The 72,089-nt window shown below is 42.9% G+C and overlaps 2 protein-coding genes across 2 annotated transcripts in view; both read left to right on the top strand.

The window, feature by feature from the left end:
- LOC133759196 (hornerin-like) overlaps nucleotides 1-5,858 on the top strand; it is a 6,257-nt gene extending 399 nt beyond the window's left edge. The window contains exons 2-4 of the mRNA XM_062190142.1: nucleotides 1,352-5,279; nucleotides 5,319-5,396; nucleotides 5,641-5,858. Of these exons, the coding sequence (XP_062046126.1) occupies nucleotides 1,352-5,279; nucleotides 5,319-5,396; nucleotides 5,641-5,858 (4,224 nt within the window). The remainder of the gene's footprint in view (nucleotides 1-1,351; nucleotides 5,280-5,318; nucleotides 5,397-5,640) is intronic.
- Nucleotides 5,859-42,523: 36,665 nt separating this feature from the next.
- Nucleotides 42,524-59,058, top strand: RPTN (repetin). The gene is given in 10 exon segments (XM_062190141.1): nucleotides 42,524-42,639; nucleotides 48,857-48,878; nucleotides 57,123-57,508; nucleotides 57,637-57,847; nucleotides 57,977-58,115; nucleotides 58,118-58,219; nucleotides 58,222-58,438; nucleotides 58,440-58,800; nucleotides 58,802-58,889; nucleotides 58,892-59,058. Coding segments are annotated over 10 exon segments (1,809 nt in total).
- Nucleotides 59,059-72,089: the final 13,031 nt, after the last annotated feature.

The following is a 72,089-nucleotide window of genomic DNA, read 5'->3' as shown; positions in this document are numbered from 1 at the left end:
TTGTGGAACTGAAATGACAAGATCTTCAGAAAGACGGCAACGTAGATAAAATCATCTTCTTTGTCTTTTTTCAGTCCAGAATGTCCCACCTCCACTGTCCATTTCTGAGATTCTAGTACTTTAAGGTCTCTAAATTCAGGAAATTGGCTTACCCACCCCCAACAAAAGAAGGTGATTACCACCTTAAAATTGTTAGGAAAAATATTTGGGAGCTTAAATATAGCTCTTGAGCTTCAACTCCTTAAATTCAACTACCAACTGAGTATTACTTGGATTCCTGTCAATGTCTTAAATCCATTGAGTCAGATATGAATCTCACTATCTTCTCCCAAGGCAGAATCATGGCACCAATACTGAAGTCCTCTCTCTTAGCAGGCACCACCACCTTCCAACCTCCATCTAGTACATCACTTGACTCTTAAAATATCCCATTTTTCTCCATGATTAGTCCTCTGGTTCAGGCCACAGTCTACTTCCAGTCTCAGCATTAGATGCTCAAAATCCTTTAACAGCTCCATCTTCTCTTAGGACAAAGTTAAAAATTCCTTAAAATGACTTACAAGTCATTTTCTGGTCCCTAATTATCTTTTCAGCCATATCTCTTAAAACTCCTTAGACTCCAAATCTAGCAATCTTGAATTTCAGGTTCTTGGATAAGCCATGTCTTTTTTCATTTTTAGCCTCTTTTTTATATAATTCTCTCTGCCTGCAATACTCCTTTGCCTCTTTTATTTCCCTTCTTACTCCTTCATTTCACTAATTCGAATCCATCCTTCAAAAGACATTATATCCTCTTATTAACCTTTCTTGGACAGCCAGAGGTTCCCTTCCAATGTTCACATAGAAACCTTATCACAATAAATTATAATTTTCTGTTTCTAACTCAGTAACATTAAATTTCATTTTGTCAGGAACAGAATTTGTTCACTGCTTTATCCCCTCATATAATACAATGCTAAGAAGAGACCAGGTACACAATAAATCTTTTTAAATAAATTAATTAACTAGTTAAACTGGATAAATACATGTCACATATAATTAATGCAGGTACCCAAATTATTTATAAGTTAGATAATTCATACTTGACATTCTTTACCCCTCCCCCCAAAAAAGTCCCCTTTTTCCCCTTCATCTTCCAGTTGTATTCCCCAATAACGATGTATCACTGAATTACTGATTACATATTCCTTTCTCTCTGCTCAGGACAGGGCAATTCAGCCTAAGGAACTATGTGACTGAGCTCCACCTAAATATGTCAAACATTTACATTTCCACTTCCATCAGGTGGTTACCTGGATGTATAGTCCTTACTGACAGAAATTGCTTGTCTTTTTGCTTGGTTCCTATACAGAATCCAGATGATCCAGACACTGTAGATAACATCATGCAAAGCCTGGATCGAGACCATAACAAGAAAGTGAATTTTACTGAGTATCTTCTGATGATATTCAAGCTAGCTCAGGCTTGTAATAAAATCATTGGCAAGGATTACTGCCAAGCTTCAGGGTCAAAGCAAAGAGATTACAGTCATCATCACCAAGAGGAACAGAATGAAACAGAGGGAGAGGAAGACAAAGGGAGAGAATCCTCTTCCAGATATTCAAGTTCAAGTGCAGGAGAGCAGGACTCCTATTCCAGGAGCTCCAGAGGAAGCAACAAACACAAACTCAGATCCAACTCCAGAAAACGGGGGCATCAAAGAGGTTTGTCTAGCGCTGGACACAGGCAAAGCTCTGAGGAAAGGACAGAGTCAAGTTTAGGCCACTTCAAGGATAGTGAGAAAAACAAGCATGGCTCTCATCAGCAAGATAGATCTGAGAGTGAAGAAATTGGTTATTCTCATTCAAGAAATGGCAGACAAAGATCAAACTCAGCAAACCAGTCTGAAAGCCGTGGAGAACAAGGGCATGATTACCACTCTGAGAATCAATCTTTCAGTTCTGACCAACACTGGTCTGACTCAGATGAGTCAACAGGAAACAGACGACATAAAAAGAAGTCAGACCAGTCTCCTAATGGGCAACATCATGGATTCTGCCCAGGGAGTAGTGGAGGACAAGACCACAAGTCAAATTCAAATGAACCCACTTGTTGTGGCCATGAGTCTGGTGCAGGCCAGCCCTATCCACAGATAAGGCATGAAACAAATACCAGATATCAATCAGGAAACTGTGAAGAACAAGGATACTGTTCTAGTTCAAGTGAGCCCTCCAGTTATGCAAAACATAGGTCAAACTCAGGACAGTCCTCCAGTCAAAGAAGACATGGATCCAATTCAAGTGGTCAATCAGGGAACTGGGGAAAGCAAAATGAGGGATCCGGATCAGGCAAGTCCTCAAGTTTTGAACAACATGGGTCTGGTATGGGTCACTCATCACACTATGGAAAGCATAGTTCCAATTCTAGTCATTCTTCTTGTCAAAGGCAACTTGGATCCAGTTCAAGTGGTCAATCTGGATATAGTCAACAACAAAACCATGGTTCTGAACGAAGACATTCTTCAAACTATGAAGCATATGGGTCTGAATCACGCAGGTCCATGAGCAGTGGCAAAAATCAGTCAAGCTCTTTTCAGTCCTCCACTCAAAGAAAACAAAGCAGCAGCTCAAGCCATCAGTCAGGAAGCTATGGAAGACAAAAGCATGGATCAGGAACAGGACAGTCTTCTGCCTTTGGTCACCAGGGGTCTATTCCATCATGTGGTCAGCATGAATCTTCATCTAGTGAGACCTCAAGCTCTAGCCAACAAGGGTCTGGATTGGGTCAACCTTTGAACCATAGTCAACATAGGTCTGGTTCAGGTCAGTCACCTAGTTATGGCCAACATGGTTCAGGTGAAGGACAGTCTTCAAGATATGGATCTGAATCAGGCCAACATTCTGGTTTTGGACATGGTTGTAGCTCAGGACAGTCTTCTGGCTTTGGTCAGCAAGGATCTGGCTTAGGTCAGTCATCAGGATATGAACAACATCATTTTGGAAATGGTCAATCATCAACCTATGAAAAACATACTTCTTCAGGCCAGTCCTCCGGTTTTGGACAACAAAGGTCTGGATCAGGTCAGTCTAGTTACGGCCAACACAGGTCAAGTTCAGGACACTCTTCTAACTGTGGTCAACCAGGCTACGGATTAGGTCAACCTCCTAGTCCGGGTGCACATAGTTCTAACTCAGGTCAGTCATCCCAACCTACTTCAGAAAAGACATCAAGCTGTGCACAACATGGATTTAGCTCAGGTCAGTCCTCTAACTATGATCAGCATGAGTCTGCCTCAAGTTACCCTTCAAGGTTTGGTCAATATGAGTCTGGTTCCAGACATTCTTCTAGCCACAGCAAACATGGCTTTGGCTCAGGCTTTGGGCAACATGAGTCTGGCTCAGGGGAGTCTTCTGGCTTTAGCCAACATGAATCTGGATTAGGTCGGTCTTCTAGCTATGGTCAGCATGGGTCTGGCTCAAGTCAATCTTCTAGCCACAGCCGACATCCTTCTGGATCAGGTCAGTGTTCTGGCTTTGGGCAACATGGGTCTGGATCAGGACAGTTTTCTGGATCCAGTCAACAAGCATCTGGCTTGGGCCAATCCTCGACCTATGGGCAACATGGTTCCACATCAGGACAGTCCTCATGCTGTGGACAACAGGGATCTAGCTCAGGTCAGTCTTCTGGCTATGGTCAGCAAGGGTCTTCCTCAAGTCAGTCTTCTAGCTTTGGCCAACACGGGTCTGGCTCAAGTCAGACTTCTAGCCACAGCCAACAAGGCTCTGGATTGGGTCAGTCTTCAAGGCATGGCCAACATGGAAGTGGCCCAAGTCATTTTTCTAGCCATAGTCAACGCAGGTCTGCTGGCTCAGGTCACTCTTCTGGCTTTGGGCAACATGAGTCTGGTTCTGGAGAGTCTTCTGGCTTTAGCCAACATGAATCTGGCTTAGGGCAGTCTTCTAGCTATGGTCAGCATGGGTCTGGCTCAAGTCAATCTTCTAGCCACAGCCGACATCCTTCTGGATCAGGTCAGCCTTCTGGCTATGGTCAGCATGGGTCTTCCTCAAGTCAGTCTTCTAGCTTTGGCCGACACAGGTCTGGCTCAAGTCAGTCTTCTAGCCACAGCCAACAAGGCTCTGGATTAGCTCAGTCTTCAAGGTATGGCCAACGTGGGTCTAGATCAGCTCAGTCTTCTGGCTCCAGTCAACAAGGATCTGGCTTGGGCCAATCCTCGACCTATGGACAACATAGTTCCACATCAGGACAGTCCTCATGCTGTGGACAACAGGGATCTAGCTCAGGTCAATCTTCTGGGTATGGTCAGCATGGGTCTTCCTCAAGTCAGTCGTCTAGCTTTGGCCAACGTGGGTCTGCATCAAGCCAGTCTTCTAGACAGAGGCAACATGGATCTGGCTCAAGAGAACCTTCTGGTTTCAGTCAGCATGAATCTGGCTTAAGTCAGTCTTCCAGCTATGGCCAACATGGCTCTGCATCAGGACACTCGTCCAGCTGTGGCCAACATGAATCTAGCTCAGGTCAGTCTTCAAGGTATGGCCGACATGGGTCTGGCTCAAGTCAATCCTCTAGCCACAGCCAACATCACTCTGGATTAGGTCAGTCTTCAAGGTATGGCCAACGTGGGTCTGGTTTTGGGCAACATGAGTCTGGCTCAGGGGAGTCTTCTGGCTTTAGCCAACATGAATCTGGATTAGGTCAGTCTTCTAGCTATGGTCAGCATGGGTCTGGCTCAAGTCAATCTTCTAGCCACAGCCGACATCCTTCTGGATCAGGTCAGTGTTCTGGCTTTGGGCAACATGGGTCTGGATCAGGACAGTTTTCTGGATCCAGTCAACAAGCATCTGGCTTGGGCCAATCCTCGACCTATGGGCAACATGGTTCCACATCAGGACAGTCCTCATGCTGTGGACAACAGGGATCTAGCTCAGGTCAGTCTTCTGGCTATGGTCAGCAAGGGTCTTCCTCAAGTCAGTCTTCTAGCTTTGGCCAACACGGGTCTGGCTCAAGTCAGACTTCTAGCCACAGCCAACAAGGCTCTGGATTGGGTCAGTCTTCAAGGCATGGCCAACATGGAAGTGGCCCAAGTCATTTTTCTAGCCATAGTCAATGCAGGTCTGCTGGCTCAGGTCACTCTTCTGGCTTTGGGCAACATGAGTCTGGTTCTGGAGAGTCTTCTGGCTTTAGCCAACATGAATCTGGCTTAGGGCAGTCTTCTAGCTATGGTCAGCATGGGTCTGGTTCAAGTCAGCCTTCTAGTTATGGTGGATACAGTTCTGGAACAGGTCAATTTTCTAGCAACAGCCAATATGGAACTCTGTCAGGTCAGTCCACAAGTTATGGCCAACATGGGTCTTTCTCAGGTCATTATTCTAGCCATGGCCAACACGCATCTGGCTCAGGTCAGTGTCACAGTTATGAGCAATATGAATCTGGTTCATATCCCTCATCACACTCAGGACAATATGGTTCTGGATCTGGTCAGTGTTCTAGCTCTGAACAATATGGGTCTCATTCATGTCCATCATCAAGTTCAGGACAATATGGCTCTGGATATGGCCAGTGTTCTAGCTCTGAACAATATGGATCTCACTCATGTCTGTCAAGTTCAGGACAATATGCTTCTGGGTCTGGTCAATGTTATAGCTCTGAACAATATCGATCTGGTTGTTGTCCATCATCAAGCTCAGGACAATGCAGTTCTGGATATGGGCAATATTCTAGCTCTGAACAATATGGTTCTGGAACTGGTCAGTATTCAAGCTGTGAACAATATATTTCTGGCTCACAAGGAAAATGGGAATCTAACTGTCCCCGTTCAAACTGCAATGAACAGCAACCAAGAAGCAATTATAGACAAGTAGAAAGGTCTTCAGGTTGTGGCTTTGAACAATTTACACCTTCTTTTGAACAGTCTAGGTACAATACTATCAATAAATTGTCAGTTTCCAAAGAGGACAACAGACAAGGTGGCTCTTATTATCGGAGAGGAGGAGAAAGTTATTGTGAAGGCTCAAGTTCCCACATTTTTCTCAGCAGCACTCCACTCTATGAATATGTCCAAGAGCAGAGGAGCTAATTCTAGGGATGAATAATAAACAGAATTGAAATTAAGACAAGAAGTAATTTAGAAAATAACAAACTATTGTGAACAAGAAATTAATCATGAAATCATGAAATTTCTTCTTAAAAATGGATTCTGTGTTCCTCTCTTTCTTTTAAGTCTTGTATTCTATTCCTTGTTATTGGGTTTCTTCCAAAGAATGTAGGGTGTTTGGACTACTTTGTTAGGAAATATTGAGTCAAATAAATAACCAGTGTGGAGGGCCAAATTTCTAATAATGTAAAATATTTAAAGAACTTGGGGTTCGATTAAGGTGTCTTTTTGAAAGCTCACTATTCAATCAGCAATGATTTCAAAGCTAAGTTTGCACTTCTAAAAAGAAAATAATTATGAATGCATTGCAAGTCATAGAACCAAAGACTTCTCTTATAGCAAAATATATCCTAATTTTAGTGTGCCGCATGTTGAATGGTAGCAGAAAGCAGAAGGCCAAGAATGTAGCAAAATTTAAATTTCTTTTCAGAACCATGAAGTCCCTCTTCTTGGGTATATCTTTAATCAGCAAGCTAATCAATGGCATTAAAAAGAACTTCAGGTACTCCTTCCTATCCAGTGAGTAGGTACAGTATTTCTTAAAGAGCAGAGATGAATTGGCTAAAGGTCAATGAATCCAAACATGGGCCTTAACTTAGTTACAGAAAGAAAGATCTTGCACTCTACTTCCAATAATTTGCTCTATACTGGAAAACTTCAGAGGAGCTGTAGCAGGGAAAAACAATGACTTCAACCCACTTCTATAGCTAACTGGCTTTTTCATATAGAAAAATATCATGTAAACCCAAGTGGAAAGGAAAAGTATCTAATACTGTATACAGTTCTACGGTTTGACTGTAATGTATTTGCTTCAGATCACTGGATTTGAACAATTGGATTGCATTACAATTGAAAATAAATAAATGGTAATCAAATATTGACATTTGTCTCACTTCTGCTTCATATTACTTCTTATACACGTGGTCAAGTCATAAACCAAACCATTTAACCATTCCCCAAGATCCTCTCCTTCACAACAACTCTAATATATTTTTAAAAATTTTAAACCCTGTAAGACAAACCACTTGACTTAAAAATAGATGAAATTCTATAACATTCATCTTAGCAATGACTTTTTTGGTTATGACACCAAAAGCATAGGCAACAAGAGCAAAACTAAATGAGACTATATCTGACTGAAAAGTTTCTGCCCAGCACAGGAAACATGAAAAGGTAACCTACAGAATGGGAAAAATATTTGCAAAACATATATCCAACAAAGGGTAATATCTAAAGTATATAAAGAACTCAAGCAGCTCAATAGTGGAGGGGAAAAACACAAACAACCCAAGGCAAAAATGGGCAAAAAGCCTTAATAGATGCTTTCCCAAAGAAAGCATACAAACAGTCAACGGGAATATGAAAAGGTGCTCAACATCAATACTCATCAGAGAAATTCACAGCATCCCATATGGGTGCCGGTTTGAATCCCAGCTGCTCCACTTCCAATCCAGCTCTCTGCTATGAACTGGGAAAGCAGTAGAAGATGGGCCAAGTTCTTGGGCCCCTGCACCACGTGGGATACCTGGAAGAAGCTCCAGGCTCCCAGCTTTGGATCAGCTCAGCTCCAGCCATTGTGGCTATTTGGGGAGTAAACCAACGATCGAAGACCTCTCTCTCTTTCTCTTCCTGACACCCTCTTGGGAGACACAGATGAAGCTCCTGGTTTTGGCCTGGTCCAGCCTCAGCCATTGTGGTCATCTGGGGAGAGAACCAGCTGATGGAAGAGATGTCTCTCCCTCTCTCTTCCCACCTCTCTCTGTAACTCTTTCAAATAAATGATTGAATCTTTAAAAAAAAAATACAGATCAGTGGTTAACTAGGGGTGGGAGAACCTGGGAATTGGCTACAAAAGTCACAAGGAAACAGTCTAGAGAGATGAAATTACTCTCTATCTACATGTGAAGATGGCACATGGACATACATTTTTGTCAAAATATAAAATTGTATACTTAAGATCAATGCATTTTATCAAATACAAATTATACTTCAATAAAGATAGTTGTCTAAAGGCTTTTTTTCGAGAGACACTAATCCCAAAATACATAGAAAAGCAAAGGGTCAAACAATGACCAGGATGGGTGGTCATTTGATTGAATGTTTAAGATGCTGGTTAGGATACCTATGTCCCATATCAGAATGTCTAGGTTTAATCCCCAGTTCCACTTCCAATTCCAGGTTTCTGATAATGTAGACCCTGGGGGGCAGAAGGTAATGATGGATGGCTCGAATTATTGGATTCCTGACACCCACATGAGAGACCTGGATTGAATTCCCAGTTCCCAGCTTCAGCCCTTTGGCTGCTGCAGGCATCTAGGGAGTGAACCAGCAAATGGTAGCTCTCTCTATATATCTGCCTCTTTCTCTCTGTCTCTCAAATAAATAATTTTTTTTAGGATTACTTGTTTATTTTAGGAATAAAATCAAGTTACAATTGATTAAGAATAAACATAGCACCTGAATCAGTAAAACTGCTAGAAGAAAATATAAAGGAAAATCTTATTAACATTGGTCTGCATTCTTATTTTAATATGACCATACTTACTTAGTGTGACTACTTTCCCTCAAAAATTCTCTCAGAGAATAAAAGATAAATTGTAATCAACAAGTGAACATTGTCTTGTGAAACAACCCAGCAACAACAACAACAAAAAAAAAAGATTGAAAATCATTATCTAAAAAGCTATTTGCAAAAATTATGTGTGGCATAAAAGTCCAAATGGAGATATTATTCCATTCAAACCAGATTTTCCAATAAAGATGCAACTTCTGACAGCCATTTAAGCACTGGTCTATGTTTCCTTTTTTAAAATAAGATTTAGACACTGCCTCAGAAATGACCTGTTCTCTAACACCCAGACAATGAGGACTGCTATAGTCATTTACTTTTTTATATATATACAGAAGATCAGTTTAGTGTATATTAAGTAAAGATTTCAACAGTTTGCCCCCACATAGCAACACAAAGTGAAAAATACTGTTGGAGTACTAGTTATAGCATTAAATCACAATGTACAGCACATTAAGGACAGAGATCCTACATGATATTTGGTTTTAAATTGGAAATTGCATAGAAAATTAATCAATTTTTAAATAATTTTTAAGCATTTTAAATGACTGGGAAATTTTTCAAGATATAAAAGGGAAGCAGTGTCATCTTATCACATGCCAAAACGTATTACAAAAGTTACATTATTCCAGACAAACTGGAATTATTAAAGAGACATATTTAAAGCAATGGAATATCCAGAAACAGACCCATGAAAACTTGGTATGTGACTGCAGTGGCAGTGGGGAATGGTGAATTTTTTTTTTTTAAGATTTATTTATTTAGGGGCCGGCACTGTGGCAAAGCAGGTAAAGCTGCTGCCTTCAGTGCCGATTCCCATATGGGTGCCAGTTCAAGTCCCAGCTGCTCCACTTCCAATCCAGCTCTCTGCTACAGCTTGAGAAAGTAGAAGATGGCACAAGTCCTTGGGCCCCTGCACCCATGTGGAAAACCTGGAGGAAGCTCCTGGCTCCTGGCTTCAGATTGGTGCAGCTCCAGCAGTTGCGGCCATCTGGAGAGTGAACCAGGGGATGGAAGACCTCTCTCTCTCTCTCCTCTCTGCCTCTCCTTCTCTCTCTGTGTAACTCTTACTTTCAAGTAAATAAATTAAAAAAAAAAACTTTAAAAAAAAAGATTTATTTATTTGAAAGTCAGGAGTTACAGAGAGGAAGGAATGAGAGAGAGAGGGAGAGAGAGAGAGAGAGAGAGAGATCTTCTTTCTGCTGGTTCACTCCCCAAATTGCCAAAATAGCCAGGACTAGGTTGGTTCAAAGCCAGGAGACAGGAGCTCCTGCTTCTCCCACAAGGGTGCAAGGGTCCAAGCACTTGGGCCATCCTCCACTGCTTTCCCAGGCACATTAGCAGAGAGCTGGGTCAGAAGAGGAGCAGCCAGGACTTTAACCAGTGCCCATATGGGATGCCAGTGTCTCAGGCAGCAGCTTTACCTGCTGCACCACAATGCCGGTCCCAAAGATGAACCTTTCAATTAACAGATGCCAGTATAATTGGTTTTCCACATGAAAAGAAAAATTATATCTCTATTTCACAATATATGTCAAAAATCAGTATCAAATAAATTAAAATTTTTTAAAGAAAATATAAAACAACTTTATGATGTTCACTTGAAGCATACCACAGGGGCAGTGTTGTGGTACACTGGGTAAAGCCATGGCTTGCAATGCCATGAAGCGCTGGTCCAAGTCCCATCTGCTCCACTTCTGATCCAGCTCCCTATTAATGCACCTGGGAAAGCAATGTAGCATGGCTCAAATAATTTGGGCCCCTGCCACCTATATGGAAGACCAGAATGGAGTTCTTGTCTCCTGGCTTTAGCCTGGCCTAGGCCTCACTGATAGAACCATTTGGGGAGTGAACCAGTAGATCACTCTCTCTCTCACTCCCTCTGTCATTGGCCTTCCAAATAAAATAAGTTAACCTTAAAGAAAAAGAAAAAAAATACATCACAGAGGAAAAAAAAAGTCTTTTGCTATAATTAAATTCTAAATAAAGGTAGGTAAGCACAGACTAAGACAAAATATTTGCAATGCCTATAAACAAATGATTAAAAGCCAGACTGTATGAAAGAAATTAGAAAAGTTAAATTAGAAAAAAGGACAAATTTTATAAAAAGAAAATTAGCCCGAGTAAAAATTTGAATGGCCAAGTAGCATTTTTTTTAATTTTTAGATTTATTTTTTTATTTGACAGGGAGAGTTAGACAGTGAGAGAGAGACAGAAAGGTCTTCCTTCCATTGCTTCACCCCCCAAATGGCTGCTACGGCGGGCGCACTGTGCCAATCCGAAGCCAGGAGCCAGGTGCTTCCTCCTGGTCTCCCATGCAGGTGCAGGTGCCCATGTACTTGGGCCATCCTCCACTGCCCTTCCGGGCCACAGTAGAGCGCTGGACTGGAAGAGGAGAAACCAGGACTAGAACCTGGTGCCCATATGGGATGCCAGCACCGCAGGCGGAGGATTAACCAAGTGAGCCACAGCGCCGGCCCCGCCAAGTAGCATTTTTTAAATAATGGTAAGAAAAATAGAATATTAAAATGCATGCAAAATACATTTTATATTCATCAGATTATAACAAAGAGCTAAGTCTGGCAATATCCAATGCTGGGGAATATGGAACCACAAGTCTAAACTGGTAGTCATTTAAGAAACAATGTGGCAACCACACAAAAGTTTGTAACAGCAAAAAATTGCCAACAACTTCAAAGTTCAACAGAATAACTGATAAATTATGATACAGCCATATACCACAATGCTAAGCAGCATTTAAATGACCCACAGGCATATACTCACAAAGAAATTTCAAAAGTGTAATACTGAGTGGAAAAGTTGTAAAACATGAATATATATTGTGATACCACTTATATACTACAATACACATAACAATACCAGACACTGTGTCAAAACATATTTGGTAAATATAAAACCTTTATGGGAATGATAGATACCACAACCATGATAGTGGCACCTCCAGAGGGAGGGGAGAAAATGGGACTAAGAGTAACAAGAGCACAACTTCTTAAACAAGACAGTAGTATATCATTCCTTACACTTCCGTGTAAACCTCAAATTACCTCACAGGAAAAAAGGAGGACACAGAGATCACATTAGAATGTCCATCAAGAACTGCCTGAGGGAGAAAGTGCCCTGACAAGCTAGTCCACTGGCAGATCTGGTCCAGCATGTCCCGGTGTTTTAAAGAAATGCATCAGCACATCAGTGCCTAATGATATTCATCAAGTGAATCACAGAACAATCTGGCTCAGACTTGAAACTTACCAGGGGAACTTCTGAAATACTTGACTTCCCATAATTTTCCCAAAGAGATAAATCATTCCCTAGTCAGTGCTTCAAATAGTATATTTCCTTTTTTTATTTTTTTTATTTATTTAATTTTTTTTCAGGCAGAGTGGACAGTGAGAGACAGAGACAGAGAGAAAGGCCTTCCTTTACTGTTGGTTCACCCCCCAATGGCCGCTGCGGCCAGCATACTGCGCTGATCCGTAGCCAGGAGCCAGGTGCTTCCCCTGGTCTTCCATGTGGGTGCAGGGCCCAGGGACTTGGGCCATCCTCTACTGCCTTCCCAGGCCATAGCAGAGAGCTGGCCTGGAAGAGGGGCAACCAGGACAGAATCCGGCGCCCCGACAGGGACTAGAACCGGGGGTGCTGATGCTGCAGGCGGAGGATTAGCCTATTGAGCCGCATCGCCGTCCCCTTTTTTTTTTTTTTTAAGATTTTATTTATTTATTTCAGATGTAGAGTTACAGAGAGGGAAAGACAGAGAGAAAGGTCTTCCATCCACTGGTTCACTCCCCCAAATGGCTGCAATGGCTGGGACTGGGCAAATGAGAAGCCAGGAGCCAAGAGCTTCTTCCAGGTCTCTCAAGTGGGTGCTTTCCTAGGCCATAGCAGAGTGGGATCAGAAGAGGAGCAGGCAGGACAAACTGGTGCCCATATGGGATACCACCGGCAGAATCTTAACCTCAATCTTAGCCCTCAAATAGCACATTTCTAATTGCAAATTAATAAATGGGATTCTGGTTTTCCTATTTCAGTACCTCACAAAGTGGGGGAAGGCCTGGCCCACAGGATATAAGGCCAACAGGATTCTTTGGTCTGGTCCTGCCAAGACCAAAATTCAATAAATCTGTAGCAGACTGATTTTTAGTTTGATAAGTTTATATGGCCTATGAATGATGCTATAAATATCTAAATGGCCCTTGAGAGAAAAGACTCCTTACCCCCACTAATGAATTAAGTTACAATAAGACAATTTTCCTAAATCTGCCTAACTCTGGGGCAGCGGCATGAGTGTGTTTCTGGGTCTACAAAGATAAGGACAAAACCTTGAACCTTTTTCCAGAAAACATCCTAAAATTACTTTTATTTTAAATTTATTTATTTGAGAGACTCAGAGAAACAGAGCACCCAACTGGTTCACTCCACAAATGCCCACAATAGCCACGACTGGGCCAGGCCAAAGTCTGGAGTCCAGAACTTCATCAAGAAGCAGGAACCCAGTTACTTCAGCAATCATCACTGTCTCCCAGGGTCTGCATTAGTAGGAAAGTGGAGTCAGGAGTCAGAGCTGAGTTTTGACCCCAAGTACTCAGATATGGACTGATATGGACACAAGCATCTTAACAGCTAGAATAAATTCCTGGCCCCAACATTATTCTCTTTTTTTCAAATAGTAATTATTTCAATTTCCCTTTTTTGTGTTTTAGATTTTTATGCATTTGAAAGACAGAGACAGACAGATCTTCCATCTTTACTTCCCAAATGCCTGCAACAGCTATGGCTGGACAGGTCAAAGCCAGGACCCCAGAACTCTATTTGGGTCTTCCACATAGTTGGCGAGGATCCACAGCCTTGAGCCATCATCGGCTGCCTGCCAGGGTATACATTAACAAGAAGCTGGATGCAGAGGCAGAGCCAGGACTCCAACACGGGCACTCTGAGGCGGGAGGCAGGCATCCCAAGCAGTGTCTTCACTGCTGTGTCAAACTCCCACTACCACCTCCAGGTTTACTTTTTGCCCTCCAAATTTCAATTTTCTAGTAAGAGAAAGCAAAGAAATTTCAAATAAATACCAAGTTGTATAACTAAGCCAAGTTTTTCACAGTATTCCTCTTCTTATGACTTCAGAAATCTAACCATAATATTGTAACTAAAAGAGAAAAAGAGATAGGTATTTCAGGCAAGATCTTACAGGATCTCAACACCTTATCCAAAGAACTTGGATATCACCTCTGAAGACCAAAAAGTCCTTTTTGGGGCCGGTGCTGTGGCATAGTGGGTAAAGCCGCCACCTATAGTGCTGGCATCTCATATCAGTGCCAGTTCAAGTCCTGGATGCTCCACTTCTGATCCAGCTCTCTGCCATGGCCTGAGAAGGCAATGGAAGATGGCCCAGATCCTTGGGCCCCTGCACCCACATGGGAGACCCGGAAGAAGCTCCAGGTTCCTGGCTTCACATTGGTGCAGCTCTGGCCATTGCAGACATCTGGGGAATGAACCAGTGGATGGAAGACCTCTCTCTCTCTCTGTCTCTCCCTCTCTGCCTCTGCCTCTCTGTAACTCTGCCTTTCAAATAAAATAAATAAATCTTTAAAACAAAACAAGAAAAAAAGTACTTTTTGTTCCTGAACACTCAAACAAGATCGGGCTCTGGAGACAGATTAATACTAAGCAGATTCTAGGGGCCGGTGCTGTGGTACAGGGGGTTAACGCCCTAGCCTGAAGCACTGGCATCCCATATGGGCGCTGGTTCGAGACTCGGCTACTCTACTTCATATCCAGCTCTCTGCAATGGCCTGGGAAAGCAGTAGAAGATGGCCCAAGTCCTTGGGCCCCTGCACCCATGTGGGAGACCCGGAAGAAGCTCTTGGCTCCTGGCTTCGGATCGGTGCAGCTCCAGCCATTGTGGCCGACTGGGCAGTGAACCATCAGATGGAAGACCTCTCTCTCTCTGCCTCTCCTCTCTCTTTTACTCTGACTTTCAAATAAATAAACAAATCTTAAAAAAATACTAAGCAGATTCTTAAGGGTCCAATTTATTAACTACAATATATATACACATTGAGATATGAACCAGTTATTTATCCCATTGGAAAGATTAAGAGAGATCAGAGATTGGTAGATGAGCTTTAGAGCAAAGCAGTTTTCTTCCCAAAGGGTTACTCTATCAAGACATGATAACTTGATATTAACATTTAGTACAAAAGCAACATTTTTATTAAGTATCTTTTACATTGGGAACATTGTAGTATGTGCTATGTGCATGACATAAATTGTTTATAAATTACTTCTTCATTTCATTCTCATAGCAATACCATGATTAGAGGTGTGATATTCATTTAATTAAAGAGGAAACAGATTCTGAAAGGTTAAGTGTTTATCTTAATCAAGCCAAGTTTTATAGCCAAATCTATCTGTCTCCACATCTGTTACCATAACACTATTCCAATCCAGTGAAACTTCTCTCTGAATGACAGACACCTAGGATTAGAGTAGCCCCTTCTCTTGGACACTGCTGAGTGTGCCAACTAATACTCATCCTCTGACTCCTTCTCCTACCCTTAGCAGCACACATCAGAACGATTTCTAAGGGTGGATCCCTGCTGTAGATAATTTGTCTCCTCATGTTGTATTTATCTCATCACAGTTAATGGTTCTCATTAGCTTCAATTCCAGAGGTGGTATTTTCTGACCTTGTCCTTAGTGCATGCCTTATGTGAAGTTCAGTTTGAACTAATAAATTACCACACACAGTTCTATACACACTAAAAGATACAGATTCTACATCCAATTCCCTCATTAGCCCGAATTTTCAGTCTTAGCCCTACTTCCCTACCTATTCCCATGCTCTCTGCCCTACTTTGAGTGCTCTACCCTAAATATGAAGGATTCCTGGCCACCCCAACTTGAACTTATTTACAATTCTAGCCAGAACATTCCAAATATTGAAGATCTTAAGTCAGCAGGTACCCTGAAGTATACAGAGCTATAACAACTCAGCCATAGAATATTCCTATATTTCACAGAGAAGGGAACACCATGTGCAAAGATATTGAGAAATTGTGCTCAGGAACCAGACAGTAGAGGTCTTTAGCTGACAGATACAGGGAAAAGTATCAGAAACTACAGCTAGAAAAGCAATTGGAGGTAGTCTGTGGACTTAAATAGCATTATGTGAAGCAGACAGAGAAGAAAAATCAGCAAAGAATACTGATAAAAATGAATCAAAATCAAAGGAAAAATGGTATTCCATAAGGCAAAGAAAAAGAGAATTCTAGTTAGCAATGGCAAGATAATAAAATATATATTATAACAAATAAAACCATAGTATACTGTCAGAAGAGCAGACAACACAAATCAATAGAGGCAAACAAACAGCCCAGAAACAGATCCTTAAATGCATTTTAAATTGTTATAGGGATGTCTGCTGCATGTTAGTATGTAAAAGACTTACAAAAGTCTATCTAAGGGCCTAAGTTAAGCAACCACTGTGACTCCGGTATCTAACACAGGAGCACCCGTTTGAGTTCTGGCTATTCTGCTGTTGATCCAGCACCCTGGTAATGTACCTGAGAAAGCAGCACATGATGGCCCAAGTGCTTGTGCCCAGGCAACCCATCTTGGAGAACCAGCTGGAGTTCCTGGTTCCAGCCTCAGTCTGGCCCAGATGCCACCATTGTGGCCATTTGGGGAATGAATCAATGGACAAAAGGTCTATCAGTCTCTCTCTCTCTCTCTCTCTCTCTCTCTCTCTCTTTCTCTCTTTCTCTCTTGTCTCTCTCTCATTCTGCCTTTCAAATAAATAAAATCTTTAAAAATAAAAGCATAAAAAGTGTCTCTAGTCCATAGTAATAATTCAACACAATCTAGTGACTATCTTTATTACAATTTATAATGGTTATGGAACAAAAGAGAAACCCCAGAAATAAATCCAAACATCTACAACCAACTTATATTTGACAAAAGAGTTAAAACCATCCCCTAGAGCAAGGACAGTCTCTTCAACAAATGGTTCTGGGAAAACTGTATTTCCACATGCGAAAGTATGTAGCAAGACTCCTACCTTACACCTTACACAAAAATCCACTCAACAAGGATGAAAGATCTAAATTTATGACCCAACACCATCAAATTAATTGAGAACATTGAGGAAATCCTGCAAGACACTGGCACAAAGATTTCCTGGAAAAGAACAGGCAGTCAAAGCCAAAATTAACAAATGGGGTTACTTCAAATTGAGAAGCTTCTGTATGACAAAAGAAACAGTCAGGAAAGTGAAGAGACATCCGACAGAATGGGAGAAATTATTTGCAAATCTTGCAAATGATAAATAATTAATAACCAGAATCTACAAAGAGATTAAGAATCTCCACAACAAAACAAAAACCCCAGTTAAGAAATGGGCAAAGGATTTAAACAGACATTTTTCAAAAGAGGAAATCCAAATGGCCAACAGGCACATGAAAAAATGTTCAGGATCACTAGCTGACAGGGAAATGCAAATCAAAACTACAATAAGGCTTCATTTCACTACAGTTAGAATGGCTCTCACACAGAAATCAGACACAAACAACAAATGCTGGAGAAGATGTGGGGGAAAAGGTACCCTAATCCACTGTTGGTAGGAATGTAAACTGGTAAAGCCACTATGGAAGACATTTTGGAGAAACCTCAAAAATCTGCATATAGACCTACCACATGACCCAGCCAATCTACTCCTGAGAATTTACCCAAGGGAAATGAAATCAGTAAACAAAAGAGATATCTGCACCTACATATTTATTACAGCTCAATTCACAATAGCTAAGACATGGAATCAACCTAAATGCCCAACAACCGAAGACTGGATAAAGAAATTATGGGGGGTATGTACACTATGGAATACTATACAGCAGTAAAAAAAAAAAAAAGGAAGTCCATCATTTGCAAAAAAAAAAAAATGGACCAATCTGGAAAATTTCATACTTAGTGAAATAAGCCAGTCCCAAAAGAACAAATACTATATGTTCTCCCTGATCTGTGAGAACTAATAGAGCACCTAAAATGAAAGTTGTCAAAGTGAAACTGGCACTTTGAGAAAAAATGACTTGAAGAGTCCTTGTCTTGACTGTCAAAGAACAGTTTTTATTTTTATTTTTTTATTTTCTTTTCTCTTCTTCATACTATATGTTGAACTCCTTACTTAACATAAAGTTAATCATATAAAGTCAACTGAAAATAGATCTCAGTAAAAATTGAGAGGGAATAAGAGAGGGAGGAGGAAGTTTCTAACTGTAAAGCTGTAAAATGTCATCTTAATTGTTAAAGTGATCATAATAAATGTTAAAGTGAACATATAGATAGGATTAAGTCTTAAAGAGACCATATTAATAGCATCAAGTGTCTGGTAATAACAATAAACAGAATTAAAGAGGAGGGAATGTCCAACACGGGAAGCAGTCCACACAGCAGACTCATAGAATGACAATCACTTTAAGTAACACTCTGACCTCATAGTCAGCCCTTAAGGCATTCAGATGTGGCTGAAAAGCCCAGGAAAGCAAGGCAGGCATGGAAAGTCAAGACAATGTGGCAAAAATATCCTACATGAAGGATTTCTGTGAATGAGACCCCAGTGGAAAGAAGGGGTCATCAAAGAAGGATGTACTTTTCTCTGAAGGGAGGAGAGGACTTCCACTTTGCTTATGGCCTTGTCTAAATACTGATGGAGCTGGTGGTAACACAAGGCTTCCATAGCCTTTGCAGCTCATGACATGAGCCTTGGGTGATCACTGAGGTCATAAATAAGACTGTTAATTGTTAAATTAACAACAGAAGTCACTGTGTACTTACTCCCCATGTAGGACCTCTGTCCCTAATGAGTTGTACTATAAGAATTAACTGCAAAACTTGTTCACAAATAGCACTTTTTACATTGTATGTGAGTATGTCTGCAAACTGTTGAAATCTTTACTTAGTATAGAGTTGGTCTTCTGGATATTAAGTTAATTAAAAATGAATCTTAAAGAAGAATAGGATGGGAAAGGGAGTAGCAGGTGGGATGGGAATAGGGGAGGGAGGTTGGTTATGGGGTGAAAAACCACTATGTTCCCAAAGTAGTACCTATGAAAATTGTATTCATTAAATAAAAGCTTTAAAAAACAATTTATTATGGTTGTTATAATAATGATATATCAGTATAGAAAGGAAGGATACTTTAAGAAGTCTAGGTATAAAGAAAAAGTAATAGACAAGAAAGAAAGAATTTTTTCAAAGAAGGAAATTAAAGTATGTGCTAGAAACATAGGAAGTACTCAATTAAAAATGTACCAAATTAGTGAATAATACATATAAACCAAAGTAAAGAAAACTGTAGAAGGTAAAAGACTGCTTATACCAGAGAGAGAAATCATTGCAGGCTCAAGGACCCAGAAGAAATTACAGAAATAGAATCAAGAGCACCATAAAGAAATCAGCCTTGAAATGAGTCTTGACATAAAAAAAAATGAATAAATATATAATTACCACCAAGTCCGATGGCAGTTGTTTTTAAAAGTAGTTCATTCCAAAAGGAAGGAAGGAAGGAAGGAAGGAAGGAAGGAAGGAAGGAAGGAAGGAAGGAAGGAAGGAAGGAAGGAAGGGATTTCATTCCCAGGATGAGCTGCACCAAAATGACCTAAGGTAATTATTTAGAAGGAAAATTCCAAGATTCTACCCCATACTGACTAAATCCCTGCACTTTAGTGGTCTGTAAACCACTGGATTCCTTTGAGAAGAATGAAGTTAAGAAAACTTATAATACTAGCCTTATGGAGAAAGCAAAATTAAACCCTTGCCCAACAGCCTATGACTAAATACAATGGAGAGGAAAAAAATTCTTACACCCTAAGATAAGCTAAAAACAAGGAGGAATATTCTACCTAGCATTAGTCTTCAAAAATCAACAAAGCCTTGAGCCCTTTCCTATAAATTACTAACTCTCTAAGGTAAACAACTGTATCCTAACTTTTGTAATACTGGTATCTACTAGTATGATACTCATATAAGGAAATTTCTGGGATTTTTACCCACACAAACTAACTGAGGGGCAATGTTACAGCGCAGAGGGTTAAGCTGCTGCTTGTGATGCCCTCCTCCCATACCAGAGTGCCAGTTTGGGTCCTGGCTGATCTGCTTTTGACCCAGCTTCCTGCTAATGTGCCTGGTTCCTGCCACCCACATGGGAGACCCGGATGAAGCTCCTGGCTCTTTGCTTCTACCTGGACCAGCCCTGGCCATTGAGAGCATTTGAGGAATAAACCAGCAGATGGAAGATGGATTTTCATTTTCTCTCTTCCCCCTCTCCACTCTATTCCCCTCTCCTCCTTTCCTTTCCTCTCCTCTCTCCCTCTTCCTCTCAGGTAGTAAGTAGTCTTAAATATTGGATCTAATTGCTGGTTGAAGGAGTATGTGCATAAGAGGAGGTGGGGGATGGAAGGAAGGGCAAGATACAGTAGTGAGAGGAAGAAAATAAGCTTAGCCCACTCACCATCATTATCTGTCACATTTCTCAAAGGAGGTGGAATATGCTACGCAAAAGACCAAAGCAAGCTGTGTCTAGATAAGGAGAGTCATCATGTCTGGCAGGGGAAGGTAATTCTTGTTGCACCCCTAAAACCAATCCTTGTCTTCAGCCCACTTTGGGGAGTGATCCACATGACATGGTTTGCTCTTCTATGACACACTTACCCATTACTGACCATGCACTATAATGTGACTGAGACCCCCATTTTCAGAAGTGTAATGATGATGGAATCCAGGATAGATATGAAAGAAAGACAAGATTGTGGTGAATGACAAACAAAAAGAACGGGGGTCCTATTATATGGGAAATAAAATTGTCCATTGTTCCAAGGAGCAGCAAATGCTAAAGGAGATTATCACAAAGCCAAAGACCAAACAATCAGTAAAATATTCAACCTTGAAAAATCAATTTGGTACAGAGACAGGATAAAGAACAGGTTTATTTACAAAGTATTTATTCTACCTATCAGCAGTTCTAATGTTTTTTTTATTTATTTATTTTTTATTTTTGACAGGCAGAGTGCACAGTGAGAGAGAGAGAGAGACAGAGAGAAAGGTCTTCCTTTGCCGTTGGTTCACCCTCTAATGGCCGCCGCGGTAGCGCGCTGCGGCCGGCGCACCGCGCTGTTCCGATGGCAGGAGCCAGGTGCTTATCCTGGTCTCCCATGGGGTGCAGAGCCCAAACACTTGGGCCATCCTCCACTGCACTCCATGGCCACAGCAGAGAGCTGGCCTGGAAGAGGGGCAACCGGGACAGAATCCGGCACCCCGACCGGGACTAGAACCCGGTGTGCCAGCGCCGCAAGGCGGAGGATTAGCCTGTTGAGCCACGGCGCCGGCCAGCAGTTCTAATGTTTTGAGTGATTTGCCCATTCATGACAATATTAATATTCAGTTATATGAAATTTACTGTGCTCCAAGCACTACTAGACATAGCCCTCTCAATTATCCTGTAAGATAGATCATTCCATATTCCATTTTACTAACAGGAAAGTGAGGCACTGTGATAGCACAGTTAGCACTTGAAACCAAGCACTGTGACTCTAAAGTTTTTGTTCTTTTTATTTTTATTTTTTTTAAATCCTTTTTGACAGGCAGAGTTAGACAGTGAGAGAGAGGGACAGAAAGAAAGGTCTTTCCTTCCGTTGGTTCACCACCCCCCAAATGGCCGCCACGGCTGGCGCACTGAGCCAATCCAAAGCCAGGAGCCAGATGCTTCCTCCTGGTCTCCCATGCGGGTGCAGGGCCCAAGGACCTGGGCCATCCTCCCCTGCCTTCCCGGGCCACAGCAGAGAGCTGGACTGGAAGAGGAGTAACCGGGACAGAACTGGCGCCTCAACTGGGACTAGAACCCGGAGTGCCGGCGCCACAGGCAGAAGATTAGCCTAGTGAGCCACAGCGCCGGCCTAAAGTTTTTGTGCTTAACCCAGAGTACATATGACTACACAATTTGTCCCTTGCCTAGAGATGCCCAGAGGGAGCAAGTTGGTCAGACATTCAATCCATGGCCCACTTAATAATACAAGCACCCCTTGTTGAGAACTATATCCAGCTGACCACATTTATCTCTGCTCTAAGCACCTTCCATTTGTCAACCTGTGTGATCTAAAAACTAGGTCCTTGCAAACAGGAAGTCTTTCTAATTCACAAAAAAACACTATGTAATCTAGATGTGTAGCTATAGCACCATACTGACCAACTTTTTTGTGGGAAGACATTTACAGGAATATTTAAAACAGCATTGTTTATAATAATAAATAAATAAAGTGGATAGAATGTACTATGTTATATATTGTAATGCTATGGAGCACTTATGAGGAATTAATTATTATGGCTATGCAGATTTTCAGAAAATAACATTGAGTGAAAATTATATACAGTATACTATGAAAGTTTTAAAATACATTTCAAGCTGCCTACTATATGTAACATATTTAATTATATATTTAAGTACCTATCCTGTATACACACATACATACACATATTCACCAAACTCGCCAAACTTCTGAGAGTAGAACTTGGAGGTAAAAACACTGGAGACTTAAATGCACCTGTCATGTTTTACTTATAAGACTTGAAGCAAATAAGGCAAAATGTTTACTATTATCAGTTCTGAGTGGCAGGCATATAATTTCTCAAGATAAAAAAAATAAAGATTATTTTAAATAATAGATTTAGGAGAAACTCAAGAGTAGGAGAGTTAGAAGGCTATGTCATGTGATCGATGAGTGGAATTTCAGGGTCCACAGCTTCAGAGGTGGAGCAGTTATGGGTGATGACAAAGCCCAGGGTGTAACCATTTGAATGGGTGGCTGAAGCACGGTGTAGATGGAAATCAATGGAGTATAAAAAATAAAGGTTGCAGATGTGTCACCCACATGGTTGTTGAAGTTTTCCAGAACGATGACTGTAGCAAAGGTAGAAATAAAGCGACAGCTGCCAAAGTCTTCATTGATTATGATTATAGGGCAAGATTAGTCAAGGCAGAAACATTATGGAAAAGAGGGTGGGGCATATGTATACCAATGGGGGAGTGGCTGTTCAAAGAAACCACAGTGGTCACCAAAAATTACACTCAGCCCATCTCCAGACCACAACACAATGGAGGGAGTATGTTTTTGTGGGGTTTTTTTGTGGGGTTTTTAATTTTTTTTTTTAATTTATTTGACAGATAGAGCTAGACAGTGAGAGAGAGAGAGACAGAGAGAAAGGTCTTCCTTCCGTTGGTTCACCCCCCAAATGGCTGCTACAACCGGAGCCACATCGATCTGAAGCCAAGAGCCAGGTGCTTCCTCCTGGTCTCCCATGCAGGTGCAGGGGCCCTAGCACCTGGGCCATCCTCCACTTCCCTCCTGGGCCACAGCACAGAGCTGGACTGGAAGAGGAGTAACCAGGACTAGAACCCAGCACCCATATGGGATGCCAGTGCTGCAGGCGGAGGATTAACCAAGTGAGCCACAGCGCCGGCCCCTGGAGAGAGTATGAACACCCTGCACTGCAACTGGTGAAGAGTAATGCCACTCAGTGAAAGTGGGGTTTCAGTTAAGTTAAAGAGGCAGTTACCTCAAAATTCCCATTGAAGCTCTAAGTTTTTAATTCACTGATTCAAAACTATGGGTTTAATCTGAGAGGAGCAGTAGATTTTGCCAACAAACAAAGAAAAAAAAGAACTTGCATCCTATTATATTGGAACTAAAACCACCAACTGCTCCAAAGAGGAGAGAAAAACTGAAGGAAATTGTCACAAAGTCAAAGACCAAATAATGACTAACAAACTCAATATTGGGAAATCCAGTTGGCACAGAGTGAAATGACCTGTTGGACTAATTAAAGAAATTTCATAATATTTTAAATAAAAAGATGACTCTCATTCAGGAAATAGTTTTGATTCTGGAAGTAGCTCTGAGAAAGAAAGTATCAAGAAATAAATGGAGAGAGGGAGGGACTCACAGAAGAAGAGACTTGAAGTTTAGAATCCAAAATGGACTGTATCATACAAAGGGAGGGAAAATCTAAGACTTAGGACCTCTTAAAGACAGAATTATAAAAGTGCTTAGAGTGGTGAAGAAGAAAATCGGCAAGAGTCCAAAAAGGCAAGAGGAATAATTAGTGTTTTCAAACATCCTCTCATGCCAGTTTAGAGCAGAGAAACACTCAGAGGATCAGTTTCTCCAACACTCATGCCAAAACATGCCAAACCAGGTTTTCTACTCCACAGCACTTAAGAGACTTTCTACAAGGCTTCCATTCACCTTGGTGACATTAGGAAAAGGAAGTCTGTGTCTTCGCAGTTCTGGGATCCCCACATGCATAGTTTGTCCTGTACCCATTCTCAGCCTGGGAAAAGCAAACAGCATAGACCCAACCTACACACTATACCTTATTCTGTGTATACTTTTTCTCCAAACTCTATTCCACTCTTGTTTAGGTGACCTTTTTTTCTATTCTGCATAGTAGTAAAGTAGGAAAAAATACATTCTGCTCAATAGCTTCTTCTTTCTAATTTTAATGTCTCACACTTGCACCTTGCTTTTGAATTTAGAAGAAAATAATGTGGATGTCTTTGTCCTTGGGCCCCCCAGTTTGGACTAAGAGACCTTCAGAATATACCAGTATAAAGTCCAGGTGGTGGTGGAAAGAGAGACCTCATAAATACTGCACATATCTGGCCACAGTGGGTTTTGTAGTTCTAAATTATTTCACTTCCAAGTATCCTGAAGTTCAGCAAAATAAAATCATTATAAAGTACAAAATAAATTATGTCAAATTCGTATTTTTTCTGTTGCCAGGAGTGAGGCAGCAAAAATACTAGGTGTCTGAGATGGTTAGAACACAGGAACATGGGGGTAAAAAGTAACTTTTTAATGGTTAACCAGTTTGATAAAATCACTAAAACCACCTACCCTACCTCAACAATATAGCACTCTTAGAATGAAATGCTCCATTGTGTTTGCAGAGGAAGAAAGAAAAATCAACAGTAAGTAAGGAGAATATAGGAAAGTGGAAGAGGAGGGCTTCCTTGAAACCCTAACAACAATGTCACAATTTTGCCTAGCTTTAAACTTGGTTATCTTCTCCTCCTACAGTGCAAAAACACTCTAGGAACACAATTAGTTTAGTTTTAGTTTTATGTGTAGCCCTGTATGTAGATAACTAAATAATTATAATAATGCTCCCTTAGTGGTACCAGGGAATTTATGCAGATTCCACCAGAATAATCACATCTGGACCTGACACCTGCCTGTGTAGTGACTGCCATCTCCTGCAGAAAATCAGTCCTCACCCTACAAGCTCCAGCCTCCCTTCCATCCCACACCCTCAGTTACACCTTGCAAAAGTCATTCCCTGATGAAGTGCATCTGCCCATCTGATTAGCAGTCCAAAATGACAACAGAACATGTTGTCTCAATGGCCCATTAAATATTAATACCTAATAATAGCTAATACTTATTGAGATTTATTATGTGCTAACACTGCTCTAAGAACTTCCTATATATGAGTATTAATTTTTACAAAAAACTCTGTGAGGTAAGTATTAGTAGTAGTCATATTATTATTCTTACCCATATATTACAGATAAGAAAACTGAGAAACAGAGAAGCTATGCAGGTTTGCAAAGACACAGAGCTGGTAAGTGGCAGAGCCAGGACTTGAGCCCAGGCAGTGTAACTGCAGGACCACCCTGTATTTTTCACTTTGTGTTGCTATGTGAGGGCAAACGGTTGAAATCGTTACCTAATATATACTCAACTGATTTTCTGTATAAAAAGAGAATTGAAAATGAATCTTGATGTGAACGGAAGGGGAGAGAGAGCAGGAAAGGGGAGGGTTGCGGGTGGGAGGGAAGTTATGGGGCGGGGGGGAGGGGGAAGCCATTGTAATCCATAAGCTGTACTTTGGAAATTTATATTCATTAAATAAAAGCTTTAAAGAAAAAGAAAAAAAACTGACTCCAAGTTACCAATTTAGCAGGCCAGATAGATGGTGTTAGCACTAATAGAATACAAGTACTCAGAAGACAGAGTAAGAACAAGCTTAGAAAGCTGATAAAGTTCCTTTAAGGCATTCATCCATTCAACAACTGGGTTCAGAGCACTGAATATGAATTGAATACTGTGCTGGGTTCCAGGCACTCAACAACAAATCAGACCTAGTTCTCTTCTGACAGCATTCATTCTATAGCATGCTAGAGACCAAAACTAAGCAAGTAAACAACAATAAGAAACAGGATACTGTCAGAGAATAACCAAGGGAAACTTTTATTTAGGGAATTCAGGGACATAATAAATTTGAAGTATTCAAAGATAGGCAGGTGGATATACAGGTCCTAATGACATGTTGCCATTATGTCTTCATGCCATATTCCCCAGAAACTTCCCTATTTAAGAATGCTTTATGATGCTCTACTAAAAACTTGTCAACCTGATACTCCAGGTCCTGCTCCAGTCCTGCCCTGCCTATCTATCATCTTACCACCACCACTCCCAAACACACCTTCTCCATTCCATTTAGGCTAATTCCCTCACTGGCCTACAACAAATCAAGTTCACCCTCCACCCTGTTTTCTCGTCTACACTTATTAATTCTACCCATCCTTCAAGATCAGGATTAAGTTTATTATTCCTCATTCTTATCCACTGAAGCTTCACAATCTCTCCTCTCCTCAAACGCATAGTCCATCAGACAACTTATTACCTAAAAATATAGCTCTCCATCCTTCACTGCTGTTTTGTATGTGCTATTACCCAAACTTTTAACTTTTAACATAAGGCACCAGAATCACCTCCTAGCATGTATGGCTAGGAGAGGAAAGGAAATCAGCACGTGCCCAGAGTTGTCAAGGCCAGAGATAAGGAGAACTGACCCAAGCTCAGACAGGCAGGTCAATGGGACCAAGCGTAGTGTCCAAGGGAGCCACAGAGCCTCATCAAGTAAAAAGATCTCAACAACTGAGAATACAGATGATAAGGTAAGTCTAAAGGGAACTAAAATCCAGGTGAGATATCTAATTGAGAAGTACAGAGCAAAATGTAAATCTGGTCTCATAGACTAATCCAACAGGATAGTAGAAGCTTGTGGCCTAAGATAAGTAGAGGCACCAGATATCAAGTGGAGGTAACAAGGAATCTGAAGAAAAAATCAGAAACCTAGAAGCAAGTACTGGGTAACCAAGTTTAAGAACATGACTTAAGGGACCAGAGTCGTGGCATCTCAGGTTAAGCCACCACCTGCAACAACAGCATCCCACATGGATGCCAGCTTGAATCCCAATTGCTCTAATTCCAATCCAGCTCCCTGCTAATGGCCTGGGAAAAGCAGAGGAAGATAGTCCCTGCCACCCACATGGGTGACCTAGATGAAACTCCTGGCCCCTGGCTTTAGCCTGGCCCAGCCCTGGCCATTGCAGCTATCTGGGGAGTAAAACATCAGATATTTCTCTCTCTTTCTCCCTCTCTCTCTCTCCATAACTCTGACATTTAAATAAATAAATCTTTTTTTTAAAAAAAAAAAGAGAGAATTTATTTAATTCTAAGCTACTGACAGAAGTCATTAGTAGAACTGTTTGTCTGAAGTGGAGCAAATAGACAAAGGAAGAAGAGATGAAGGCCAAATATACTTATGTATAAACTATTAATCTTTTAAAGACAGAGGCATTTTTTTTAGTCATTTCTACCCACCATGGCACTTGGCAAAATAAATATTTGATTACATAAAAAAAAAGATCAAAGACAATTTGGGTATTAACCAATGGGGGGAAAGATGCCAGGATAACGTGAGTCATCACCTTAGCCAGCTATGTATTATGCAAGTTCACAAGAGCTTCCAACACCTTGGCAAACACAAAAGTGGTGAAATCATGCCATAAATGAACACAGGACCAAAAACGAAGAGGCAGATTAGACCAGCTTTGTCAGAGACCTCCTGTAATACCTTAAACAAGTCACTTCACCTCCTTGAGCCTCAGACACCTCATTTATAAATGGGAAGTGTAACTGCTCCAATTGTTTTCTTAGTATCTGGACCACTTCCCCCAGAACTCTTCTTGGGCTAACTTCTTCATTTTTCTTGAATCTTTGCTCAAATCTTGCCTTCCTAATCACCCTATTTAATACTGCAACAGCTCAGCCCACCAACCCCATACCCAAACTCACTAGTCTACCTTTTTTCTTTTTCATTACACTTATAACATACTACATATTTATTGCCTATAATAATATCCTTTGTAACAGCAAGGATATTTGTTCTATCCATCAATATCCTTGAAATCTCTGAATGGTATCTGGAACAGAGTAAACATCCAATAAATATTTGTTGGATGAATATATGAATCCAACAGAGGCCAAAATCTTGTGACAGAGATGTCTAGAACAATAAAATTTAAATTGTCCCTGAAGCTAGGGTTTCCCTCCCACGCCCTCAAGCATCCATATATTCCCCTGGAATTCTACCATAGTGTGCGCAGGTGCTTAGTAAGCCCTTACTAAATTGCTAATTAAATTATGGCACCCAAAAAGGTAAACCTATCAGTGTGTTCCAGGGCCACCTGCTGGCAACTCCACTTAGTAGCTACCTAAGCAACTAATCTGACAGGAATTTCCTGTGGTGAATGGAGTTACAGGGAGTATTTACCTGATTACCCTCGAGGACAACCAGGCTAGACCGGAAATCATTTTCCAAAAGCTCCCAGGGGAGACTTGAAAACTCTCTTCTGAAGGCCGGCAGAATTCTTTCATTGCGTCCCGTACTATTTTCAACACTTTCATGTACTTAAGTACCACTATTAGTACATTTTACAAATGAGCATTTCCTTTTGAATGCAATGGGTTTTGTTGAAATGAAGCAGTGAAACTATTTCCAATACAATCTGAGTGAGAAAAATCCGGGGCGCACATGCTCTCTGGAACCCACGTGACACTACTGAAAAGCACCCAACAAGCTTCACGGTGACCAACCAGCCCTCCCTTCGAGCCAGGTACAACCTCAGTCCTGGGCTCTGGATCCCAAGTCGGTTCGTTTCATTCGGATCACGGCTGAATAAAGGGATGCTGCCTGCTCTTTCCTGAAGCCCACAGGAGCGGAGCGCGGGTCCCGGAAGTTCCGCCCCCTTCCCGGAAGTTACTGTCTCCACTGCACTCGACGTGAGGCTGTGCCCACCTGTCCCTCAGCTGAGGGCAGGTCCCTCAGGCTGCCCCGAGTGGCCCCCAGGGCTACGAAAGAGGTAGAGGGGCCTTCCCCCGTCACTAGACGGCTCCCACGAGCTCCACTGGAGGAGGCCGCCGCTCGCAGACTCGCCTGTGTTGCGGGTCAGTTTCGCGCCGTAACTCCCCGACGGGGCCCAGCAGATAACGTCCTCCGGTAGGGAAGCCCGCGGGGCCCTGGCAGAAAATGCGACCTTGGAGAGCAGGACCCCACTTTGGACTCCAAAGATTCGGAATCTCGGGGCTCTCTCGGCAGCGCCGCGGAGGGAAGGGGCACCCTTTTAGTAAAATAACGTCCATGGCTCCCCTTTACCTCGCGCGCCGAGGTTGAGCCTAGCGGACTCCACGCCGCTCCCGTAACTTAGGGACGGACTACTGCGCCGCCTGGTGGCGAGTCGGAGCCTTTGCATTATTTCCCAAATGAGGTACGAAATGGTTTGCGGTGCTACATCGATTTTTTTTTTTTTATTTTTTGAAAAAATTTAAAGTATTTTGAAAATATATTCTTATGCATGTAAGAAAAATTACAATCATCACCACAAATCCGTTGTCTCAAATATTAATTTAGTACAAACGCAAGTTTTTGAGTGGTTAACACTGGTTTAAAGAAAATGTTAAGCCGGCGCCACGGCTCAACAGCCTAATCCTCCGCCTAGCGGTGCCGGCACACTGGGTTCTAGTCCCGGTCAGGGCGCCGGATTCTGTCTCGGTTGCCCCTCTTCCAGGCCAGCTCTCTGCTGTGGCCCGGGAGTGCAATGGAGGATGGCCCAAGTGCTTGGGCCCTGCACCCCATGGGAGACCAGGAGAAGCACCTGGCTCCTGCCTTCGGATCAGCACGATGCGCCGGCCGCGGCGGCCATTGGAGAGTGAACCAACGGAAAAAGGAAGACCTTTCTCTGTCTCTCTCTCTCTCACTGTCCACTCTGCCTGTCAAATAAATAAATAAATAAAACAGGATCATCCTTCCAAGATGACCCCTCAGAATGCTGTAAGATTAACTACCTCAGGTTCCAAACCCAGAAAGACCCTAGTGCACTTAAGATTTCACTTGAACAATACATTGAGACCTTGCCCTTGATAATACTGACCAAATTCCTCCAAACTGCCACTAGGTGTCTGCAGATACTCAAACTTCCCTTCTGGTGCTGACTCAAGGAATGCAGGAGCTGGAATAGAAAAGAGAAGGAATTAACCCTAGAGCATAGTTTGTTAGAAATGGACTCTGAGCTAGAATCTAGGTTACGGTGCTGCTTATACTCAGCTCCAGTTCCAAAGTGCTTCAGGGCTATAAGAAGAAACATTTCCAAGAAAGAATTTTAGGCCCAGAAGTAGCCTAAGACCATCATATCACTCATCCCTCTACCTCCTTGAAGGATAACACTCAGGCATCTCAACACCAGAAAAGCAATTTATTCCACACACTTCCACACCAGGGCCTGATGCTTTTCATTGCTGAGAAGTTATTCTTGGTTCTCTCTTCAGATGTCAGCACTGAAATTCTCACCAGAAGGCCTGGTTACCTTTCCCTGTGCCTTTCATGTCTCTCCTTTTGTAAGTGCAGAGCGGAAGTCCCAGCTGCTCTTCCTTCTTTTAGTTAGAGTTGTTGACAAATCTAGAAGTAATGGTGTATACATCTTTGTTTTTTCTGTAAACACTCTACAGATGTAGCTCAGAGTCCATTATTAGCCACCAAGTATGTTCAGGCTTGCACTACAGCCGTTCATGTGTTTGCCTTATTTACACATTTTCTTATTTGCACACCACTGCCACTACTAGATCCTAAATTCCTTGAAGGTAAATAGTCTGGCTTTCTATTCCTGCCGGCATTAATACATGGTAGTCTACACAAGAATGCTTGTTGAATTGGCTCCAATGGTGACATTGGAGAGGCTTGTGAGGATTCTGGATGTGGAATTTTAATCCTTGTTGCCTCTCTATCCTAAGGAATTGCTGTCCTGGATAATGCCATTTGTCAGCCCAGTTATAGACACATGGGGGTGGTATGATGCATGGCATGGGGCCCTGGATATTGGAGTGAGGCTCAGGCTGATCAAATCTAAGAAAACAAAGGGAGACATAAGCAGAGAGACTTCCATGGTTTGAATTAATGCTGTCTCTCTACAGCTTCCCTGAGGAGATGCCAGCTACCCTTCCCAAGTCTTCCCTTTCTCTGTTTTCCCCCTCATTTCTCTCTCCCCTTGTCTCTCTGTTCTTCCCTTCTTTGTCCCTTTTGTACTATCTTCTTACCTTCCCTTTTCTTCTCTTCTCCATTCCCCACCCCATCTGCCAGCCTATGTTTCCTCTTCTCCTTTTCCATCTCCCAGCATTGAATGAACAAAACTGAGCTCCATTGCTAAGACTCCAGGCCCTGGCAAAAGGGGCACCAGAGACCAGTTAACATGCAGTGCACAAGCAGTGCCATTTTGAGCCATTTGTGCTAATGGACTCTGTTCTGGTGAAGACCCCTGTAGAAGACCCTTTATTTCCTGTACCTCTTTCTGGTCTTATTTACATATGTTATTCAATCCTTGGCACGAGTCTCCCAAAATAGGGCCAGATTCCCCCTACTCCCTTTCCGCCACTCTTGTTCCATGGAAGTCTACCTTGCTGCTTGCAGGACAATGTAGCCAATGCCTTGGAGCCTCCACTTCCTGTGGAAGGCAGTCAGAACACCGTCAGGCCCAGACACACAGCGATCCCATAAGAACCTACTCTTAGGAGCCAGCAAGAGCCTACTCTTTATGTACATAGGAGGATCAATGGCAGTATAATAGCTTCCTGACTGATCAGAGAGAAGCAAACATCCAACTCAAGTGTACACATGCCCTGGGAGCACATAATCTAGCCACTCCAGCTGCCCCTGAGCTCAATTCAACAAATCTTCATGGAGCATCTGAGCAAGGTGCTGAACTACATTCTGTGCTGGGTTAGAACTGTAAAGCAGCCAGTCTTGGGGGGCCAATAAATCTGGTGATAGCTGTGCCACATTGCCATTAATTTAAGGGCTCTTTGCACCTCCTTCATAGCTCAGGCCCTGATATGAAAAACAGAAAACTCTTTAGGACTTGGTATCAACTCTAAGTTTTCATTTGCACTTTTGGTCATAATGACAGGGGATAAAAACTGGCAGAAAAGGAATACCACGGGGTAAGGGTCCAGAGCAAAACACATTGGAAATGTCTGTTTACAGAGCACCTCCATGAGCTGCTTTCAGTGATTACTGTACAAGAATGGATAATCCTGTATTTGATTTGATTCTTGGTGCTCTGCCAAGACCATGTCCAGGGCAATGTAGAGCCAAGATTAACAACATTGAAAGGGACTAATGCCCTCTTCTCTCCTTTCTACTCCCAGCCATTTTGTACATGAGAAAACCAAGAAACATAAAGTGATCTGCCCAATATTATATGACTGATCAATGAAAGAACTAGGACATGAGGCTAGTTTTTCTGACTCTCTGTGGTTACAAGTACCCATTTGTACCTAGTTCCTAAGCAAGAGGCCACTGAGCTTTCTGCTGCTGTTGGTTCAGCCAGAATATGGAAAAGTCAGCATGCTTAGTAGCTGTCTCTGGGGAATCATCCAAAGTGAATCTATTCCACTGGTAGGTTAAATGCACATGGGTCCACACAGAGGGCTTGTGGCTCTAGAAGCCCTGATTCATACTAAGCACTCTCAGTGTTCCTCTTTTATAGGCTAGACACCAATATCCATATGTAATAGACCTTCGGCCTCATCATCAGGCGGGGCACTGGGACGTGCCTGTTATGCTGCACAAGAATTCCACATGCCCATGTAACAAAAGTTCACAGGGTGGACAGAGAGGATGGGGATATTTTTCACATCGAGAGTTATTTTAAAGAACCAAACTGTCCTTTTCCTGAATACTGTTAAAGCAAATTTAAAGTTGAAGTTTCTGTCACTGTTTTTCTAAACATCATAGTGAGGCCAGCGCGGTGGCCTCGTAGATAGGGCCACGGCCTGCAGTGCTGGCGCTGGTTCAAGTCACAGCTACTCCACTTCCAATCCAGCTCTCCGCTATGGCCTGGGAAAGCAGTAGAAGATGGCCCAGGTCCTTGGGCCCCTACACCCACGTGGGAAGACCCGGAGGAAGCGCCTAGCTCCTGGCTTTGGATGGGCGCAGCTCCAGCTGTTGCAGCAAATTGGGGAGTGACCCAGTGGATGGAAGACCTCTCTCTCCCTCTGACTCTCCTTCTCTCTCTGTGTAACTCTGACTTTCAAATAAGTAAATAGATCTCTAAAAAAATCATGGTGATGTCTTTGTTGGCCCTTGTCACTCCAACACTCCCCAGTACCATGTTAACAGGATGTTACAGTACAATTTCCAATGTAACTACAGGTCAGTCTACATTGATATCACTTTGGAGTGGTTATTTCCAGTTGCTTCTTTAACCCACTGCATCCCATCATCCTATATATAAGACACCTATAAAAACTTAAATCAAACCATAAATATATCACTCATTGTAGCTTTGAAATAAATGTTCACAGAATGGAAAACTTGGGACTTAATGGTACTCTAAACTTACCAAACTATCCCCAAAGAATAGCTGGATAAATCACTTCTGGGAAGGCTTCTAGTAAAACAAGCAACTAAAGCTCTCCACAATGTGTGACTTCAGGTTAACCTCAAAGAGGACTGATACTGGTCTTTTGTTATCTTCCAGATTTTTTGCCTCTATTATTTTGGGGCCTTAAATCTGTCTTCCCTTTTAATATAACCATATCACACACCAAAATCAGGTCTTTGGTGCCTAGAGAAGAATGGAACACTGCAGGTAGCCCTTGTTCCCTGGCCCAGCACAAGAGTTAAGATTGAATTCCCTGTAACCCTTTGAGGCCATTCATCCTTGTCATCCCAGGGTACCACATTCTCTGGAAAGTCAGAACCACATCACTGGATCTGGCTCATCACCCAGTAAGGTCTTAACTCTTCAGGACAGGCCTTTTCATAAAGCCCTCTGGCTGACCTAGGTGAGCTACCAGGCCCACGGGCACCTGTATCAAAGGAAACTCCTCTTTAGCTTTTACAGTGAACAGAATACTCAATGCACAGTAATAGCACAATAATGATAAAATGAGCCAAATGAATAGCAATAATAGTAGCTCTTGAATGGTCTTATCATTTTTGAGCAAGGATAGGAGACCAGGTTTCTGGAGAGCAGGACTTCACCTCACTGCTGTGTGTGCCGTGTAGTCTGTGTCTAGGCATTTACCATACCAAAGCTGGCAGGAAGAGCTATGCTGACCTCTGCCACTTACCTAGCCACAGTGGATACAGAGCTCTCAGGCACAACTGGCCTGGGACCATGAAGCCAGTCTTGGCCCAATCCGGCCTTCCAGGACCAGAAAAGACATTAGAGGGCCTTGTAGCTCTCCCCTTTTTGTTGGGATGAGGGGTGGGGAGGGGGGCGAGAGGCCAGGAGTCTATAAAAAACAAAGGCCTGCCCAAACAACATTCCCCAGAACTGGCTGACCTAGGGAACTGTGTCCCAAAACTCTTCCAGTGCCCTTCCCAGGACTCTTTTTATGCAACTTTGGCCTGTCTCTTCCTTGGCTCTCCTAAAATAGAAGAAAAGAAAGTATAGGGAGCAACCAGAGGTGAGAGAATGAGTCTGGCTACAGTCCACCAGACCTGAAAGTACCTGAAACTCCTCACATCTTAGCAGTGAGTAGTGAAAATATGTGCTTAGGTCCCTCCTAAAAGCTGAAGACATGCCATGCTATATAGCTCTGAGCTCCGACTCCATGGGCCAGGGGCCCAAGGATCTTCTTTAATGCTGACTTCAGCAGCTAAGAATCCCCTCACAATGCTCTGCACCTCTTCACAGCATATACCACAGCTTGAATTATCTGTGTGTATAATGATTTGATTATCAAATGAATAGAGCAACACAAAGTCAGGAACCAAATCTGATTTTGTTTCTCCCAGACACTTGCCCTGGGTTTGGCGTAGAGGAAAGTCACATAAATACTTGTAGAGTTAATGAACATATAAATGAATAAGTACTCATCATTTGTGATTGCTGTGGTTTATGACAGGAGTTTAAAAACTATACATATTCAGAGACAGCAGTCAAGATTGTCAGTGTTCTGGAGACCTCATCATGTAATAAAGGATTGAAAGAATAAAGCCATAGAGACAAAGATGAGGAAATGTGAGAGGCTGGCCAACTCTTCCCTGATGTTTCACATAGAAAGGATTCCTGAGCCTTGATTTATACTACTCCAGAAGACAGGATGGAAACTTAGGAGCATGGGTCCCAGGCAGGTTGCAACTCCAAGAAGATGAATATTCCCCATGGCTAGAACTACCCAGAACAGGACAGGCTGCCTCTTAAGGAGGGCTTCATCTACCAGAGGGAATGGACAAGCAGAAGTGGAAAGCCACCCTGAGGGAATGGGACAATGATGGGCACGTACCTTGCTAGAGAGTTAGACAGCTAACTGACCACTGAGATTACCTGGAAGATTCCAGGTTCATTTCTCTCATGCCCCAAGAGAACAAAAGGACAAGTTTTCATGTGATATGAGTCCTGTAAGACCAAAAAGGAAAACAAGCCTTTCTTATTTAGCTTTTCAGAAGCCTTATTCTCTGTTGTACTCACAGCTTATAACTTTCTTGTTTTGGATATAAGCAAACTAAGAAAAGAACTCATGTGAAATGTTAATCCAGTGGCTGACATTGTGGTGCAACAGGTTAAGCCACTGCTGCACCCCTTATCAGAGTGCCAGTTCGAGTCCCGCAGCTGTTCCACTTTTGATCCAGCTTCCTGCTAAGGTACCTGAGAAGACAGTGGATGATGGCCTGAGTGCTTGGGTCCCTGCCACCCATGTGGGAGAATAGAATTGAATTCTTGACTCCTGGCTTCAGCCTGGCCCAGCCCTGGCCGTTTAAAACCATTTGAGGAATTAATCAGAGAATGGAAGATGCCTGTCTCTCTTTCTTCCTCAGTCACTCTGCCTTTCAAAAAATAGTTTTTATTTAAAGATAGCAATCCATATTTTGGTTTTTTAAAGATTTATTTATTTACTTGAAAGTCAGAGTTACACAGAGAGAGAAGGAGAGACAGAGAGAGAGAGAGAGAGAGAGAGAGAGAGGTCTTTCATCCACTGGTTCACTCCCCAGTTGGCCGCAACAGCCGGAGCTATGCTGATCCAGAGCCAGGAGCTTTTTCCGGGTCTCCCACGCACAGGTGCAGGGGCCCAAGGACTTGGGCCATCTTCTACTGCTTTCCCAGGGCATAGTAGAGAGATGGATCAGAAGTGGAGCAGCCAGGACTCAGACCGGCACCAATATGAAATGCTGGCACTGCAGGCAGCGGCTTTACCCGCTATGCCACTGTGCCGGCCCCAGCAACCCATATTTTGAAAGAGGTTGTCTCAGGCCGGTGCAGCGGCTCACTAGAATAATCCTCCACCTGCGGCGCCGGCACACCAGGTTCTAGTCCCGGTCAGGGTGCCGGATTCTGTTCTGGTTGCTCCTCTTCCTGTCCAGCTCTCTGCTGTGGCCCCTGAGGGCAGTGGAGGATGGCCCAAGTCCTTGGGTCCTGCACCCACATGGGAGACCAGGAGAAGCACCTGGCTCCTGGCTTCGGATCAGCGCGGTGCCGGCCGCACTGGCCGTTGGGGGGTGAACCAATGGAAAAGGAAGACCTTTCCCTCTGTCTCTCATTGTCTACTCTGCCTGTCAAAAATAAAAATAAAAAAGAAAGAGGTTGTCTCAAGAAAATAATGGACAAATCTAACAGCACAATAGCATTTAAATGGGGAATCTTTATGTCCTCCAATCAATCAGCCAACATGGGCTCAGAACCTAGCCTGTGTCCAGCATAGTGTTAGGTATGATATTGAGAGGTATAAATCCTGGGTTCAAGTCCCCACTCTGCTATTATACTGACCATGCAATCTTGATTAGTTACTTAGCTTCCCTGTATCTCACTGTCCATATCTGAAAATTAGGGTTACTCACAATATCTATCTCACAGGGCAAAACGGAAACTAAATAAGAAATTACTTTATAAAATGTACAAAAGAATCTGTCTTCAGATAGCTCACCATCTAGCCACACCACATGACAGGTCTCAGCTGAGCTGCTTTTCTTTATTCCTTTTCTTGAACACAAACATGCAAAAGAACACCACACAAGGGGCAGGCACAGGACACCGGCAGCTCTTGCCCAGGGGGAGGACTGAGTCAAGCCTTAGCCACCTGATCCTTGCCCAGAGTTTAATCTTCTCTCCTGGCACTGGCAGGCTCCCTAACATTCTCTCGACTCCACTGCCCCAGGCAGCTCAAAGGGTTGGAGCTCACCACCCTCCACACCACCTCAGGAACAGAGATGTCCTCCACCTCTGACCTTCCCATCCTTGCTCGGATGGAGACAGTTCCAATAAATGGAAAACCAGCTTGACCAATTCAGGAAGCTAAACCCTTAAGTTTCTTTATTGCAAATAAAAGGTTTCATTATTCTGTTGCATAGAAATGATTCAGAGCACATTAAAACTGACTTCCACAATGACACTATGCTTAAAATTCATTAATAGTGTGGCAATACAAAAAGAATTCAGCTAAACTGTAAGACTAAGAATTTTAGCTGAGATTCAAGAATAAATATCCAAAAAGAAATGAACTACACAGGTGAGCTTTTGGCATAGTGTTTAAGACCCACTTGGAAAGCAGACATCCCATATCACAGTGCCTGGATTTGAGTCCCATCTCCATCCCAGCTTTCTACTAATGTATATCCTTGTAGGCAGCAAGTGTTGACTCAACTTGTTGTATCCCCACCACCCAATGTGGGAGACCTGGATTGAATTCTTGGCCAGCCCAGGCCTTCGTGGGCATTTGGGGAGTGGGCCAGCATATGTGAGCATTCTCTCTCTCTTTCTCTCTCTCTCTCTGTACTTTTTAAAAAAATTTTAAATGAGAAGAATCACCATTATCCATCACACTACTTTTCAACACTGAATGGCCTTGGAAATTTATACTGTGCTAGTTATTTCAAAGACAACTAACATTGTTTGAATCATACTTTGTATGCTGTCAACAGTTAATATAAGAAGTAGAATCTTGGCCGGCGCCGCGGCTCACTAGGTTAATCCTCCGCCTTGCGGCGCCGGCACACCGGGTTCTAGTCCCGGTCGGGGCACCGATCCTGTCCTGGTTGCCCCTCTTCCAGGCCAGCTCTCTGCTGTGGCCAGGGAGTGCAGCGGAGGATGGCCCAAGTGCTTGGGCCCTGCACCCGCATGGGAGACCAGGAGAAGCGCCTGGCTCCTGCCATCGGATCAGCGCAGTGCGCCGGCCGCAGCGCGCTACCATGGCGGCCATTGGAGGATGAACCAACGGCAAAAGGAAGACCTTTCTCTCTGTCTCTCTCTCACTGTCCACTCTGCCTGTCAAAAATAAAAAAAAAAAAAAAAAGAAGTAGAATCTTTACTTCCACACAAATTTGTAGCTGAAGTACTTCTGAACTCAAAGTATAGTTCTAACAGCAAGTTTTGGACAATAATGCAAGTGAAAAAGAAATTTCCCTATTTCATATTCCTTTAACTGTACAATTAGGGAACTTTCTCCTAACCTTCAATTGGAAGTGATTAGTATTTATGGTAATATAAGAGATGAACCAAGTAGAGTTATATAGATACCCTCCAAGTGATGAATATGTTCAATTAAAATCATTTATTTTGTGGATATCAGTATTTGTCAGTATATGTGCAAAATTTTTTTAAATAGAGTATGCAAAACCTCATGACACATCAACATTAGCAGATGGACATTAGCAATAGATTTTGATGGTGGGGAGCAATAATTTTAATCCCATATAAATTAAATGTCATCATCCAAAAAAGGAATTTTATTTTACTTACTGGTAAATCTATATAATAAATAATAGTGAATCTATATAATAAATAATTGCATTAAATTATTATATTTTGGATTTTGCCAATAAAGACTTTGGGAATTTGTTTTCTTTATTGCTATGTGTAAGTATTAAGTAATGTGCTTGGCTCACAAATACCTAAAATATTTATTTTTTTAAAGATTTATTTACTTGAAAGAGTTACAGAGATGGGTAGAGACAGAGAGAGAGAGAGAGAAAGAGTGAGCGAGCGAGAGAGAGGTGTCTTCTATCTGCTGGTTCACTTCCCAAATGACCACAACAGCTGGAACTGGGCCGATCTGAAGCCAGGAACCAGCAGCTTCTTCCAGGTCTCCCACATGGGTGCAAAGACCCGAAGACCTGGGCCATTCTCCGCTGCTTTCCCAGGTACATCAGGTAGCTGGATTGGAAGTGGAGCAGCCAGGACTTGAACCAGTGCCCATATGGGATGCCAGCACTGCAGGCCAGGGCTTTAATCCACTGTGCCACAATGCCAGCCCCTAAATTGACTTTTGATATTACTCCCAAAGTCCTCCATCATTGTTTGTCAAAAGAATAGTAGCCTTAAGCAAGTTTATTTTCTTGAACACATTTCTTCAGCTGCTGCAATGGAACATGATTTAATTGACTTCCCATTGATAAATCACATTCTTTGCTTGTCTAACAAATGAATCAGTCAGAAACTTAGCTTAGTTACACTCTCATTTTCATTTTTTTGGTAAAGATAAAATTTTAAATTTCCTAATTGTTCAGACCATTGCTTCCTTTCACTTGGGAACACTGAGATGTGCTTAGTCTGATGTCAACATACATTCTTTCAGGACAACTATAGTGTCATTGCCTAATAAACATGATGCTTTTTCATCAGAGGTCACACATTGTTGTGTCTTAAAAGTATGATATCCGAAGCCCAATTGTCTCATCTTTTTGGTTTTGACATAAAGAATGTTCACTGATAATAAAAAATAAAATAAAATGGTACAGGACTAAATAAGTGTGGCACTCCAAACTATGTCAATGAAACCATGCGATTTTCAGCACACCTCCACCATAGTGTGAAGCTGCTGCAGAATGAAAGTAGCTATAGATAATACTTTACAAAATGAATGAGCATGACTGTAATTATACAATAGACTTTACTTACAGACGCTACAATTTGAATTTCATATGACTTTTATATGTCACAGAATAGTGTTCTTTTGATTCTTTTTCAATCAGTTAAAAATGTGAAACCATTCTTAGCTTGTGGACCTTATAAAAACAGTCAGCAGGCTTAATTTGGCTCACAGGCCATAGTTTAGCAACCCCTGAATTAGATGATTGTATGTCCTTGAATAGTTTCGTTGTAGTTAGAGCTGTTTGGAGTTAAGAAAATGGACCAGATGATATCTACTTAGCCCATCAATCTAAGAATCTGACACACATGTGATAGACTACTGGTGCTGCAGTGTAATCAAGACCATCAGTAGAATGAGCCTTTCTTTGTATCCAGCATGCTTAAAAAAAAATTGAAACAAAAGATCTACTCTCAAGGAAGTTGCAGTCAAGTTGGGAAGATTAGATTTCCACACACAGACACTCAGAGGATGATGCAGCTCTAACATATACTGTTAACAATGTTTAAGGTCTCTTAAATATAGGCAATACCCAATAAATACTGGTGAGGAAATCAGTAAGTGAATGATGCATGGTGTGGCTGTCTCTGAATTTAATAGGGTGTCAGTATGGTGCAAGCCCTAAACCAATGGTACTGAGGTTTGACAGTCTGGATTCAAACCTTCCATTGCTATTTATCATCTTTATGGCCTGTGACAAATTATTTGATACCTTTTAGCCTTCATTTTCTCATCTATAAAATGAGAGTGATATTATATTACCTTTCTCATAAACTTGTAATAAGCATCGAATGAGATAATGGATGTAAAGTACTTAACAGAGTTTAAAGAGCTCAGTACATATTAACTAAAAGTATCATTATTAGTGAAGAAAAAGCCAACGGACACCTGAGGAATTAGAGCAGGCTTTATGGAGGAGATGGATCTTCAAAGAACATGGGTAGAGGGGCCAGCACCATGGCTCACTTGGTTAATCCTCCGCCTGTGGCGCCGGCATCCCATATGGGCACTGGGTTCTAGTCCTGGTTGCTCCTCTTCCAGTCCAGCTCTCTGCTGTGGCCCAGGAAGGCAGTGTAGGATGGCCCAAGTGCTTGGGCCCCTGCACCCACATGAGAGACCAGGAGGAAGCACCTGGCTCCTATCTTCGGATCGGCCCAATGCTGGCCATAGCGGCCATTTGGGAGGTGAACCAATGGAAGGAAGACCTTTCTCTCTGTCTCTCTCTCTCACTGTCTGATTCTCTCTGTCAAATAAAAAAAAAAAAAAGAACATGAGTAGAAAGAACAGTAGAAAGGGGAAAGCAGGCAGGAGCACTAGATACAACCTTGCTTTGCTTGTTGGGGAATATTTAGGAGCCCTCAGGCAGGGATGGTTCATGTTGACCTTGCAGGGAAAAAAAAAAAAACCAGTTTGGGGATAGTTGGGATCCCTTTGAGGTGCCTTGTCTGAACTGATGACCCAACTACCATAGGCCTATCAGTGGTGGGGCCAGAGCCAGGGGAGCCACCCTCAGGGGGCTTACTAGATATGTCATCAACAGCATCACCACGGACAGCAGCAGCCATGTTAAATGACTATGAGTGGAGCACTATGCCATAATTTACTTTAAATAATTAAGATAGTACAACAGAGCATGTCATAACAGGAAGCATAGACCTCAGGAGATGAGGATTCTGATTCCAGCACTGCCTAGCCATGTGTCATCCTGGGGTGGGAAACCTTTTTTTCTGCCAAGGGTCATTTGGATATTTATATCATTCACAGGCCATACGAAATGATTGACTGAAAAATGAGCCTGCTATAGATTTATTGAACTTCAAGTCCTGTCTGTGGCTGCCTTTGCAGGGCCAGACCAAATGATTTCATGGGGTCCATGGGCCAGATGTTCCCCACATTGGCCTTCTTTTCCACATCACAAAAAAAAAAAACTTGATAGATACTGCAGATACCTATTTCCAAAGCAAAGTTTAAGATGTTTTAAAAAGAAAAGCAGTAGTCAAATGACTATAAGTGACAGAGTCCTACCCACCAGGCCCCTTCACCTCAGCCCCAAAAGGTGCCAAGGATTAGAGTTTGAAAACCACTGGAGGAGAGTGAGGCAGTGCTGGGCTACTCCAGCTTGAGGATTCTCTGCAATGGCAGTTGTCACTTGGAACCAAAGTGCTATAAAAGATAAAATGTGCTACCCGTGCTCAGGGAGAGAGCAAAAAAGGACTCAAAGTTTGTCTGCTGCTGGGAGTGGATGCTAAAGGGTGGGTAGATTTGAAGAGCTTGAGAAGAAAATGAAACACATTTCCAAGGGGACTTATCACCAGAGTGGAGGTGTGGAAATGGGTCTGGGGCTCAGCAAAGAGACCATTTTAACCAAAGAAGGTGAGGTTTCAAGGGACATGGAGTGTGAGATCAGTGACAGGTCAGATTATGATGACCCAGATAAAGAAAGTTCTCCTGCTGCCACGGCCCTTGGTGCCCACCCAGCTCAGTGAGGGATGCAGCACAGTGAGGTCAGTGAAGTCTACAGCACGTCCCACCATGGCTGTGATGGGCGATCAGCAAAGTGCCCTGGCACCTGTCACACCCCTTGCAACTTCATCAGGTGCCACATACCTGAGCTCTGTCATCACAAAGCCCTATGAAGAGGGCAAGAGGTGGGGTCCAAGGAACAGGGACTTAGTACCCAAAGCAACTGTTCCCAGATTTCCTGAACAGCAGCCAGCATGGGCCCAAGGAGAAACAGAACTATTGCCTTAGGCAAATCTGGGAGGTTTAGCAATGCATTGTGTCAGTAGATCTTCCAGTTTAGGAGGAGCTAAAAACCTTTAAACTGTCATCATATCCTTAATCCTAAAATGCCATTAATCCTCTGTAGCACTCCTGAGTTCTTATGAGCATGTGGGCAGCAACACCTATAATCTCCATTAAACTGAGAAGACAGGGAAGAATGAATCATGAAGGATGCCTAATACAACAAGAAATGTAATATGGGGAAGGACTCAAAAAGTGGTGAGATATTTAATAAAGAAAAGAGTGTACAGAAGATAAGGACAGAGGACTGGAAATGAAGAAAACACAAAACTCCCAACTTGGGTTCAGTCTCAGCTAGGAAGCCTTCCCTGAGCTCCCTATAGACAGGAGGACGCCTTGTTCTGAGCTCTGCAGCAGCCTGCAAATGTCCTAGCACAGCAGTCCTCACACTGCTGGGGAACCATTTATCTATTTCTCTTTCCAGATGGAAGAGTCCACAAAGGCATGCATCCTGTTTGTCTTGTTCATGGTATGTCCCCAGTGCCTCATGCTTACTGAGTAAACTGGTGAACCTGGGACAGGGAAGGAAACAAGGCTCAGATAGATAGAGTTAAAATGAGTACCCAAGCCTCTGAGAATCCACGAGCTCACTGGTTGTAGCCAACAGAAAACTTCACCTCATTCAGGCCATTATCAAATGTCACCTTCCCCAGCCACCAATTATGAATCACAACCATCCCTGCCCTCATTCCACCATACAAGGACTTCTATCCCTTCTCCTGATTATTTCTCACCAGATCACCTGACATTGATACTACACATGCTACTTACTTGTTTTATTTGTCTCCCCACCCTAGAATGCAGAGCTGTCACAGAGCAGAATTTCACTACTGTAACCTCCAGGCCAAGAACAGTACCAGTACCTGATGTATAGTAGGTTATTAACAAACACTTGTAAGATGAATAAATCATGAAATGAATGAACTTCTCCAATCCAAGGTCAAAAGAAATTCCCCCCAAACTTTTCAAACATAAATGCTTCTTCCAGGATTTCTTCCCATGTCTCCCACTCCTGAAGATCCATGGAAATGTCTTTCTCTTATTCTCTACCCTGACTCTTTCCAACCCTCCATGTCTCCTATTTACCCCTGCTCCTTGCCCTGTGACTTCTGTCTCTCTCATAACCCGGCACATAGAGACATCCAAAATAGCCAATCAGCAATGGTCACTGTGTGTTTTCACCCTAGAGCCTACCTCTAACAGAGGCCCCAGGAGGAAAGCTGTGGAACAAGTGCCAAATGGCTAGGAATAGCACCCACAGGTTCCAGAACTCTCTGAATGGATTCTTAGCTTTCAAAAGTGCCATCACCTCTTAGAGTGAAGAATTCCCCTCCCCCAAATTATGGCCTGTTGTGGGAAATAAAACCCCTCATTTTCTTTTCTTAACTTGTATTTCTCTAGTCTTAAAGGAATGTGAACACCTTTATTCTAACATTTTATGTATTTATGGGTATAGCTATATTGATATAATAATATCTTGATCCTTGCATCATTCAGTTAATCCCTTTCCTGCTATCATCCTTTCCAAATGAAAAGACCTAATCTGACCACACAACCCCCTCAATAAGCATTTGCCCATCCAGGTGAGTACTCTTCTAGACACCAAGGCTATAGTGTGCTTACTCGCTACTTGGGGACAGAGACAATAAAGGAGGAAATGTGCAGCAAACCAGGAGATGATGATAAGCACTGAGATGAAACATACAGCAGAGTAAGGGAATGGAGTCAGAAACTGACAACTTGTGGAAGGAGTTTTCCATTTTTATAGGGTGGCCTGGAAGATTTTGCCAATAATGCAGTATTTCAATAGAAGTCTGAATGAAATGAAGAATTAACCCCTGTGATTATCTGAGGGAACAGCATTCCAGGCAGTGGGAACAGAAAGTGCCAAGGCCTTGAGGTAAGAGATCCCTTATTAGCATTTCCTAGCTACCTTTGTCTAAAATTTTCCATTTCCTGCTTCAGGATATGGAGACAGAGCCCTTGGAAAGCCCCCCTTTCAGCAGGGAGGAAAGGTGAGCCAATGGCCAAGTGCAGCCCAGACATGATAAAAATACAGAAGATACAGCCAGGAGCCTTGCAAATGGATGTGTGCTCTGAAGCGCATCCTCATGAGGCAATGCAGAAATTACTGGGCCCCCTTCTGCTGGTTATGGAGGACAGCTCAGAGCCCACACACTGTTTCATGTGGCCAATTCAGGTTGGCTTTAGAAACGATAATAACTATAATCTCTTATACATAGTATGTGATCCTGTGTTAAGTTTCACGATAAGACTGCTACATAGAGCAAAATATTGGAGACGCCTAACATGGTTGAGTGCCTCCTACGTGCCGGAAGAGTTCTAAGCACTTTATTGTTTGACAACTTTGTGCTGTGACACAGATAAGAGACCCTGTAAATGCCAGTGTCACATATGTTTACAACCGAAAGGTGGATTGCTGGGTGACAGGAACAGAAAAGGTGATATTGGATCTATTGAGATAATCCTAGAGCAAAACCTTTGCCTGTCCCTATGAGCAACACTTCATGCATTCTAGGAGGACTGAGGCACAGAGACACTAACAAGAGACCAAGATCTGATAACAAAACCAAGAAAAAAGCTAGCTCTTCCTAGGAAGGAATCCACGCAAAGTTGAAGCTGCCTACATGTGTCTAGGACAGGGCCACCGTACAATAGGGCATGGCCTGGTGACAGATGAAACTGTGAGTCTGTACAACCGACTGATTCAGTTGCAGCTGAATCAGCACACAGCGATGGCAGACTTGGCAAACATCTACTTAAGTCTACCACATCTGTAACACTTCTATCAGTCCTCCCAGCTCGGTATCAGAATGAGACCTTCCTGTTTAATGACAGTTTGCAGAACCAGGAATGGAATGTAGCTCTGATTCTAGATCCAGCTTATCTCTCTGACAGTGCAATTCAAGTATTTCACACTACAACTATTTCCTACCTACCAAATGTGTTATTTTGTACTTGTCCAGAAATGAAATCCATGTCATTTTCCTGCCCACTTTCCACCCAAAAATCACAATCACCACTGAACAAATGACTGAAACAATCTGCTTTGGTTTCCCTTTGTCTTTCCCCTCCTCCATGTCTGGTCCCTCCATTGTGGAAATTGCACACCTCCACCTACTCAAGATGCATTGCTTTCCAGAAAGCTTTTGACAAGAGCATTACCCTGATGCTAGATGGTGATCCTGATGGATTGGGAAGGGCTAGGTTATGGCAAAGATGAGAGTGTAGCTTAAAACAAATTTTATTAAAAAAATGGTTTCTCCGGGTTCTAGTCCCGGTCGGGGCGCCAGATTCTGTCCCAGTTGCCCCTCTTCCAGGACAGCTCTCTGCTGTGGCCCAGGAGTGCAGTGGAGGATGGTCCAAGTGCTTGGGCCCTGCACCCCATGGGAGACCAGAAGCACCTGGCTCCTGCCTTTGGATCGGCGCGGCGCACCAGCCACAGCGCGCTGGCCATGGCGGCCATTGGAGGGTGAACCAATGGCAAAGGAAAACCTTTCTCTCTCTCTCTCTCTCACTGTCCACTCTGCCTGTCAAAATAAATAAATAAATATAAATAAAAATAATTTTAAAAAATGGTTTCTCCATAGTTCACATCCTCAAGACTCAAATTAAGGGCTTCAAAAAATTCCTTTTTTGTTTTTCAAGTGGTTCAGGGCAGCAACTCACCATCCTAGGCGGCTACTGTATTAAATCATAATAGTAATTAATCTCTGGTCATAAAGAACTTGAGCTCCTGACACATGCTATAAATGGAAGCCTAAATAAACTCAGTGGTATGCCCAAGACAGTCAGGACCTTTGATCCCAAGTGACTTTCCAGAAAGGTGACAACAGCTAGGCTATCTTGGAAGAAAAAGAGAGCACACCCTGACTGCTGCTCCCTTGTGCCAGGCACTTCAGCTCATTTAATTTCTAGAACACTGCTGAGCAGAACTGGATTCCCATGCAGATCTGCTTGACCCTTCCACACAGGATCTCTCTACCTTGGATTGGATTTCTAATGTGAAAAAAGAACAGAATATAGAATTGTGGAACAATAAAGACCCTGTGTCATATACTAAAGTAAGGAAGTCTGGACTGCCTACAGCTCTAGTATTGTCTTCTTATGTAATCCTTTGAAATCTTGTAAAAATCACACTGTCTTCCATGAGACTGAATTTTTCTCTTCTCAAAGATAAGAAAGCTCTGGATGCTTGAAACTATTTTAGGGAAACTGAGAGGCCTTAGGTGCAAGGGCTTTGGTCCTTTCAGATGACAAGGACCTTCCTTGCACTCACCTTTACCAGCCCACCCCCTTGCAACACAGAGCCACCCCATGAGGGGACTGCCAGTGTCTCCTGTTACACACCAGCAGGAGCGGCTGGCATGCTGTGTGGAAGAATGGAGACAAGATACACATAGGCACCCAGGCTTCTACAGACTTAGTCCAGCCCAGATAACAAGTCACAACAGAATCCTGTCTCTCCCCCTACTGCCACTTTGCCTCCTCTAAGCCCTGAACTGTAGCCATCCTCTCCCCTGCTCCTGAGACAGGAAGGTGCTGCGGTTTCTGATGCTGCAATAAATTAATGATTTCTTTCCTGCAGGGTAACTGGGGCCACGTGGAATATTTGTGACCACAACAAAGAGATTGAGATTAAAAGAAGATGAGTAGGCAGACCTCCCATGGCAAAGTGTTCTGGTAATTGAGCCGGGTCAAAGATGAGGCACACAGAAAGGTGTTGAGGCTGCTTGGGGCATAAGCTTTGGGGGTAGAAGTGGTCAGAGAGGGAGAATGCTTGTTCAGGCTAGTCCCACTCTGGGGGTAGAATTGATGATGATACCATTTCCATTTTAACACCAGGTTGTTTTTTTTTTTTTTTCATTTCCAATTCTCTTTATATACAGAAGATCACTTCAGTATATAATTAGAAAAGACCTCATCAGTCTGTGCCCACACAGAAACGCAAAGTATATGGCAAAATGTTGAAATCTTTACCTAATATATACTAAACTGATCTTCTGTATACAAAGAGAATTGAAAATGAATCTTTACATGAATGGAAGGGGAGAGGGAGCGGGAGGGGGGAGGGTTGCGGGCGGGAGGGAAGCTATGGGAGGGGGGAAGCCATTGTAACCCATGAGCTATACTTTGGAAATTTATATTCATTAAATAAAAGTTTAAGAAAAAAAAATAAAAAAATAAATAAAATTAAAAAATTAAAAAAAAGAATTGATGATGATAAAATTTTGCACATAACACAAACTCTAGTGACAGTTCTTCCATAATCTCTTCCCTAAATCCTTTTTTTTGCTAAGAGGTCTGTTGTCCTCATTCATCCACCAAGGAGATAAATGAATAAATGCAGGAATGAACCAGCCAATAAGTGAAGAAAACTCTTGTTTGGCCTCCAATGACTTGATCCTTTTTTAAAAGATTTAATTATTTGAAAGGCAGAGTTAGAGAGAAAGAGAGGGATAGAGAGAAAGATAGAGAGATCTTCCATCGACTGAATCATTCCTCAAATGGCTGCAACAACTGGAGCTGGGCTGGGCTGAAGCCAGGAGCTATGAGGTTCTTCTGGGTCTCCCATGTGATTGCAGGGGCCCAAGCACTTGGGCCATCCTCTGTTGCTTTCCTGGGCACATTACCAGGGAGCTGGATTGGAAGTGGAGCAGCCAGTTCATGAGCCAGTGGCCATATGGGATGCCAGTGCAGTAGGCAGCAGCTCTAACTGCTATGCCACAGTGCAGGTCCTGATCATTCCTTCTTATTTCTTGACTATGCCAAGAGTTTGTTAGGTGGACAAGACAAATAGGTGTATCATGCAAGTGGCAACTGCCCTCACTTATGGGACCAGGGAATAAATCATGATGGACTGGGGACAGCACCACTCTCCAGGCCTAGATAATCACCAAATCCCCTAAGCCATCCTCTAGCAGCCTATCATACTCTGGTTATGCTTTGCTGGCAAAGGCTTCAGAATGATTATTCCCTTACTCAAGCTGTGGCAGTAGCTCTTTGTGATTATCTGCTTCTGTTTTCCTGTTCTCTCAGAATTCTGAATCCATATCCTACCGTACCTGACAGCTGAGTGAATGAGACACAGCAAAGACTTCTCAGGGACACTAGGCAATCTGCTCCTGTAGGAGTCTTGGAATTGGCACTTGCCAAGGACATCCTGGGCACTGACCTACCTGGGCCAAGTCTTCAGCTTACTTGATCCAGAACTCCCTGTATGCGTGTATCACAAATGCATTCAGTTGCCCTACTGAGAATTGTGATTCCTGGGCTGATCCTCAGGCCTCAACCCTTAGTTGGGTTTAGGAACTTTAGCATTCAGCTATTTTCTGGGAAAATGAAAGTGGTTCCTGTGTTCTTTCTGTTCAAGATACTAGCAGCCATTCCCTAGGCCCCCTACCTAACCATTGGCTCAGATTCCAAACCCATTCTCCTGTCCCATATGCTGTAAGGACCTACAATTTTTACACATCCTTGTCTTTATTCTTAAGAGTCAACAATTTAAAACCAAGTTCTAAATCCCAAATAAGAACTCCCCAGGGAGCACAGACTTGCTGAGATGGAATCCTGTCCATCCTTTTGTCACTTTAGCACCCTCCCTAATTTTTCAAAAGAGGGAAATTGAGTCACAAAGAAGAAATCTTTCCCAAGTTCATAATGAAAATGAACAGAGGACCCTGAGAAGACCTGCATTTGAGGGGCCAGGAAAGGCTATAGGGAAATCAAGAGCAGATCTGACTGTTCTTGAAAGGGGAAGAGGCAAATGCCTGCATATTGGCCTCCACATACCAGATTGGCCAAACTCACCTCTTCCTATCCTGACAGAGCTCACTCCGGGTGGAGGGGTGGGAGTACTAAAAACATTGATGGGACCCAAATGAATTATTAACAAAGCCTCAAATATAATGAAAATTTCACATATCACAGAGCATATTTACATATCTTCTCCACTCCATTTCCCCTCTCCTGCTTTATCTCAGGAGATATTCATTTCTTTGGTCAGCAAAACTTTATCAGGTGCCTACTACTATAGACTTTTGGTATCTGCTGACTTATAAGGTTGTGCAAGACCCCTGGAGGGCAGAGCCACAGCAGTAATTCCATATCCTTTGCCTGTTCCTGGCTACATCTCTTCCAGGCAGGTTTAACCTGTTGGCATCCTCAAGCCAAGGCCTTTAAACCAACAATCTCTCTCCAAAAGTTTCTGAAAAACAACTCAACACAGTCTGGAAGTTCCTCAGAAAGTTAAACATACAGTTACCTTGTAGTATGGTATGAACAGGATTTGCCTCCCTGACTTCTGCATTTAAATCCCAAAGTCTTATATTAATGGCTAAAGGATCAATATTCATGGAAAATGGATTAAGGGTGGAAACTTGATTTAATTACGGCATCAAAAAAAAAAAAAAGGTGGGCGCAGTGGGAGGTCTTCAGGTCACTGGGGGCTTGCCTGGGAGAGTAGTTCTCAGGACAGCATTGATTATTTAAGCAAGCCTGGCTTCCCTGTTTCCTGGGTCACCACATGATCCTCCCTCCACACGTGTTCTGCCTTCATCATGTGTCAGACTGATGGGGCCACATGATCTTGGACTATAAACTTCCAAAACTGTAAACTGAGGGGCCAGCATTTGGTGCAGTGGTTTAGCAGCCTATATCCCATATCAGAGAGCCTGAGTTCTAGTCCTGGCTACTTCACTTCTGAACAGCTCCCTGCTATTCCACACTCTGGGAGGCAGCAGGTAATGGCTCAAGTAAGATTCCCTGCCCCCTATGTGGGAGATCCAGATTGAGTTCCAGACTCCTAACTTCAGCCTGGCCACACTCCAGCTATTGCAGCATTCAGGAATGAACCAGCATATGGAAAATTTTTTTCTCTCTTTCTCTCTCTCTCTCTCTCTGCCCTAAAATAAAATGAAAATAAATAAAATTTAAAAAGAAACTGTAAGCCAAAACAAACCTAACTTTTTCCTAAGAAGCTCCTCTCAAGTATTTTAGTTGTAGTAACAAAAAGTTGACTAATATGCCATGTGACCCAGCAACTTCCAAGGCATAAACCCAAGAGAACTGAAAATAGAACATCTACACACAAAAATGTATGCACAGCATCATTATTCATAGTAGCCAAAAAGTGGAAACAACTCAAATATATATAAAGGAAAAATGGAAAAACAAGATGTTGTATGTCCTTGTGATGGAATACTATTCAGACATAAAAAGGAATGGAGTACTGATACAAGGTACTACATGGATGAACCTTGAAAACATTATTCTAAGGAAAGAAGCAACTTGACCACATACAAGTAGTATACGATTCCATTTGTATGAAATGCCTGGGTTAGATCAATCTATAATGCCAGAAAGTAGATTAGTGGTTACCAGAAGATAGGAGAGGAACAGGATGACTGCTAACAGGCAAAAGATTCTTTTGGGTGGGGGGACAAAAATGTTCTATAATTACATTTGGTGATGATTATATAATACTAAAAAAAATTGCAGGGGCCGGTGCCGTGGCTCACTTGGCTAATCCTCTGCCTGCGGCGCCGGCATCCCATATGGGTGCCAGGTTCTAGTCCCAGTTGCTCCTCTTCCAGTCTAGCTCTCTGCTGTGGCCCTGGAGGGCAGTGGAGGATGGCCCAAGTGCTTGGGCTCCTGCACCCACATGGGAGACCAGGAGAAGCATCTGGCTCCTGGCTTTGGATCAGCGCAGCGCCGGCCATAGTGGCCATTTGCGAGGTGAGCCAATGGAAGGAAGACCTTTCTCTCTGTCTCTCTCTCTCACTGTCTATATCTCAACCTGTCAAATAAAAAAAAATTCTAAAAAAAAAAATTGCATCTAAATGAGTGCATTATACAGTATGTACATTATATCTCAACAAATTTCTTTAGCAAAAAGAAGAAAAACTCAGAAACCTGACCAACCTAATTAGTCCAAATTCTACTACACACAATCACTTTAAAGACAACTGTTTTGGTCAATGGCATTATTAACCATGTTCTGGAAATTACCTAGGATTCAATGAGTTGTGCTCAACAACGACTTTTGACACTTTCTAGCTCATTTCATTTGAGGGGGAAACATGCTAAGGAAGGTGGGCTCTTGAATCCAAAACAAAAAGCCTAAAATAGAAGAAAAGGTTAGTCTACATGCTAGGTATGAAGAGCCCACTCCAAACCAAAACCTGTGCACTAGGGGCTGGCATTGTGGCACAGCGAGTTAAGCCACCTTCTGTGACACTGGCATCCCATAAGAGCACCAGTTTGAATCCTGGCTGCCCTCTAATATGCCTGGGAAAGCAGAGGAAGATGGCCCAAGTCCTTGGGCCCCTACCACCCATGTGGGAGACCTGGATGGAGCTCCATGCTCTTGACTTTGGCCTAGCCTAGTCCTGATCATGGCAGTTATTTGGGATCAGTGAATGATTCTCTCTCTCTCTCGCTCTCGCTCTCAATCTCTCCCCCTCTTCCCCTATCCCCCTCTCCCTTGTGTGTATGTGTGTGTGTGTGTGTGTGTATGTCCTCCTGTCTCTATATTTCTGCCTGTCAAGTAAGTAAATAAATAAATCATTTTAAAATAAATCATGTGTGCTAGACACCCAGGAACTACATAGGTCTCCTTCCTTTGGCTCAGAACACATTTCTGACAAAGCTAAAATATTGCTGAAGCAGTGTTACTCTAAAAAAAAAAAAACCACTGACTCCCACAGATGTCATTAATACCAAAATGGCCTATAATTAACAGGAGGATAATTCACCTGCAAAGGAAGATTTTCAAGTAGGAACTTACTTGTGCAGGTGATAATAAGTGACCTTTTAAGAAATCTCAACGGTTTTTATGTCTATTAATTAGTCCCACTCCTCTCCAGGAGGTGTTCACTTGCCCTATCTGCACTTTATCCACCTGCTTAATGCCAAGGGCTAGCAAGAATGAAGTGCCTTTCCCAGCAGTACACAGGGGCTTTCCTTTGTAGCACAAATTGCCATCCTGTGGATCCTGTGGGTTTCATCTCTCTAAATACATACACAACATCTCAACGGAAGAGAAGAGGAAGAAAGGTTCACAATAATCATCCTTAATAAGTTGGCCAAAATACGATGAGGAAACTCACAGAAAAACTACACTAATTCAAAATAGTACCTGTCCCAACCACTGAGCATATCTTCATCCCAAGGGGAATGAACAGCAAAGCTTGCAATAAGGTCAAGAACTACATGGAATGGGCAGGCAGAACTTAACCTCATTCCAAGCAATCCCAGAGCTGTCAGTTACAACAGATGGCCGTTTTTCTGTTTCTAGGTTTTGTTTTTATAAGCATTTGTCTTGCCTCCCCAAATGGTTCATCAGTATGAGAACTATTTAGGTGCTGAAGAAACATAAGAAAATAAAAACTATTTGAATGGTTATACACTAGGAGGTTCTCATTTCAAGGTTGGTTCCCTTCATAGCGTGTCATTAGGAAGTTACTTTGTTCTTACTCACTTCAGTCTGTATGGAAAACTATTTCTCAAGCAGCAGTTGGCAATCACCTGTTCTGTCCTAAAAGAGGTGGAATTACACAAGGGTTGCAAATAAGGGCTTTGGAATCAGGAAGATGTGGGTTCAGCCCATTGCAAGCTGTGCGACTGTGAGAAGTTATTTATCGTTCTCTGACTTCCGTTTCCTTGTTTGAAAATGAAAATAATCCTTTCTGCCTCAATGGTGTTGTTCCAAGAATTAAACAAGATAGCACAAAATAAAATGTTAAACATAGAATCTATAATACAATAAGACCTCACTAGATTGTAGCTTTAAAATTCTTTGCCTGGGAGCAGTGTTGTGGTGCAGAGGGTTGAGCCACCACTTGTGATGCCAGCATCTCATATGAGGATTGGTTCAAGTCCCAACTGCTCCACTTCTGATCCAGCTCCATACTCATGCATCTGAGAAACAGTGAAAGATGGCCCAAGTACCTGTAACCCTGTTACCCCACATGGGAGACCCAGATGGATTTCCTGGCACCTGGCTCCTGGCTCCTGGCTTTAGCCTGGCTCAGCCCCAGCTGTTGTGGTTATTTGGGGAGTGAACCAACAGATGGAAGATTCTCTCTCTCTCTGTCACTCTGCCTTTCAAATAAACAAATCTTTTATAAAAATGCTTTGCAGAGCTGGCATTTTGGTGTAATCGTAAAGCCACTACCTGTGACATTGGCATCCTATATAGGTGCCAGTTCATATTCCAGTTGCTCTACTTCTGATCCAACTCCCTGCTAATGGCCTGGAAAAAGCAATTTGAGCACCTGCCACCCATGTGGGAGACCCAGATGAAGCTCCGGGCTCCCAGCTCCTGGCTTTGGCTTGGCCCAGAGGCTGGTTACTGTAGCCATCTGGGGAGTGAACCAACGAATGGAAGATTTCTCTCTCTCTCTCTCTCTCTCTCTCTCTCTCTCTGTCTCTCTTCCTCTTTCTCTCCCTCTCTCTGTAACTATGACTTTTCAAATAAATAAATCTTTAAAAAAAAAAAAGAGAGAGAAAAATCCTTGCCTTAGAAACAACAAGGCCATACTTAAGCATGACTACATTAAAAGCAGCACAAAAACATTGAAAATAAACAAAAATAGCATAGGTCATGATGCAACTGAAATTGTTAGTGAAGTAATAGTATACCAATTATTGCCCTCCCCATTTCCCACAGAGAAAGATCGAGAAGCATGAAGTTCTGAGACTTTTATCAAATTCATGAAGATAGCAGTTAAAATATTACCTCTGAACCCTCAGCTAACTGCAAGGTTGGCATTACAGAATCACAGAATGCTAACGCCAAGGGAAACTCCAATTCTTTCCCTTTACAAATATAAAAATTCTAGGTCAGGTTAAGTGATCTGCCCAAAATTACCCAGAACAGCTCATTGTTCCTTCAAATCTGCATTCTAGCCCTTGCAGCCTCCCTATCTTCCCTCTACTCTACCTATCTACACCGTACTAACAACAGTAATAAACACTTGTGAGGCAGTTTGAACCACAGAGGAGGATCCTGTGTATCCCATCTCCCAGTGAGAAAAAGTTCTTCAAGGTCAAGGATCTTTATGTCAGTGCTTGCAGGATCCATCTACTCAAACACCTACCAACTGACTGGCTGATCAACACCATTCTCTGCCTATCCTCTAAAATTTATTGTGTTAAATGAATGCAGACATAGCAGATCCTACTACTAAGAACATAATCTTTCTGTCCACTGCCCCATCAGGCAAATGGATTTGCCCATCTAGCCAAAAGAAATCATTGCTAGGCACCCCAGGAGAATGCCAACAGAAAGGGGCCATAGCATTGCTGTTCTCTGTCATGACAGCTATGTCTGTACCCCTTACCCACCCACTCCTACCTCCCCATTTGTCTACGGGAGCAGCCAACCCTCCTCTGGGTCTTCAGTTCTAATTGGTGAGAAAAGACATCCCTGAAGAGCACTAAGTAGAGATACAAGAGCAGAAAGACAATCTCAGCATGAGGCAGCTCTCAGGATTTATGGAGACTTAGCAAGACCTGACTAGTAATGACAGACCTAGAACAGCAGAGGATGCAAGGTACAGAGAGAATAACAAAACACAAAAAGCTGTATTTCTGACATAGCCCTATGGAACCCATGACAAGTCACTCAATCTAGCTGGATCTCAATTTCCTCACCTGTAAAATTATGAGGGCAAGAGGCTGGCATTGTGGCATAGTGGGTAAAGTTGCCGCTTGCAAATCTGGTGTCCTATATGCACGCTGGATCATGTTCTAGCAGCTCCATGTCCCATCCAGCTCCCTGCTAATGGCCTAGGAAAAGCAGCAGAAGATGGATCAAGTGTTTAGGCCCCTGCCATGATGTGGGGGACCTGGATGAAGCTTCTGGTTCCTGGTGGTCATCTGGAGAGTAAACCAACAGATAGAAGATCTGTCTCTCCCTCTCTCTCTCTCTTTCAAAATAAATAAATCTTTTAAAAAAAAATTAAGAGGCCATGACTAGATATGCTTTTCAGCTCCAGAGTTTTTTTTTAACTCTACTTTTCTCTATATCCTTTTTCCCAGCCAGACTAATCAGCTCACTTTAGTCCAAACAAAATATAACAGTCTCACCTTTGGACTATTGGTCTTTCTCTTCTCCCATCTAGAATTTCTTCTGCTACTCCTCTGTCCACCTGAATCCTTTTAGGAACAACACAAACCTCATCTCCTTAAGGAAATCCAGGCCCAGCCATGCATCTAGACTTTTGATGTTAAGCTCTATGTATGTCCTATCTCTGGTGTTCAAAACGTTTTTCTAGGGGGCCAGAGCTGTGGTGTAGCAGGTAAAGCTGCCACCTGCAGTGCCAGCATCTCAAATAGGTGTCAGTTTGCATCCCAGCTGCTCTACTTACAATCCAACTCCCAGCTAATGTGCCTGGGAAAGCTGAAGAAGATGGTCCAAGTCCTTGGGCCCCTGCACCTGCGTGGGAGACCGGGAAGAATCTCCTGGCTCCTGGCTTCTGATTGGCCTAGCTCCAGCCATTGCGGCCATTTGGAGAGTGAATCAGGGGATAGAAGATATCTCTCTCTAGGCACTGGGAATACAAACATAAATAAAGGCAGCTTCCCCTTGTTCCAGGATCTCACAGCAGGGTGATAAGGAACTGGGTTAAACAATTAGAATGTACCATATAATGGGATGGGATAACTTCCTCAAATGACAAATTAATTATTAACGGAGCTTATTTTAAATAAGTGTATCTACTCCCTGTGGTCATACTCCCATTGGTCCAGCAAGGGACAATGTTTTGAGAATCAGCTGATCAAAGACTAGAATCAAGCCACAGCTGGCACCGTGGCTCAATGGGCTAATCCTCCACCTGCGGAGCTGGCACACCAGGTTCTAGTCCCGGTCAGGGCGCCGGATTCTGTCCCGGTTGCTCCTCTTCCAGGCCAGCTCTCTGATGTGGCCAGGGAGTGCAGTGGAGGATGGCCCAAGTGCTTGGGCCCTGCACCCCATGGGAGACCAGGAGAAGCACCTGGCTCCTGCCATCGGATCAGCGCGGTGTGCCGGACGCAGCGCGCCTACCACGGCGGCCATTGGAGGGTGAACCAACGGCAAAGGAAGACCTTTCTCTCTGTCTCTCTTTCTCTCACTGTCCACTCTGCCTGTCAAAAAATAAAAAATAAAAATAGAAAAAAAGAATCAAGCCACTTCATATGAATGGTTTCTCAACCAAAGAAGATCTGTCCAGGACTGATGGGATTGGGGCATGAATACTGATAAGCATCTTCGTATCCACAGGAAATCATTTGATTTTTTCTCTGCTTTCTCTTCTCACAGAAACTAAGTGACCCAGAGACTGTGGAAAACATCTTGGATCTCTTAGATCAAAATAAAAATGGACAAGTTGATTTTCATAAATATCTCTTGTTGGTGTTCCAATTGGCCAAAGCCTGCCGTTGTAAACTCGATAACGAGTCATGTAGAAAAATAACCTCCCAGCAAGAAAGGGGACAGGAAGGAAACCGAGATCATAATTTTCCAAGAAACACAGGCAGATAACACAGTCAGAGGCATGAGAGGGAAAGGCAGAACCCCTTTCCCAGTCCATCTGTAAGACAAAGTCAGGATGCCCAATATGACCAGTCAGAGAGACAAGATAAGGACTCTCACTATGGTTTGTCTGAGACACAGGGCCAGGATTCTCACTACAGTCAGTCAAAGAAGCAAGATATATATTCTCACTGTGGTCAGCTTGAGAGACAGGGCCAGCATTCTTGCTATGGTCAGACAGAGAAACAAGATAGGGACTCCTACATAGTCAACCTGATTCCCACTGTGGTCAGTCTAAGAGACAAGACAGCGACTCCTGCCAGGGTCAACCTAAGAGACAAGACAAAGATTATGGCTTCGATAAGTCTAGGCGGCAAGGTCAAGACTCTAGCTCAGGTCAAAGACTGAATCATAAATCTAGTGATGGCCAGCATAAAATACAAAAAAATATCATTGCCTTAGGTCAGTGTGAGAAACCACCTCGAGATTCTCATTATGGCCAGCCTGAGAAGGTTGGACAACAATAAAGCTGTGACCAATCTGTGAGCCTCAGACCAGACTCTTGCTCCAGCCAAAGGAACCAATAGGAATCAGGCTATAATCAAAGATACAGGCATGGACTGGATTCTCAACGTGACCAGACAGACAGTAAAGGCCAGAGCCCTCACTACGGTCAGATGGACAGACAGGACCAGAGTCCTCACTATAGTCAGACAGACAGACAGGGCCAGAGCTCTCACTATGGTCAGATAGACAGACAGGGCCAGAGCCCTCACTATGGTCAGACAGACAGGGCCAGAACCTTCATTACAGTCAGACAGACAGACAGGGCCAGAGCTCTCACTATGGTCAGATAGACAGACAGGGCCAGAGCCCTCACTATGGTCAGACAGACAGGGCCAGAACCTTCATTACAGTCAGACAGACAGACAGGGCCAGAGCTCTCACTATGGTTAGACAGACAGACAAGACCAGAGCTCTCACTATTGTCAGATGGACAGACAGGGCCAGAGTTCCCACTACAGCCAGTCACAGGCTGGGGAAACAGAAATACAAGAACAAAATAGGTGCATCCAGAGGTCTCAGGAAACAAGAACAGGTTCATGTTGAGCGGTCAGGAAGATCAGGAAGACTAATTCATCAGATTCAAGGACAGAAAGTGAAGCAACATCAGAGACAGGGATTCCAACCTAAGGAAGAGCAGCAGAACAGCCACTGCATGTGGGAGCCTAAGGAAGACAGCCAATACCACCCACACAAACTCTTAGCACAAACTCAGCAAGAAAGGGCACCACACCACAAAGGGAGAGACTGGCAGTCATGCAGTAGTGAGCAGGGTCAGAGACAGGCCCAGGCCAGGCAAAGTCATGGTGAAGAACAGAGCCATCAGGCAGCAGAAGAGCAGGTCCATCAAAGCTGGGGTAGACACAGCCATGAGAGACAGGAGAACCCGTGAAGAACAAAACCATCAGACAAAGGACAGACAAACCCATAAAGATGAGCAAAACTACCAGAGACAAGACAAGCAAACTCATAAAGAGATTCAAAACTACAGCATAGACAAAACCAGGAAGATGAGCACAACCACAAAAGTCAAGACAGAAAAACCCATGAAGATAATCAAAGCCATCAGCAACAATGGGATAGACAAAGCCCTAAGAAGAAAGAAAGGTTTCAAGGATCTCAGGCAAGCCTATCAAAACAGAGGCAAAATCCACATTAATGAAGATGACCAGAGCTGAAGTTCACAGGGAAGACACTGTGACACAGCATTGCATCTAACCCAGAGTAGTATGAGGCCTCAAAGAAGACAACAGAGCAGAGCTGATTCTACCAAGGCAGTTTTTCCCAACTTCTTCTAAAGCTATATACATGAACAGAAATCACATCAGTATTAGGCTATGTGAGCACCAGAGCTAAAGAAGAAACTTACATGTGAAGTTTATCTTTCCCACTGTTTAGGAGGTGGAAAGCATGCATGTCTTCCTTCTGGCCTCTGCTTTCTCTCTCTGCAAGGATGCTCTTGACGGCCAGTGTTCACAGGCAGCACATTTCAGTTCTTTGAGCAGCAGTTCTAAAGTTTTCTGGATGAGTGAGAACTAACTGGTAAACTGGGTGAAATAATCAGATCTTAATTTGGGGGATTTAAATCATTTCCTGGTTTTCATCTATGTAGGCGGGTCCTGATTGGACCACTGACAGAACACGTCTCCCTGAAGATTTCCATTACATCCAAGGAGAGAAAAGCTAGTCTTAATAAGCTGGGCTCCTGTGGATAAAACATCAGAATAGCAAGCCTGATAGACTAGAATGACACACAGTGAGAGGCTGCTAAGATAACCAGGGACTATGGAGGGCATCTCTGATGCTTACAATATTTTCTGCACCCAGGATCCTACCCCTCATCAGAGGGACTGTCCACTGAGCACCTAGCACTAGAGCTAACTAGACTCACTCCAACTTGTCTAATTTCTGATCACACAAAACAGAATGAAAGCATATGTCATCTGTTTTCAGATGCCAAGGGCCCAAAACTGTTGATCCACAGCTCCCAAGAACTGAAAATTTTTCACAAGAAAAATCTCTGTGCAGATGGATAGACAAATGGAACAGAATAGAAACACCAGAAATCAACCCAAACATCTACAGCCAACTCATATTTGATCAAGGATCCAAAACCAATCCCTGGAGTAAGGACAGTCTATTCAATAAATGGTGCTGGGAAAATTGGATTTCCACTTGCAGAATCATGAAGCAAGATCCCTACCTTTCACCTTACATAAAAATTCACTCGACATGGATTAAAGACTTAAATCTACGACCTGACACCATCAAATTATTAGAGAGCATTGGAGAAACCCTGCAAGATATAGGTACTGGCAAAGACTTCTTGGAAAATACCCCAGAAGCACAGACAGTCAAAGCCAAAATTAACATTTGGGATTGCATCAAATTGAGAAGTTTCTGTACTTCAAAAGAAACAGTCAGGAGAGTGAATAGGAAACCGACAGAATGGGAAAAAATATTTGCAAACTACGCAACAGATAAAGGGTTGATAACCAGAATCTACAAAGAAATCAAGAAACTCCACAACATCAAAACAAACAACCCACTTAAGAGATGGGCCAAAGACCTCAACAGACATCTTTCCAAAGAGGAAATCCAAATGAACAACAGACACATGAAAAAATGTTCAAGATCACTAGCAATCAGAGAAATGCAAATCAAAACCACAATGAGGTTTCACCTCACCCCAGTTAGAATAGCTCATATACAGAAATCTACCAACAACAGATGCTGGCGAGGATGTGGGGAAAAGGGGACACTAACCCACTGTTGGTGGGAATGCAAACTGGTTAAGCCAGTATGGAAGTCAGTCTGGAGATTCCTCAGAAACCTGAATATAACCCTACCATTCAACCCAGCCATCCCACTCCTTGGAATTTACCCAAAAGAAATTAAATTGGCAAACAAAAAAGCCATCTACACACTAATGTTTATTGCAGCTCAATTCAAAATAGCTAAGACCTGGAACCAACCCAAGTGCCCATCAACAGTAGACTGGATAAAGAAATTATGGGACATGTACTCTATAGAATACTATACAGCAGTCAAAAACAATGAAACCTGGTCATTTGCAACAAGATGGAGCAATCTGGAAAACATCATGCTGAGTGAATTAAGCCAGTCCCAAAGAGACAAATATCATTTGTTTTCCCTGATCGGTGACAACTAACTGAGCACCAAAGGGGAAACCTGTGGAAGTGAAATGGACAGTATGAGAAACAGTGACTTGATGAGCTCTTGTGCTGACTGTTGATGTACAATGTAATACTTTATCCATTTTAGTATTTTTTTTGTTCTAGTACTAGTGGTTGAACTCTGTAATTAACACACAATTATTCTTAGGTGTTTAAATCTTAACTGAAAAGTGATCCCGGTTAAATATAAGAATGAGAAAAAGAGAGGGAGGAGATGTACAACTGGGGACATGCTCAATTGGATTTGCCCCAAATGATGGAGTTAGAAATGTGCCAGGGGATTCCAATACAATCCCATCAAGGTGGCATGTACCAATGCCATCTCACTAGTCCAGGTGATCAATTTCAGTTCACAGTTGATCACACTGATAGATCTAAGAGTCAAAGGGATCACACAAACAAGACTAATGTCTGCTAATACTAACTGATAAAACCAAAAAGGGAGAGAAGGATCCAACATGGGAAGGGGGAGACACAGCAGACTCATAGAATGGCAGATGTCCTAAATAGCACTCTGGCCTCAGAATCAGCCCTTAAGGCATTTGGATCTGGCTGAAGAGCCTATGAGAGTATTTTAGGCATGGAAAGCCAAAATACTCTGGCAAAAAAAAAAAAAAAAAGAAGAAGAAGAAGAAGAAGAAGAAGACCTAAATGAAGGATCTCAGCGAATGTGATCCCAGTGGAAAGAACGGGGCCATCAAGGTAGGAGGTACCTTTCTCTGAAAGGAGGAGAGAACTTCCACTTTGACTATGACCCTGTCGGAATAAGATTGAAGTCGGCGAACCCTAAAGGCTTCCATAGCCTTGGCAACTCACGACTAGAGCCTAGGGAGATTACTGACGCCATGAACAAGAGTGTTAAATTGTTAAATCAACATCAAGAGCCACTGTGTACTTACGTCCCATGTGGGATCTGTCCTTAATGGGTTGTCCAATGTGAAGTAATGATATAGCTAGTACTGAAACAGTATTTTTACACTTTGTGTTTATGTGTGAGTGCAAACTGATGAAATCTTTACTTAGTATATACTGAATCGATCTTCTGTATATAAAGATAATTGAAAATGAAAAAAAAAAAAAAAACTTGGTGTTAAATTGGAAATTACAGGCCGGTGCCGTGGCTTAACAGGCTAATCCTCCGCCTTGCAGCGCCGGCACACCGGGTTCTAGTCCCGGTCGGGGCACCAGATTCTATCCCGGTTGCCCCTCTTCCAGGCCAGCTCTCTGCTACGGCCCCTGAGTGCAGTGGAGGATGGCCCAAGTCCTTGGGCCCTGCACCTGCATGGGAGACCAGGAGAAGCGCCTAGCTCCTGGCTTCGGATCAGCACGATGCGCCGGCTGCAGCAGTCATTGGAGGGTGAACCAATGGCAAAAAGGAAGACCTTTCTCTCTGTCTCTCTCTCTCACTATCCACTCTGCCTGTCAAAAAAAAAATTGGAAATTACATAGAAAATTAATCAATTTTTTTTTTAAAATTTCATGTAGGATCTCTGTCATTAATGTGCTGTACACTGTTATTTAATGCTATAACTAGTACTCCAACAGTATTTTTTCACTTTGTGTTGCTATGTGAGGGCAAACTGTTGAAATCTTTACTTTATACATACTCAACTGATTTTCTGTATATAAAGAGAATTGAAAATGAATCTTGATGTGAATAGAAGGGGAGAGTGAGTGGGAAAGGGGAGGGTTGTGGGTGGGAGGGAAGTTATGGGGGGGGGGAAGCCATTGTAAACCATAAGCTGTACTTTGGAAATTTATATTCATTAAATAAAAGATAAAAAAAAAATCTCTGTGCAGACTATGAAACTGTATTAAAACACCCAATAAATTATTGGTGAGCAATGACTGTGACAGCTCTTCTTTCTTCACTGTGGGATTGTGACATCTTCACTTGTGGGCTACTTTCTGAGGATAAGACTTCATTTCTTCACTTCTAAAATTTCTTTGTTACCTAAGTTCCTGGGATTGAAAAAGAAGAATCTGGGGCCAGCGCTGCAGCGTAGCAGGTAAAGCCACCACCTGCAGGGCCGGCATCACCTTCCAGGCCCACACCCAGCTAGGCAGCCCGGGTTGGAGCAGCCTGCTGCTAAGGAGGAGGCCTTCTGTACCGCAGAGCCCCCTGCACCCACCTGTGTGCCCTTTTGATATTATTACCTTCTGGTTTTCACAAATTAAGTTCAAACAAACTACTTAAAAAACTTTTTTTGCAGTTCCTGTCACCAACCAGGGATCATATTTGACCCTTAGTACTCAATCACCACAGCACTCAAACAGCACTCAGGCCTTGCAATTCTGTAATTGAGATCCTGCATCGCTCTGGAATCTCATGTCTCCATCTCCACTGCCATAATCTCCTGTCTCAGCAGCTCCCAGAGACTTAAGAATAAACCTCACCGCCCCCTCCTTAGTATGGCACCCAGGTCCTTCTCTGGCCCAGGTGACCTGGTGTCATGAGAGGCTCCTCCCGGGAACATCTAGTTTTCCAAGCAACCACGCCAAGGACTTGGCCTTTTCACAGTGGACCATGATCTTCCATAAATTTATATCTTTTTTAAAAAATTGTATTTAAGGTATACCAACTTCATATATTTCATATATACAAATTTAGGAACATTACTGATACTTCCTATCCCACCCTCACTCCCACCCATACTCCATCCTTTCTTCCTCCTCCCACTCACATTCCCACTGTTAAGTTTTACCAAGATCTATTTTCAGTTTACTTAATGATCATGTAGGTAACTCTCCACTAAGTAAAAGAGTTCAACAAATAGTATGGAGAAAAAAAACACTGTTCCTCAATGGAAGAGACAAGGGCTGTAAACAACCACCAAATCTCAAAATGTCCATTTCACTCCCATATGTTATATTTCGGGCACTCTATTAGTTACCTATGAATTTGTATCTTTAAATATACTATTTCATCTGCCTGGGATGCCTGAATGTTGTTTTACACCTGGCAAAAACCCAGGTATCCCCTGAGTCCCAACTAAAATGTCACCTCTTCTAAGCAGCCTTCCTGGACCCTCAACATTCTGCTTTCTCTAAGTTTCCTCTCCTTGCTATTACAGCATTTGGTTCATATTCTATTGTAACTTCTTCCCCTTTTAAACTTGTAATAAAAACATATTTTATACAACCTTGTACTGCTCAGCACTGTGTGTAGCCACTAATATCTGCAGCATTCATTATTTGTTTTTTGTTTTTAAAGATTTATTTTATTCATTTGAAAGAGTTACAGAGAGAGGTAGAAACAGAGAGAGGTCTTCCATATGCTGGTTCACTCCCTAGATGGCTGCAACGGCCAGAGCTGAGCTGATCCGGAGCCAGAGCCAGGAGCTTCTTCTGGGTCTCCCATGGGGGTGCAGGGACCCAAGGACTTGGGCCATCTTCTACTGCTTTCCCAGGCCATAGCAGAGAGCTGGATCGTAAGTGGAGCAGCTAGGACTAGAACCAGTGCCCATATGGGATGCCGGCGCTTTAGGCCGGGGCTTTAACCCACTGTACCACAGCGCCAGCCCCAATTATTTGTTTTCTGAATAGGTGAGAAGGTGGAGGATAAGTGTGGCTTTGAAATAAATTCAATTGACTATTTATTGGGCAGCTACTCTATACAAAACCTAAGCAGAGAGAAAAGAGACAGAATGAAACCCTCATTGAAGGGCTGGTCTTGTGGTGCAGTGGGTTAAGCCGTTACCTGTGATGCCAGCATTCCATGTGAGTGCTGGTTTGAGTTTCAATGGCTCCACTTCCGATCCAGCTCTCTGCTAATGCACCTGGAAATGCAGCAGAAGATGTCCCAATTGCTGGGGTTCCTGCCACCCTGGTGGGAGACCCAGATAGAGTTCCTGGTTCGTGGCTTCAGCTTGGCCCAGCCCTAGCTGTTACAGTCTTTTGGGTAGTGAAAAATAGCAGAGAGAAGATTCTCTCTCTTTCTCTCTCTCTCTCTCTCTCTCTCTCTGTAAATTCTGCCTTTCAAATAAATAAGTCTTTTTTAAAAAAAGAAAAAAATGCCATCTTTCCCATGAAAATTTTAAATATCCTGTGAATCTTTATAAAAAAAAGAAAGAAAGAAAACCTCATTCAATGAGCAAAACAGTAACCTTTTTAGGTATTTTACACAAAACAGAGACTTAATATCTAAAATAATAGGGATTGAATTATTAGAAATCAGCAAGCAGTTCCTGTAACTATTTTAAGTTCTATGCATCACCCAGAATTGCAAGCCAGGAATCAGAAACCTGGCATCCAGAAGCTGCTAGTATTGCTTCCAAAAATGCCTGTCAACATCCATGTCTCTATAACTTGTTTGCCAAAATAAAAAGCCAAGATCACCGTGTGCTAGCGTCCAACTCACTCATACCTTCCAAATATCATGCCAACTCATTTAACTGGAAAAAAAACCATTCAATCACATCCAAACTCTAGCTGCAAGGAAGTCTAGGGAATGCAAAAAGAGATAGATATGGGTTCTGAAGACCATCAGATTGTATTCATTATAGGAAGAACATAATAATGCAAACAGCAGGCCCTTTCCTCAAGGAGATTAAAATACAGTAAGGGGTGGGTACTTAGCTTAGCAGTTAGGATGCCCATGTACCATATCAGGAAAGCTGAGTTTTATGCCCACCTCCAGCCTCCAGCTCCAGCTTTATGCAATGCAGACTCTAGGAGGCAGTGGTGATGACTCAAGTAACTAGGTTTCTACAACCCCTGTGGGAGACCTGGAATAAGTACAGGTTCCCAATTTCAGCCCTAGTGGGAAGTCATTGTAAACATTTGGGAAATGAATTAGTTGATAGGATATCTCTCTTGCTCGCTCACTCGCTCTCTCTCGCGCTCTCTCTTTGTGTGTGTGTGTATGTGCATGTGTGTGTCTCTCTCAAATATAGTAAGAAAGGTATGTATAACAGACAACTATTATGCAAGGCACAATGTCTCAAATACAAGAAGATTGCTGTTATGACACCAAGAAGGGAGAAAGCAGCTATTCTAAGAAAGGCTTTCATAGAGGGAAGGCATCCAAGCTGGGACCATAATCCTGGGGGAGAGCAGAATGAGAAGGGTCATGACCTCTCCCAGGCCTTAGGACCCATTGGAATGCCATATGTTGGCATCTACTTAAATGGCCTATCTATTCAGGAGTAAAGTGAGTTCTTCAGGTGTTCTCTGTAACTTAATCCCTCCCCAGCAAGCTAAATCAAAAGCTGCAGGACACAGGTAAAAGGCTTCAAAATGTGGGGGCTGGCATTGTAGCACAGCAGGTTACGCCTGTGCTTGCAATGCTGGCATCCGGTATGAGTGCCAGTTCAAGTCCAGGCTGCTCCACTTCCAATCTAGTTCCCTGCTAATGTGCCTGAGAAAACAGCAGACGGTGGCCAAGTGTTTGGGTCCCTGACACCCATGTAGGATATCCAGATGAAGTTCCAGGCTCCTGGCTTCAGCCTGGCCCAGCCCTGGCCGTTGTGGCCATTTAGAGGGTGAATCAGCAATAGAAGATCTCTGTCTCTCTCTGTCCCCCCTGTATCTGTAACTCTGCCTTTCAAATAAATATTTTTAAAAAAAGGTTTAAAAATCTGAAAATTGTTCAAGGGTCATTGAGGTATTTAGTGGATCACCCATGCTTTTCAACTCAAAAACCTAGGAGACATTCCGTAAGTAGTCATTCCCTTGTCCACATTAAACTCGCAAGCAATTGCTTTTTTTCTACCTCAAAATACAGAACAGCCCTTATCTGTGATCTTTTCACCTCCCCACCTATCATCCCAGTCCTTTTCTCTCCTAGATGGGACTCCTTACCCCTTTAGAAAATGTAAACCACATCATGTCACCCCACACTTAAAATTCTCAATAATTTCTGCCGCATTGAGAAGAAAACCCAACCTCCTCCCCAGGGCTGTCTTACAGAGGGGATCCTGTCAGACCTCATCTTTCACCACTCTCGATTTCAATCACTTTTGTTCCCCCAACCATTCTGGCCTCCTTTCCATGATTCTAACAGGACAAGCTGGTTCACGCCTGGAAACCTTTGAATCAGCTAGTGTTTCTGTCAGGAACAAAATCTTCTCCCTGATCTTTCTGTTGCTGGCCCCTTATTTTATCCAGAACTCAGCTAAAAAAGCATGCTATCAGTTCATCTAAAAAAGTGACACGTCCACTGCGCCACAGACACTGAAGCCGGGCATAGAGGGCTTCTAAGAGCACTCAATCAGCACGTGTTTATTGGGCATACATCGTGCCGTGTATACTATCTCAGTTTATTCCTAAATAATGACTGGAATTTCTTTTATAAACATTTATGTATATATTTTCATTTTACTTGAAAGGCAAAGAGACTGAGAGAGAGAGAGAGAGAGAGAGAGAGAAAGATCTTCCATTGGCTGGCTCACTTCCCAGATGTCTACAACAGCTGGAACTGGGTCAGTTTGGGGTAAGGAGCCCAGAATTCAATCTAGGTCTCCCAGACAGATGGCAGGGACCTAAATACTTAAATCATCACCTACTGCCTCCCAGGATATGCATTAGCAAGAAGCTGGACTTGGAAAAGATAGGGCTCAAACAGAGGCACTCTGATATGGGATGCAGGCATCACAAGTGTCACCTTAATTGCTGTACCAAATGGTCACCCCTGGAATTTGTAACCCCAATTTATAGCTGAGGAGACTACATTTAAGCCAGGGAGTGCAGTGGAGGATGGCCCAAGTCCTTGGGCCCTGCACCCCATGGGAGACCAGGAAAAGCACCTGGCTCCTGCCATCGGATCAGCGCAGTGCGCCGGCCGCAGCGCGCCTACCGCGGCAGCCATTGGAGGGTGAACCAACGGCAAAAGGAAGACCTTTCTCTCTGTCTCTCTCTACTGTCCACTCTGCCTGTCAAAAAATAAAAAAAAAATAAAAATAAATAAATAAAAATTTTAAAAAAAGAAATTACAGAGAGAAATAGAGAGACACATCTTCCATCTGAAAAACTCCTTGGATGCAAACTAGAGAAAAATTCCCATGGGGTTCTAGTGCCACCTCCTGGTCACTGGATTCCCTAGCTCCTTAAAAGAGGTTTAAACAAAATGACACAGCAATGCACTCCCTGCCCAGTGAATAAGACTTTTGTCCTATGGGCTGTCACCAGTTTCTGCTAATGTAGCTTTCAATTTAAAAGATGGCATTTGCTAGTTGCTGCTTAGTTGAATATCCTTGGCCACTGTTTTTGTGTTTGTTTTGTATCACAGTCCCCAACCCAGCACTGTAAGGCTTTGCTCTAGCTTTGCTTGCCACTGAATGAGACACATATGCCTCCAGTTCAGTTACTAAATTCAATCCCATTTAACAATTATTGAACATTGTCCCAGATTCCCTTGCTGTGCTATGGAGTTAACAGCGGCAGTCGGGAGTCCAACATAAATGGGTTCCAATCTTTGCCCAACAACTTAACTTCCCATGTGACTCAAGCTTAGGTTTCCTTGTGTTAAAATTCTAATACTCTGCAATGGCTTCCTCATCCATTGCAGGGTCGGTAAGGATTTGTAACAGTGACCAGCACGGTCTCTGGCACGTTCCAGGCCCTGGAGAACTGGGAAAGCACAGCTCGGGGGATGCAGCAAAGCCATGCATGTAGCTAAAGATGAATCAGTGTAACAGTATTTGTTGATCACCTCCTGCACATCACAGGCCATAACCCAAGGCGGTAGAGCAGGTAAGAAAGAGTACACCATGGAGTCTCAAAGGAGGGACACATAACGTCAGGTGGAGAAGGATAAGTATCATTGTGGCAAAAGAGGTATCTGTCCTGAACATTAATAAACAATACGGATTTAAATAGGCAGATGGATTTCTTCAACCAATATTGCACTCACCCTTAAAATCTCACTTCAATGTCATCTCCATAAAGCCATCCCTTACCCTAGCTAAGCCTTTAATTTTTCCACTCACCTCAATCCTCTACAGTGGCATTCTAACTCATTCTTATTTTCAAGCTCAAAGGGTATAATCATGTCGTTCACACTGGATGGCAAACTCTTAAAAGTCATGGAAATCATTGATCTCATTCATTTGTAAGGTCAACAGTGCAATGTCTGCTAAAAACTAGCAGCACCTTACAGATGTATAACACAGGGGCTGCAGCGCAAAACTCTCAGATTCATTGCTGCATTCAAAAAGCAGGGGTGATGACAATTTTGTGTGCACTGGGGGAACAGAGGTGAAGTATCTGCCTTCAAGGATTCATAATCTAGGGAGGAAAACAATCCAAATTCCTTGGGATTAGTACAAAAGAACAAAATAATTGTGTGCAAAGGAGTAAAACATAAACATCACTAATTTGCCCTGAACCCCGAGTGTGTGCCAAGCACAGTACTAGCACTCACCTACCACCTGATTCCATGTAATCTTTTCGTGAACCCTTTTTAATTAGGTGTTTTTTAGAATCTCTAATTTACAGATGAGAGCTGAGGCATAGAGAGATTAAATGACTTATTCAGAGTCATATATCTTGTAAGTGGCAAGAACAGAAATCTAATACATGTCTGATTTCAGAAGTCTATGTTTTAAAACCACTTCATTGCCTCCCAAGCCAATGAAAAGAGCCTACCTGATGGGCACCATAATTCATAGAGCAGAACCTTCTAGGTAACTGAATCAAGCTGTCAGAACAGCTACCTACAAAACATGAATCAATCCATCCCTGCCCTCAAAGAGTTCACAGCCTACAAAGAATATAAATTGACACATTTAATTTGTAGAACACTGTGCTGGGCCTGTAATCAAACACAAGGGCCAAGGAACCATAGGGAAAGAAAAACTGTTTCTGGCTAGAGGAATATGAGTGAAATTCTAGCCTAATCCTTCAAGGATAAACAGGCTTTAGAGAAACAAATGAGAGTGAGGGGTGGAATGAAGTTTACCAGATTTAGTAGTTGTAGGTATGAGAGAGCAGAGCAAGGCTTTTCATTGATTCTATTCAGAACAGGACAGCAGCAAACTGTGATTACTTTAAGAAAAAGAAAGCAGGCTAAAGCCATCTTAGGTTAAACTGATAGTGAGGTTCAGATAGGAAGGAATTAGAACCTTCTGCCCTGCCACTGTGAAGGACATTGTAAACTGGAGTTCTTCCAGAGGGGTATGGTGAGGACCTCTCTCCTAGAGAAAACATACAGAGCAGTGGCGTTTGCAAGTATGTGAAGGTTTTCACTTAGAATGAGGAGCATTGCTTAAGAGAGCAGGACTAGAGCCAATAGGTACAACTTAAAATGAAGGTAATTGGGCCAGCACCGCGGCTCAATAGGCTAATCCTCCACCTTGCGGCGCCGGCACACCGGGTTCTAGTCCCGGTCGGGGCACCGATCCTGTCCTGGTTGCCCCTCTTCCAGACCAGCTCTCTGCTGTGGCCAGGGAGTGCAGTGGAGAATGGCCCAAGTGCTTGGGCCCTGCACCCCATGGGAGACCAGGAAAAGCACCTGGCTCCTGCCATCGGAACAGCGCGGTGCGCCGGCTGCAGCGCGCCTACCGCGGCGGCCATTGGAGGGTGAACCAGCGGCAAAAAGGAAGACCTTTTTCTCTGTCTCTCTCTACTGTCCACTCTGCCTGTCAAAAAAAAAATGAAGGTAATTGTACCCAATATATAGTCCCCCCAAAAAATCCACTGTTTTAGGAGAGTTCTGCTTTCGAAAAGCCTACACCTCCACCAGTCAGGATTACCACAGAGGTTCTTTCGCAATGAATGAGATTTGAGTAGAATCATTTCTAAGTTGAACCAGATGACCCAATTTTATGATTCTATAATTTAAAGAGGTCACCCAGTGCAACCTCCCACATAATCCAGAAATCTCTGCCTTGGCATCTTTGCTAAATGGTCTCACTGCCTCTGCCAGAACTTGCTTTTAAAACAATAAAACTCTGCAATATTTTCACCTATGTGCCTTACTACTGCCCGTGGTATAGCCAGATGAGTTTGCGATGAATCAGGTGAGAAATAAAAGAAGCCACACTTCATATTTAATGCCTCCACGTGTCTGCACAGAGCACTCGAGGGCTTGTGACTCACACAATTGTTCTCCTCGGAGGATGAATGATCTGTGCAGCTTCTGCTCATATGATCACTCTAAAAGAGGGACAGGGAGAGAAAGGTGCCTGTACATATTAGGGTGCTGCTGCACATGCAGTGCATTATAGTTCTCGATTCTGTAAACTCACCCAAGGTCTTTTGGAAAATATCTTCACTTCCAACACTATCAACTTCTTTGGAGTTATTCCCACATATTTTTCACAAACTAAAATGGCCAACACTTCTCCATTTGCTCAAAGTTTCAAAGGAAGAATTCCCTATTTTTAGAAAATTCCCTCTTAGAGAAGGTTGGAATTTCCAGAAAAAGCACTCAGGAGATATAAGACAAGAGAACTTGAAGCAAGATTCAGGAAGCTAATAAGAACCTCTCCTCTTTAGGACTTATTCCTTTGGAGAGACCTTTTTTTTAAGATTTATTTATTTATTTATTTATTTGAAAGTCAGAGTTACACAGAGAGAGGAGAGGCAGAGAGAGAGATAGGCCTTCCATCCACTGGTTCACTCCCTAATTGGCCGCAACGGCAGGAGCTGCGCTGATCTGAAGCCAGGAGCCAGTGCAGGGACCCAAGGACTTGGGTCATCCTGTACTGCTTTCCCAGGCCATAGCAGAGAGCTGGATGGGAAAAGGAGCAGCCTTTTCCTAGACTAGAAATGGTGCCCATGTGGGATGCCAGCACTTCAGGCAAGGGCGTTAACCTGCTGCGCCACAGTGCCAGCCCCTTGGAGAGAACTTTTAAAAAGTTGGGAAACAACAGAGCCATCTCCCCATGGGAATTAATAAGAGTTTTCACCATAATTTGATTAAATAAAATCTTATATGGAAACAAGTGTAAGAAAGGAGTTAAATTCTTTGATCTTGGCCGGCGCCGCAGCTCAATAGGCTAATCCTCCACCTTGCGGCACCAGCACACCGGGTTCTAGTCCCGGTCGGGGC

The sequence above is a fragment of the Lepus europaeus genome, chromosome 5, assembly GCF_033115175.1.
Source record: "Lepus europaeus isolate LE1 chromosome 5, mLepTim1.pri, whole genome shotgun sequence".
NCBI lineage: Eukaryota > Metazoa > Chordata > Mammalia > Lagomorpha > Leporidae > Lepus > Lepus europaeus.
The sequence above is the reverse complement of the archived record's forward strand: the minus strand, read 5'-3'. Positions and strand labels throughout refer to the sequence as shown.